Here is a 72089-nt window from a genome sequence, read left to right as displayed (position 1 = left end):
CCTGTATTGAAACCATGGATTGCCCTGACCCAGGTGTAGGACCTTGCACTTGGCCTTGTTGAACCTCATGAGGCTCTCACAGGCCCACTTCTCCAGCCTGCCCAGGTCCCTCTGGATGACATCCTGTCCTTCTGGAGTGGCAACTACACCACTCGGCTTGGTGTCATCTGCAAATGGGCTGAGGGTGCACTCAGTCTTGCTGTCAATATCATTGATGAAGATATTAAACAGCACTGGTCCCAGTGTGGACCCCTGAGGGACACCACTTGTCACAGATCTCCACCTGGACTTTGAGCCATTTACCACTACTCTCTGAATACAAGCACTTATTCTGTTAAGATGAATGCATTCATGAGTCTTATTTTCAGAGGCTATGAGGGAAAGCCCACATTTTAAAGCAAATCAGGTCGTTATTTTCCCTAATGTATTTTTAATGTATGAGATATGGTAAGGGCCAGAAAAGCATTCTGTGCTGTGCAATACAATTTGATGTCAAAAAATTCAGAGAACAAAAAAAGATATATGCAAGCTAGCAGAATGTATGGAAGAGGGAAAGATTTAGCCATGCTATTAGTCTCCAGTTAGATAATTCTATTGGAATTTCCAGCATACAATGAATGAACATGATAACTAATAGAGGGATGAGGATGCGGTGATATTAATAAGAATGTGATTCCATATGAAACTGTGATTTATAGCTAATAATATTACTAAAATGAAGCTACTGAAGGCAATCAAACCTACTTGAATTTATTTTGTAAATTTGCTTCTCAAAGCATTTCTGGTAGAAAAAGGGAATGTTTGTCTGCTCCTCCTAGCAATCCCTGCTGACGTGAGAAGTCTCACTGAAATCAGTTGACAAGCAGTCTGGGGAGTAAATAAAACTCTGTGGATGTACTTCTGCCTTGCTTCTGTAGTTCCACTCTCATGACAATGTCCTTAGAGTGACATTTTCTTTGAGGAAGAAAACTGCTACAGCCCATCTGGGGCACACTTATAGATCTTACTGGTGTACTAATAAACTCTAGCTGCTATGAAAGTTACCTTTGGTCTTGCTGACTTGGGTACTGAACACAAAGGCTTTTCCTGTGCCGTATCAGTCTTCCCAGACCACTGGGTATTTCTGCAACTTACTGGTCTGTATTGCACCCCACACTACTTGGTTTCACTGGTATTGGTGCTGGAGTAAACTGAAGTAAAGCAAGCTTCATTGTTTTTACCCGCACTGTAGGAACACCGCAGACTGCAGTGTATCTCCACTTCTTACTGTCATCTCTTCCCATCCATCTAAGTAACCAAAATCCAGCTTCAGTGAGATTTGGCAGATTCTGAAAACTAACAGAGGTGGACACTTTTTCTCTTCTTTGTTCTCCTTGCTTCTTTCCAGTGCAGTCTCATTATCCATTTCCCAGGGAAGGAAGAATGTGATTTAAAATATGTATCTTTATAGCATTTGGAGGAACACCTATTTCTTCAGAGAAATGTCATGGGATATATTTAAGAACACAGATATTTAAGAAATACTGGAAATAATTGTATTTTGCTTTACTTCATTTCAAGTACAGAATTCACAGTTTTCCTTGTGAGGGAATGTCTACAATGAAATTACTAATCTTATGAATAATTTTGTGGATAAGAATGTGTGATCATCATTCTTGGAAGAGAAGCTCCCACATACATTTATATCCTCAAATCCAACACTTCCTCTTTACAAATTTGGAAATTAATAGTTTAGCAGAGGTTGCTATCTCTGTCACCATGCTCATTTAGGTCAATAACAATAACCTTTTTGATGTCAGGAAGGCAGAATAAAAACTTGTGTGAACAGCTAGTGCTCACATCCTTTCTTATCTCAAGAATCTTGTGATATCTGATTTAACACCTTACATGTCCATGTCACCTGAACTCACGAGTAGGCATAAATATTTGACAGCAAGGAGGTACCAAGGTGAAGAAAAGGATGTGACTATAAAGTTGGATTAAAGGTACGGCATTACAAACAAGATCATACCACATCTCAGTTCCAAGCAGCTGCTGCGTGTAGAGGTACAAAGCACAAAAGATGATTGGCAAAAAAACATTTGAAATATCAGATGTCTGGAAAAGCTGAAGTCTCATCTAAGATTGATGGGAACAGCCTGACATATGACAGGGACTGGAGAAACACCGGTGGCACAGCAAGCAAGGGAGTGGCTACTGGTTTCAAAGGAAAAGCAGTTGACTGTTATGTCAGAAAACAAAAGATTTTAGTTAGAGTTCTGACTGGTTATCTGTGTTTGAGGTTACTTACGGAAACCGCCTACCACAGAGCAGATTAGATCCTAGCACTGTTGTTCTGTCCTCACTGTAAATTCATTAATGCTTCACTGAACTGTTCTAATGCCATTAGACTGCCCCATGTGACATGTGTTGTCTATGAATGTCCTCTTTGTCTCCCTGCTTAGCATGGGAGGTGAAAGGTACTGGAATTGAACTGATTTTTCAAGCCGAGAATCTTTCCAATCATAAATAAGTCCTTTCAGCTTAACATTCATTGCCTCCTTTCTCATTTAGAAACAGATGTCAGCACAAGGAGAAAGCAGGTGCAGAGTGCCTCTTTCAGCTGCTTTTGAAGGAAAACAGGAAGTGAATAAGCCACAGGGAGATGTGTTGTAGGTGTATTTTGAAAGGCACTTATAACTTCTAGATATGTTTCTGGTAATGAGGGTGTGAGATGTGAGCTCTTTGGAAGTTACAGCATGCGTTGTTGCACTCTCATCAAATCTGATTAATGCAGTTTGTATGGAAATGTAATTTAAAAATGAGGATATAAGGAATGATTTATTAAATTACCAGAGAAAGTACTTATGAAAAAAGGCCTAATACCTGTAAAAATATCTGCCTTAGTTGAATGCTATTACAGCCAAAAATCTTCATATAAAATGGAACTCCCCAAATGGATGTTGTCCATACATTGCAGCACTGCCTGAGTTTGCATATAAATACTCTGAAGTAGTAGTTCTAAAATATTATGATTCACAGCAATCAGTTTCTTAAATACTGAACCTAATGATGGACACAATCTTATTGTTGCCTATCATATTATTGCTGTGAAAGTGAACAGCAATGTAATCTGACATCATGCCATGTTTGGGTGTGTGGTGAGAATCTGAATACTGCCATTTTCTCCCTAGGTAATCCAACTCTTCCACAAAACATTGCCGTTTTTCAATAAGAACAAGATTAAATACGATCCATAATGTCTATAAGATACCAGAGATGAGTAGAAAAAAATAAAGAGTGCCATAGCCTGTCTTCCCTCTCTTTCCACATCTATCAGCAGAGCTGCTTTGATGTGGGTGGAAAACCACTATTCTTTGTAAAGATCTGGCACATTTTGCCCTCATTAGCAGAGCATGCCCACTTTCATTTGCCACTTTGGCAGTACCTCATTTTCAACACCATGCTGCGGCGTCTCTGTAGTTTTATCTATGAAAGGAGAAGTTTTTCTTGTAAACTCCTGCAGCTTCCTGGGCTTACTGCAGTGCATTGCCTGGCATGCATTTCACTTTCCTCGTGATGCTGAAAAAGCACTAGCTCTCCTGTCACAGAACAACTTGCTTCAATGCCCTGCACTAGTAAAGAAGCTCTGTGATAAATTAGCTTTTAATTTTGTATTTCCACACTTTTAGTTCATAATTTGCAACTTGACAAAGTTGTATGTCAATGACCATGCCAAAAGCTCAGCAGAGCTGCTAAAAGAAGTGTGAGGGTAGAGGAGAAAGTACTCATGGAAAACTCACAAGAAAATCATACTTTTAGAAGCTTTGTAGATGCTTTGATTTAGTGCCATCAGTTTTACTGCTGCAGGCCTTCTACTTACTGCTAATGTAGGACAGTCCAGGAAATGTCCCAAGAAGCTATAAACGATCCCTTTCAACCTGAAAAGTGTCTTCTGCTTCCCTTCTTCTGTGCAGGGATCTGCTAAGGCAAAAAATGAGTGGGGACAAACAAGGAGCCTGCCCTTCCTTATGATAAGGTGTCTCTCAAGCAAACTGTTGTTTAATCAAAGTATTCAGGTGGCCAGGCCTCTTGAAGTGTTAGATTTTAATCAAAAAGCCCTGCTGGCTCCTTCAATGTGATGCCAGCTGAAGCGTGTCAAGAACTGCTGGAGATGGGCCATCTTCTGCATAAAGGGAATACCTAACACCTAAATGTATGTTAACAGACCCAGGACAGAACTTTTCAGTGCCAAAATGAGATTTCAAGTTCTTAAGCAGGAATTTAGGAGAACTTCAGTTGGCTGTGAGAGATACCGAACCACAGTAGGGAGCCTAAAATAAACTATTTCAGAGGAAGAGCTTACATATAGTTGCACAGGTTGGAAAGCAGCACAGTAACATAAATAGCAGAGGGCCTTTTCTGCTTACCTGGCAGCCGCCTTGTTCCCTGAAACCTTCATGATAATCCTTAAGTACTGCACTCGTTCTCTTCCTCTGCCCCCTTACAGATGAGGAGAGGCTGAGCTTATCTGCTTTGCTGCTACAACAAAGCAGGCTATGCTATGAACTAACTCCCTTCCTGTGAAACAAACATTAGGAAGCAGCTAAAGAGATATTTAAGACTCCCATGTTTCAGTGTAAACCAGAAAATGCCTACTTTCAGAGTCTTAAATGGGAGGGTGGAAACTGTGAAATACAAAATTTTACAGGAAAAAAAAAAGCAAGCTTAGATCAAACTCTTCTTTTTAGTGAGTAAGACTTCACTTTTTTTTTTTTTAATATAAAACTCCCACATATGGATGAATAGCAGGACATGGATAAAATATCAGATCCACTGAATAACTCACTGGATGGAAATCTGGGGCGTTTTGGGCAAAGTTTTCATATTCACTGTGTGAAGGGGTTTTATTTTCTTTAGTGGCAGCTGTTTGAAGTTGTTCAGTGGATTGGAAAGTTAGTAGTCCCTTTACAGTTCTGAATATAAACATTTCCGTATCCATGTAAGTCCTCAGTATTCTGAAGTTGGTGATACAAAGATAAGTCCCTTTACTGATTCATTTTACAGTACATCTAATGTAAGACAGGTATTACTACATTTCCACTACCCTAGAAAAATGCTAATTTAAGAAATCAGTGCTCAGTGTTCCTACCCCAAACATTTAAATTAGAGGAAAATCAGTTGCATCTTCCTAGTTATCTACATCAAAACATGATTAATGAATGGTAAAATCTAAATCTGAGTGAAAACATCTCCTGATCCTAAGTTCCATTTGAACTGTTTTGAATTGCAAAATTGAGGATATGAGCCAAGAGTCTCTCTAGCAGCTTTACAATGTTACCTCACACTGTCCTCTACTATTTACTGCCTGGGCTCCCTTTAAATACCTGCTCCTTCATAATTATTATCTGCATTGGACCACTGGACTTTGAAACTGCAAACTGTTTTCCATATCTTTTGCTTCCTGCTTTATATACTTAGAAATCATATGGTTTGTTTTCTGTTGCTAAGACTGCAAGTGACGTGACTTGAGAGGAAAAACGTAGACAAAATTGAATGAAAAGAGGGAGCTTTTTAATTGCTATAAAATGTGACACAGTGTCACAACTGAAAAAAAAAGAGCTGATGCACTGGCTGATTCAGTGGCAAATTGAAAAAAAATATTAGAAATAAAAACTGTAATAAGTGGAAAAAGAAGTAAACAAATATTGACATGAAGTAGAAATTATGGGCTACAAGAATATTGATAAACATTTAAGGGAAAAATCCATAGCTAGGGTTCACACAAATAAGCAATCATTTTCTAACTACATTAGTAAGAAAACAACCCCAAATTCAATTACAGGCCAAGACTGTGGAATTAATGATAACAAAGAAATAAAATATTCACAAATATTTTGGGGGTTCCATGTTTGGAGAGGAGTCTGATCTGCTTACATCGTGTATGTGTAAAGAATTTTGCAGTTTATTGGTAGTAAAGTGATATAAAATATCATAAAACTAAGATTTTTAAAAACCTGATTAAATCTATTTACTGACACTGTCGAGTTCTACACGAATTGGTTGAAAGGGCCTTCAGTCTTTTCTGTCAGTTTTTAAAAATTCAGGAAAATGTTATAAAACTGAAAGGTTTTTAACATTATGTAAATATTAAAGAAAAAAAAGAGAGAAATGGGACAACCCAGGTAATTACTGTCTGGTTAGACTGACAACAGTTCCAGGAAAAATATGAAAAATATTGATATTGGATTACAGTCATAAAAGCTTGATAGAGAGGAACATAATTTATGCTAGTGACAATAGTTTTATAGAAAGTATGTCCTGTCAAACAAACACATATAATGAGATTACAGATTTTTATAAGGCATGTGATTTGCTAGTGTACAAGGTTCTAATTAAAAATGAACACCAGGACCCATTCAAATGAATGGCATTTTAGGTCAACTAAATGTAAAATGATAATGCAGGCTGTGTCCACATTCTGTAGACTGGCTCCTGGATACTGTGACTCAGAAAGAGGATTTAATGTTTCTGCTAAACAGCAGCAGAACAAGAGCTCCAATGTTTGATTCAAAAGCAAAAAAAAGACTAATGTGAGTTGTCAATTGCAGATTAAAAAAAAAAGAGAGAAATGAATAAGAACACAGAGGTGGAAACCAGAGCTACAGGGGAGAATTCTTGTGTCTATATTTTTAATGTAGAAAATGGGAAAATGGGCGGAAAAGTAGCTAAACCCAAGATATCCTGGTCTAAACACTCCAGTAAGTGTTAATGAGCTCCTCTTGTTGAACTATACAGACGCAACCAGACTGAAGTGAGTGAGTGAGTACATTAGAGAGAAAACACAAAGCAATATCAGCTCTTCCGTCAAGGCAAACAAGCATAATGGGAACCAGTGGCTGGAAGTTAAAGCCAGATAAAATACAAATTAGAATTGGGTACCCATTAGGTAACACTGAAGGGAATTAACCACTGGAACAAACTGTCAAAGTAATGAATTCTTCATTTCTTGATGCCTTCAGGTCATGCATTTCTGGAAAATGTGCTGTGGCAAAATGCGAGTTATTATTTATTGATAACCAAATAATTAACTTAATACATGAGTAACTGTGTGAAATGTAATAGCTTGTAATATATGAAGCCAGATCACACTGTATAATTTCATAGCTTTACCAGAACAGGGTATGTGAGCACTTTGTCATCTATGGATAAATGAATAACTGACTCTCCTTTTGCCATCATTTTACAGATTCAAATATGTTGTTATTCACTTGCCACTTGATCCTAATCAGCGCTTCCCCTTTCTCATGAGCTTTCCAGATGAAAATCCAACACCTTGAAGCCAACACCTGCCTGTGCTCTTCTAGTGAAAAACTGCTCAGCCTCATTACTTAGCTCATTCTCTCCTTTTATTTTAAACAGCAGAAAACATTATGTCTTTCTCTGATTCAGTGCTTATTTTTTTAACATTTAATTTGCAGGTGTATTTAACATCTGTCAGTTTCGCTGACAAAAAGTCACATCATTTCAATAAGTGTTTGCTGAAACTCATATCCTTTCAGGAATCTCATTGGATGTTAAAGATCTGAAATTATTAAACTTAGGTAAATAAATATTTATCATCTCCTTATTGCAGATTTTTCCTCAGAGCACCCCATCTTCTTCCTTGGATTTGGGTCTGGGTGTATCTTTAGTTCTGCTTCCTTCCTGAAGAAATAAAGAACTATTTACATAGGAGTTTTGCCATGTCAGGGCCCCTCATTATCATTTGCATTCTGTTTCAGAGAGATCCTATTTCATCCTTTATCTGTCTTTTCCTTTTAGCCTACTAGGGGGAAAAAAGAAACAACTCATTTCCCTTCTACTCTTCTGTTGTCTGCAGGATTTCACTCTACTTTTGTACTTATTTTACTTCATCAGCAGTTCCTGTTGTCTTTGCCACTTTTTGTAATTCTTTACAGTTTTTTTTTTCCCAGGGCTAGATCCTGTTAGGGAAGAGAAAAGCTCCAGGAGACTACGCTAGATTGTTCTCTGTTTTTTTACAGTGTGCCCTTAATTACACCGTATTTTTTTTTCTTTGCTTTCCTTTCAAGAGTAGTATTTTTAGTCCTTAGAAATGGCTTCCTGTTCTTTGAATTTTCTTTGAAGAATTCGAAACTATCCTATCGTAATTTTAGTGTTCTCTAGATGTAGGTGTGAATTCTTGCTCTCAGCTATAACAGTCCAATTTTACACATTTGAATATGGGGAGAACATATTCCAGTTATGCACATTTGTTTAGAAATATTAGCCTGTTTCCATTTTCCCTTCATCATGTGTGCAGACTTACAGATGCAATTTTGCACAGAAGAGTTTTACAACTGTCCTGTAGAAAAACTTGTGTACAAACTTTCAGGTCAATGTTTTGATCTTTTAATTCTCCCCCCAACAACATTTATACAACATTTATATTCTAAAGTCAAATACGTGAATCCTGTTAGATGGTAAAGCCAAGAAGCACAAATTTATGCTTACAAATCATATAACACACAAGGGCACTGAAAACGCACTTTGGTGTGGATATAAGTGGAAAACGGGATCCAGCTGACATATTTTGCAATGTTTGCAGGACAGTATTTGCCAATGCAAACCTGACTTGCAAACATACAAAGTCATTCACTGTAAATGGTTTCTCTTTACTATAAATGGTCCCTTTATTGAAAATGGTCTGTCTTTAACTTTTCATCTTGGACTATTTATATTACTTGACCATCCTTTTCCTTTTTGTAACACTTCATCTGCAGAAAAAAAAAAAGATAGGCAAATAATATTATTTCAGGAATATTGGAATATTATTCCTTATAATTAACTAGTTATTTTTAAAATATGTGGAGAGATTTTCAATTTAGCTATAGATAAGCTTGTACTTTGATGATCAAATGCAGAAACATTATGCTTACACTTCTAAGTTTGGAAAAGAATCAAACGCATTTGAGAGATTTTAACCTGGCAAGAAATAAAGATAGAAACAAGATGGATCACGCGAGAGATGATTGCTGGCCAGCTTCATACTCCAATACAGGGAGCAAAATAGGAAGCCCTGTTCACTGAAAATGCTAGATGCTCCTGATCCCCTCAGTTGCCTATTTTGCTGTATGAACATTGCCTTTTCTTTCAGGACACCTTGGCAAGGACTGAGATCTGGCTTAGAGAAGCATAAGTCTACTCTAAATTGCCTCAAATGGAATATCCTAACATCCCACAGGACATTTCTTGCCTTATCATAATATTACATCCTGCGTGCCCTCAACTGCTCTTTGCTGGCAGCAAGGTAATGAAGGAAAAAAAAGAATAAAAAAGGAAATATGATCCTCTCACATGAATTCCTCATCCCTTGAATCAGAGAAAGAGCCATCAGTTCTGTGGCCTGCACAGAGTCCCGTAGGTAGGACTGTAGAGTTTTAAATAACTTGTATGTAATTCTGCTTTCATTTTTTTCCTACAGATTTCTTAGTAACATATACAGTTCTCTTCCTTGGACTCACCCCTTCAGACTACTTGAAGCTGTAAGCACACTAGTTGAAATTTAACCTCTCAGAATTTTTTGCTATTCACTAGTGACAATTTATGCATATAGATTTCACATTGTTTGAATGCCAAATCTTGTTTGAGCCTTGGTTTCCCAATATATGCATTTTAAGGTGTTCAGAAAAGTTATATTGTATTTGAAGAAAAAAATCAGTAACTGTATAACAAGTAATAACAACCATATTTATATTTAGGAAATACAAAAACAGTTGTTTGCAACCTCATCAGGATTAAGTATTATACTAAACATGTTTCAAAATGCCACTTCTCATTTGACAAAAGGGACTGTCAGAGACTCTACTGCTTCTGAACTACTGTCCTCTTAGTTCAAAAAGGAACTGGATCTGTGCCTAAGCCTTCTTTTTTTCCTGGTATCATCAAAGGGTGTGATCATTAACCCCAGTTAAACAAGAAGTCAGCATGTTCCACAAAATCAAAGGCTGAACTGGGAGAGAGGTATCCTGCTCCTGCTTCTGCTGGCGAGATGCCATGTGACTTACAAAGCTCGCAGTGCCCTGGCTTCTCCTACTTTTTGCCCATCAGTTTGATGCTAGCTCGAGGGAAATAACTATGCCTCCCTGCAGATTTTCAATATGCTAAGCCAATGTTTCAAACACCACAATAAATGCATTTTTACAGAAGAAAGAGTGTTCTAATGTGTATTATAGTTATATATTTAATATATTTTTATAGTCAAGTCAACTATTAGGAGTTCTGCCAAAACTTTAGATGCCTACTAATAATGAAGTTTCTGAAGATTGATAGGAGGTCAGTTTAAGAGAGAGAAGAAACACAGATGGCTGGCACAAGCCATGTGATCCCCACAAAGAGTGCACTTGATTAAAGAGGAAGGAACTGTAAATTGGAAGTGGATGCCTTGGGACAAGTATATATGGTAACATAACTCTGCAATAGTGAGTGTTTTAGATAACTGCATGATACATCAACATGTTGGAAAGGACAGTCCGTAAGACACTGTCAATATACAAGTCACAGGGACAAAAACGGATGGACAGACACTGCAACACTTTCAAGAGTGCTTATATCACTAAAGGAGACAAAATCCCACTGATCTTTAACAAAGCTTAGAACATGCCTCTATCAACATCTAATTGTCTCAACCCTTTTACTTGAAGCTGGCTCCATAAATGAATGAGCTGTTTTGTGCAGAGATTGGTCAGGTCAATATCTACATTTGTGGTTGGAGTTAAATGTGAGCACTCTGTCTCATGCTCCATTTCATTGTAGAGACATACCCTTGAACTTTTTTGTTACTTACACACTTTGCCACTAAATAAGTTGTAGGAATCTTCAGCAGAAGACAAACTACTGATTAGATCATGCTTTGCCTGAGAGCAACTATGGAAGAAATAGGATTTTTGTACAGACACAACTGAGTAGATATGTGGGAATAAAGAAGTGCTGACTATTGAGTAAGGCTTTACACACTATGCTCAGTTTTACAGAGAGATATGGAAAGAATGGAAAGAATGAAGGGAAGAGCAACAAATGAAAGTACTTTAGTTCTTAAGTTCAGTTATGAATGGAAGCCACAAAAGCTATGGAAAGCCATGAAAACTATTTATTATTTGCAGGAACTCGCAGGTCTGATAATGTTCCCTCTCATAAGTGTGAAATTCTAGAACAGACGTCCCACAGGAAAGCTACTGCAGGAAAGGACTTAATAGAGGACATGAATGAAGTACTGTACCTAAAGGAGCAAGGGAACAAACCCAGCCTCCTAGGACTGTTTTTTTTCCCAAATGTATGACACTGTTTGAAGAGGAAAATGAATTTCCAGTCAGATGGACCAGATTCAGAGATGCTTTAAGGGAATATTTGTTTTTCAGCCATGTGGCTGAGCAATGATTCAAAGGAACTGACATTAATAGAAACAACTAGCGTGTGTTTAAGAAGTGATTAGGGGATAAAACTTAACAAAAACTAAAGCCAGTTAGGTATGAGTGACAGGTATGCATATATAACATGATATCTCACATGACTAAAATTCATGTTAGAAAATTGAGTGTTCTGTTTGTACTGATATCATGTGCTCAATATATGAGGAAAAAGGTCTATTTTTTTTTCTCAATAAACCGCACCATGGTTGTAGTTTGCTTGGGTAGTATATATTCCTTTCAGTCATCAATAGTGAGGACAGTAAATAGTGATCCTGCAGAAGGAAACTTGTGTTTCTGTCCCGATCTTCAAAAAACCTCAACCCAGTACATTCTTTGTCCTATTTTATTTTTACCTTGCATGCAGCTCACAAACCTCTCTTGCTTTGTTAATGAAATTCCAGCTCAGTCCTTCTCTTTTCATCTCAGTTTCATGCTGATGATAATTTCTACTTCCATGTCAGTCCTGCACAGGAATCACAGGCACTACTGCTGAGCTGGGGAGCACTGAAGCACAATGAGGTTCACACCTAGATTGAAGCTTGTGGATCAACAGCACAGGATGGGAATGTTATCCTCTTGGGATATCCGAATGCAGGAAGGTCTAGCCATTGTCTTTAAGTGGCCAAGGATGGTAAGCAAAGGGCACTTCACTTATCATTGTAGCAACACTATTCAACTGCTTCTGCTGCCTTTTCTGGTTGCTGTCAGGGACTGGAGATTGTCAGTCCCAGGTTCCCATTCCCCTTGCTGTCACTGAGGCAAGCATTTAGGTCACTGCTTAGGGAGATGCCTATTACAGAGGTCCCTTCTGTCCTTTTTTTCCTGTAACAGAATGAATGTTCTCTAGGTTCATACATGGCTGTTGGCAAAGGAGAAGGAAGAGTCCTTTGAAATCCTTGAAGTGGGGTATCCTCTTGTTGAGGAGAGACTCAAACTTTACATACTGTGTATTCTGCAGGAGGTGTTGAAACCACACTCCTGGATGTAGCTTGAATGAAGGTGTCACTGTAATGAGGGTGGAAAACTCAATCCTCCTTCAGAACAGGAAGGGCAGAGCTGGGCAGAGTGGCTCCCTTATCCTAACTGAGGGTCTCCATCCCTCCATAAGAGTGACATTATGAGGTAAGGAGGAACCACAGAATGGCTGAGATTGGAAGGGACCTCTGGAGATCACCTTGCCAAATCCCCCAGCTCAAACAGCTCAAACCCAGAGCATGCTGCCCATGACCATGTCCAGACAGCTTATGAATACCTCCAAGGATGGAGCCTCCATGACCTCTCTGGGCAACTTGTGCCAGTGCTTGGTCACCTTCACAGTGAAAAAGCATTTTCTAATGTTCAAGAGGGAACCTCCTGTGTTTCAGTGTGTGCCCACTGCCTCTGGTTCTGTCACTGGGCACCACTGAGAAGAGCCTGGCATTATCTTCTTTGAACCTCTCTTTCAGGTATTTGTACACAGTGATAATATCCACCGTGAGCCTGTTCTTCTCCAGGCTGAACAATGCCAGATCTCTCACTCTTTCCTCATGTGAGTGATGCCTTAACTGTCTTGATGGCCCTGTACTGGACTCTCTCCAGTATCTCTACATTTCTCTTGTGCTGGGGAGACCAGAACTGGACTCAGCAACCCAGGTGTAGCCCCATCAGTGCTAAGCAGAGGGGCAGAATCACTTTGCTTGACCTCCTGGCAATACATTGACTAATACAGTCCAAGATATCATTCACTTTCTTTGTGGCAAGGGCACATGTCCCACCAGGACTCCCAAGACCTTTTCTGTCAAACTGATTTCCAGCTAGGGCTAGGATGGTGAGGGTTGGAAGGGACTTTAAAGATCATCCAGTTCCAACCTCCCTGCCATGAACAGGTACACCTTCCACTAGATCAGGTTAATCAAAACTTCATCCAATCAGGCCTTGAACACCTCCAGGGATGGGGCATCCATGACTTCTCTGGGCAACCTGTTCCTGCGCCTCATCACTCTCAAAAACCCCTCTTCGCAGTATCTAATCTAAATCTCCCCTCTTTCAGCTTAAAATCATTACCCCTTGTCCTGCACTCCCTGATAAAAAGCCTTTCCCCAACTTTTCTGTAGAACCCGTTTAAGTACTAGAAGGCTGCTATAGGGTCTCCCCAGAGCCTCTGCTTTTCTAGGCAAAACAAGCCCAACTCTCTCAGTCTGTCCTCATACAGGAGGTGCTCTAGCCCTCTGACCACCTTCATGGCCTCGTCTTGACTTGCTCTAACAGGTCACAGAATCACAGAATCACTAGGTTGGAAAACACCCCAGGATCATCGAGTCCAACCATTCTTATCAACCACTAAACTATGTCCCTGAGCACCTCATCCACCTGTCTTTTAAACACATCCAGGGAAGGTGACTCAACCACCCCTCTGGGAAGCCTGTTCCAGTGTCCAATGACCCTTTCCATGAAAATTTTTTCCTGATGTCCAGAGGTCCGTGTCAGTCCTATGCTGTGGACTCCAGAACTGAACACAGTGCTGCAGGTGAGGTCGCAGGACAGCAGAGCAGAGAGGCAGCATCCCCTCCCTCATCCTACAGGTCACTCTTTTGATGCAGCCCAGGACAGGGTTGGCTTTCTGAGCTGTATGCACTCATTGCCAGCTCATGTTGAGCTTCTCACTCACCAACACCCCCATGTCCTTCTCTTCAGGCTACACTCAATCCATTCTCTGCCCAGTCTATATCTGAGCTTGGGAAGGGACCGCACCAGTGCCCCGCTTGTCCCTGTCCAGGGGCAGCACTGTGCCCTTCTGGGTGGAAGTGTGGATCTGCTGGAGGGCAGGGAGGCTCTGCAAAGGGATCTGAACAGGCTGGACCACTGGGCTGAGTCCAATGGCATGAGGTTTAACAAGGCCAAATGCTGGGTCCTGTACTTGGGGCACAACAACCCTGTGCAGTGCTACAGACTAGGAGAAGTCTGGCTGGAAAGCTGCCTGGAGGAGAAGGACCTGGCGTGTTGGTTGACAGCGACTGAACATGAGCCAGCAGTGTGCCCAGGTGGCCAAGAAGGCCAATGGCATCTTGGCTTGTATCAGAAACGGCGTGACCAGCAGGTCCAGGGAGGTTATTCTCCCTCTGTACTCGGCACTGGTGAGACCGCTCCTCGAATACTGTGTTCAGTTCTGGGCCCCTCACCACAAGAAGGATATTGAGGCTCTGGAGCGAGTCCAGAGAAGGATGAAGCTGGTGAAGGGGCTGGAGAACAAGTCTTATGAGGAATTGATGAGAGAGCTGGGGTTGTTTAGCCTGGAGAAGAGGAGGCTGAGGGGAGACCTTATTGCTCTCTACAACTACCTGAATGGAGGTTGTGGAGATGAGGGAGCTGGCCTCTTCTTCCAGGTGACAGGGGACAGGACAAGAGGGAATGGCCTCAAGCTCTGCCAGTGGACGTTCAAGCTTGACATCAGGAAAAATTTTTTCACGGCAAGGGTCATTGGGCACTAGAACAGGCTGCCCAGGGAGGTGGTTGATTCACCTTCCCTGGAGGTGTTTAAGGTGTGGGTGGATGAGGTGCTGAGGGCACGGTTTAGTGTTTGATGGGAATGGTTGGACTCGATGACCCTGGAGATCTTTTCCAACCTAGTGATTCTGTGATTCTCCTCCTTGCACGCTGCCCTCCCCAGACGCTCCCTGGGCCCCGCGGGGACCCCCTGCCCGCCGGAGGAGGCGAGGGCCGGGCCGGGCCGGGGAGCCGCGCCTCCCGCTGCCCCCGGCGGGGCGGGAGCCGGAGCCGCCTCGCCCCTCGCCGCGCTGGGTCGCTGAGAGGCGCGGGAGCCGGGGCTGATGGCAGCGCCGCGCCGGGAGGAGGCTCCGGAGTGGGGCTACGAGGAAGGTGAGGAGCGGCCGGGCGGCTCGGGAAACTTTTCTGCGCGGCAGGGAGAGGAGGAGGCGGCGGTGGGAGAATCGAAATGGGGGAAGAGGAGGGAAAGCGTGTGGGGCGCGGGGGAGTGAGCTGCCCCGGCGCCCCCGTGACCGGCGTCCCTTCTGCCCCAGGAGTGGAGTGGGGGCTGATCTTCCCCGATGCCAACGGGGAGTACCAGTCGCCCATCAACCTGAACTCGAGAGAGGCTAAATACGACCCCTCGCTGCTGGAAGTGCGTTTGTCGCCCAACTACGTCGTGTGTCGCGACTGCGAAGTGACCAACGACGGGCACTCGATTCAGATTGCCCTGAAGTCGAAATCAGGTAACGCTGAAACCCGGCTTGGCTAAAGCTTGCGATACCCCGAGGCTCCCTGTACCCCCCGAGAGCCAGCAGCGAGCTCTGACATTGGAGGGGGGCGGATACTCAGATGGCTTGTCCAGAATTTTGCCTTCTGCTACCGTCACCTAGCTCGCTGGCATTAGTGGCTCTCTGCGTTCATAACATCATATAATAGTTTGGGTTGGAAGGGACCTTAAAGATCATCCGGTTTAACCCCCCCACCCTGGGCAGGGACACTGTCACTTAGACAGGGACTGGCACTTAGACAGTGGGATGCCAAAATTTGCCCTTGGTCCAAAGACCCTGTGGGTTAAAAGAGCTTTTACCGTTAATTTCAGTGCACTGTGAATACTAACTACAGAATTGGGCAGCTTAAGATAGGTAGTCCAGTTATATATGCTTACAATATTAATGAAGGGCAGGTAGCAAAGCAGTCCTCATTTCTTTATAGTTTTTTTTTCGGTGTCATTCATCAAATAAGAATTAGAAGCAAGTAATAAAAGAAACCGTTCCAATTTAAGTGGAATTGCAATATCTCAGCAAGACCTTTCATCCGAATAAGCTATTCTGTGTGAAGAAGACAACTGTCAAGGAAGTAGGGAGAGAAAAAAAAGTCCCTTGTACTTTCCAGCACTGTGGTAGCTCTTACCATGTGTTTGGAAGAGCATACAAGTTATTCTAACCAACTTTAGCTAGTAAGAGTCTTCTGGGGGCATTTAAACAGCTGAACATTGTCAAACTGTGAGACATTCCTTTCCTTCTGAGATCCCAGTAGTCCTGGGATCTCCAGCTGTGGTGGGAGTGTGGGAGTTGGTTCAGTTTTACACTGAATTTTTAAAAAGAAGGGTGTGTTATTTTAATAATGATGCTTTCTTTTATAGTTTCCTTTCCATGATAAATTGTATGTATTATTGTGACATAGAATATTTCTTTCCACAGAATTTCCACAAATTCCCAGTAGAACAGAAATTTTGTACTTCCAATTGGTTTTATTGCCTTCATCATCATCAGACCTCTTTTCCCAAGGACTAAGGTTCTGTCTGCAGGAAGGTTCATGAATTCTTCCGTGAAGGAAGTGAGTGTGGCCACAAACTACATCAAGGCTTTCAACACTTTACCTTTCCTCAAGGACAGTTTGTAATTAGTAGGAATAATTAATAACATGGGATCTGCACACCCAAATGAATGTGCAAAAAACAGTGGGGCCTTAGGAGAAGGAAAGACTTCTTTTTAGGCTTGAATGCAGTGTGACGCTGATCTGAGAGTCTTGAAACATGAGGAAATGTGAAATAGAATAAAAGTTTATGACTGAGACATGGAATTATGATTTAGGAAATCTTATTTTAGTTTCACCTTTTCCTTAGATTTCATGTTAAATAATTTCCCATTCTCCATTTGTAAACTGGGGATAATTTTGCCATTTCTAGGAGGGGGAAGACAACCTTTGTTATCCCTGCCAAGAGGAGAAGAGAGTTAATAAGCTGTGTTTGACCTAGTATTCTGGCCAATTTTCAGGGATTGAGGAAACTCCTGCAGCTTCTTTTCCTCACAGGGGATCTCTGATGACAAATCCATTTAGCCAGATTATTTTAATGGGAACTGTTGAGCACTAAATGCTTTTGAAACTCTGTCCAATTAATGTGCGAGAGATCCTCATCTACTCTAATGTTAACAGTCAAAGAAAAACTTCTTTGTGGAAAAAACCTAAACTGATTAAGACACATATTAAAAATCAATTTGTCATTACTGGTGATGGATTTTATCCTTTAATTCAGGCCACACAGTCCATCTGGAATTCCCCAATCCTTCTTATTATTTAATTGCAAACATATTCATAGGCTGCTTCCAGTTTGATCATTGTACATGTGGTATGCATTAGGTAGAAGAAGCATAACCAACTGTGTAATGGAATTGTATATTGAAAAATGCTTTAGAGGATATCCCACTAACAGAGTGGATTGCACAGTGGATAGTGGTTCCAGAATAATTGTCTAATGAGGATCAAAAATTGCTGAAAGGCAAGGCGAAGTTAAGCATGTTTCATGCATTGACAAAGATCAAGATTTGATGAAAGACGAAAGAAAGATAAACATGCTTCACGCATTGAAATACTTTTATAATGGGATCAATGTTATAACTTAAGCCTCAAAAATAAACTCTTTGAAGCTCCCACAGAGCCAGAACTACATCATACAGAGAACATTTGTTCTAGTTAAATTTTCTCTGGGAGTAATATTTGAAAACAGAGAAAATGCTCCTGTTTTCCTAAGCAACAGCACTAGTTGAGTATCCGGTTTCTTTTTATTTGTCCAGATTTCCCTAAATATTTGTTGTTTTACTCAGTGTTCACCAGATATGTAGTTTTCCCCAGTAGGATATAGGTATGGATAGAATATAGATCAAGCAAGTTCAAGAAGCAGCTTGTTTAGGACATTTCATTTTAGAAACTGTAATAGCTGTTAGAATAGTTATGAGGAATTATTAGAGGAGGATTAATTGGAATATTTTATTTTTTTTTGCCCAGTGTAATTGCTTATGAAAACCATTACTGGTCAATATTCTTTCAGTTTTTTTATATTACAGTTCTGTACTTTTGTTTTTGTGTTTGTACAGTTGCAGTGTGATCCAGTTACTAGATTATGTTTTAAGATTACACTATGTCAAGTGCTCCAACCTAAGACCATTTAGTTTGTATGTCAAAATAACTTTATATTATGGAACTTAAATTCCCTAAGACTGTAGGTTATGCAAATAAATTATCCTTATAAATTATCAAAGATTGTAAAAGATTAATTGAAAATCTATGAAATGTAAGCTAGAATTAAATGGCTTCTGGAGAAGACAGAATGTTCCTAAGTAAAATTCAGCCCTACCTAGAATCCAATATTCAGGGATTTCAGAGGGAAGTTACCTGCAGCTTGTGGACTAATGTTTTGATCTGAAGCAGATTCATAAATTCCTGAGCAGAATGTTTCCTTCCATTGGTTAATTCCAAAGTAGATTTGGCTTCACCAGGTACGATTGCTTGCTTTTACTACTTCTGTTGGAAGCCTCTATTGATGCAGAAGTATCAAGCTATTATATGTTTGTGTGTGTATGTGTGTTGCAATTGTGGATAGATGCTTTTAACAAAGTCTGGATGTTTTATAAAGTGAACTAATAAAAACTCCTATGGCTGCCTAGAAACTGTTTTTGAGTAAGTGAGGTATGTTGTTGCTCCCGTGTGTAGGTTTGATTATGTTTGGATACGGAAGTGTTCTCTATCTCAGAAGCCTGACAGGTGGTGTATGACTGAACACCTTAACCTGGCAAAATATTGGCAATCAAAAATTTTCTATCCGTTTCTGTGACTCATAGCAAATATAAGGGATGGGGAAGTTGGAGGCAGCTATTAGTTCAGTTCAGAACCCTCACCATCTGTTTATAGCACACAGCTACTGTCTTGATAAGAGAAATAAACATATCCACTCTGACTGATAAAGGTACAATGTTTTTATTTTGTGTTATGACCAGCTGTTTCTTCATAAAGCAAAGAGTGCAGCAGTTTCATGGTTGTTTGTAACTGCCTGAATTTGCCTTCTATTCCTGCACAGTGCTTCAAAAAAGCAAAGATATCAAGTCTGTCAACTTCACTCTTCTCCTTTCTAGTACTGCTGATATTAAAGAAGCTTGCAACAATCTCCCCCTTGTATTTGGAGAATATTTCAGTGGCTTGTCTGCTTAGAAGGCCAACTTCCTTACTGTTTGTCTTCTTTTCCAGTGTTAATAGGGGGTCCATTGCCTCGAGGACATGAGTTTGAACTACACGATGTTCGATTTCACTGGGGCAGAGAAAACCAGCGTGGTTCTGAACATACTGTTAATTTTAAGGCCTTTCCCATGGAGGTAAGAGTGACACTGGATCGCATAACACTCACTAAATGCAAAAGATTTTATTGCATAGCCTGAATTCCTAGTAGTCCAAAAGAGAGTTTCTTTTAAATCAACATTTTGTTGCTTTATATATCAACCACAAAGCTATCTTGCCGAGGTGTGCTTTAGTGCAGGTAAATTAGGATATGCATCTGGAATAGAATGCCTCCAGCACTTGTCGCATTGTATGATTAATTGGTCATAAAGTTAACTTGCAGAAATATTAACTTCTGTCTTAATAATATTAGTGTTCTAACAAGATCTGCCATTTCAACACTTCCTATGTCACCTTGACTAATAGCTGTAGATGGGGAGAACTAACAACTGGAAATATCTCCATGGTGAATAATATCTTAGGTAAATGTGGAGTAAGTGTAGAGCAATTTGTTCATGAAATAGCTTTATGTACCTGAAAGCTCTGAAGATTATGTGATATTCTTAGGTATGTTCTGTAATATCTCAATGAATTAGAGAATTCTAGTTTGTGATAAATAAAAGTGATAATGCAGTCTGAAAAAGAATATGCTGTTCATGGGGTGTCTGTTGGGACTCCTAGGCAACCCGAAGTGCTGGAACCTACTTTTCCTGCCCCCCAGCAGCTGTTCATCATATTACTTCACTGCCCACTGTCCTATTGATTACACTTGTCAAGAAGTGGCTTGGACTATCCCTTAGTTCCTGAAAAACTAGTTTTAACAGATAACAGCCCTGATGTTTGGTGATTTCAGCTTTGCAACTTTTATTTTGTTTGTTGTGCACTATTGTTTTTAAAGAAACTCAAGATTTCTTTTTTCAGAGCTCTTTGAAATATTTTTTGACTTATCTGTCAAAATCCCTCATGAGCCTGAAACTCTGTTTCCATTATCTCTGTATTGTTCAGTCCTAGGAAATTTGTTATTGTAGCATCCTTTCAGGAGTGCTGGACTACGGAAACAGAACCCATTAATAGAAAAGAGTATAAAAAGTATTTGAGCAACTGCAGCAGAGTAAGTTGTAAAAAGCTTGTGGACTTAGAACATTAATCTAACTCTTAGCATTGTCCAGGTATTTACTTTAAGAGTTATGGGTCAGTTCTTGGTCTCAGCTGTTTCCTATTCTGCACTGCTCCATCAAACTAAACCCATATATAAGGGGACTCACAGGAGCTTTTCAGGTGGATCGGAGGCAGATCCTGGCAGTGCAGGAAAGTTACTTGAACGAGAAAGACTTTTCAACCAAAGGGAAAGCAGAGGAATCATCTCTGCATCCTGATTATGTTGCGTAATATATTTGATATGATTTATATGGTCAATAAGGCCTTTGGGATACTGTAGAGTTCTCTAGGAAGTAGCTTTTTCATTGTGAAACAGATCTGCTTAGTGGTTTTCCTCAAGGCTGATCCAGCGTGTGGTGATCAAGAAATACTGACATAGTCTATGTAAAGAAGTGTACTTGGAATTCTGTCAGGGTCTCCTGTCTCCTTGTTTATTAAGGACCACTTTCCAATCTTGGCGTCATGTGGGAACAGTCTTTTAATAATCTGCAGAACCGCCAGAATTCTCTACTCCAAGTCAGTCCAGAGAAAACTATGCTTGACCCAGAGATGTAAAACAACAAACCTAATAAGTCACCAAGGGATTTCATTCTATTTTATAAACAGCAGCACGGTAGCTGTACAAATAGGATTCTGATACAGCTGAAAAACATCACCTGGAGGTGAGCAAGCTGATATTATCCTGTCTGTTGCATCTAAGCAACTTCCAGCTAGACTCAAATCTCCAAGAAATAATTTCCAACCCCAAAATTCTGTCACAGAAAAAATTGACTTGTGATACATTTTCAATACAATGTGAGTGTTTAGTTTTGCAAAGAGATCCTTAAGCAGATTAATTATTCTGGTGGAAAATGATAGCATAACTTGTCATATGCATATCAAATTGTCCAAATCAAATATTATACTTGAACAATAATTAAACAAGTGACCACTATAGATGTTCATGAAGGAGGACACCTGAGACTCTAGAATGGAAGGTTTTGTTTCTATTCCAGGAACTGCCTTGCCCTACCTAGGTTTCTTTATTATTTATTTTTTTGGAGAACAAGCATTTTAATTGAGGGACCAGGAGGAAATCATGTTCTTTCACTTTTAACATTAATATTGTTTTTTACAGTTGTTGGAAATTACTATATTCTGAATGCATATTTGGCTTAATTTTCATTGTATTCATTAGTTACGGAGCACAAACTGTGATAGGTGCCTATTTTGGCTATATACAAGTAAAAGTCTGGTGTATTTTACACTTTCATTCTGCACTAAATGCAAAGTATGCTGGCAGCTGTTTGTGCACAACTGCATGCCTAGATATATGTTGAGCACTAAGTTTGGATCCTCTACCAGTGGGGCAAATCTAGTAGAATATTTTCCTAAGAAATTAGAGAAGATTTACAAAACAAATTGTAAGGATTCTAAATTCTGTTTGTGAGAGGAAGACAAGTCAAAGGGATAAGCAGTAGTATGAAAGCATAAGTGTTTCATTGAAGTGGGTACAGATTATATACTCCATTGCACTATTCAGTTCTACAGAAATCAACTTTGAGTTTGAAGAGATCTATTTGAGATGACTAAGAGTATTTATTGGCTGCAATAGCAGCCTGTTTTTTTAGAACTGAAGACGGTAAGGCTTTATTTTATTATGTTGGACCAAGTAGTTGTGTAATAGCTTCGTATTATTGGCGTAATGATCTTGGTAAAGGATGACTTTAAGAGAGTGTTATTTTTTGAAGTTTGGAAGAGCACTCTTCAGTTACTTCCTTAGGCTCTTCACCTTTGATACATTAGCTGCTTTTATAGAAGTTAGGCAATATTGTGTATTGCTGGGTGATATTCTGTGTCTCTTACTGCAAAAATCTGTTATTTCTTGCTAGACAGCTGGGGCCTTTGCATGTGGTTAGGATATATAGGTTGATGATGAAACAGGTCAGACTACTCAACTTAATGTAACCTCTGGAATGGCTTCTTGAAATAATTCACAGTGTTGAAGAACATTATCCATGTGGCTTGGAGGCTGAGTTCATTTTTATTTTTGTAATTATATGAAGTGCAGCAAAGATGTATTTTCCACCTTCCTTGACTGAAGAAACCAGAATGTTGACAGTAACACACCAACTTTCTCTGAAACATTTGTGTTTGCAGTCAGTCAGGAAAGCAGGACAAAACAATAAACAGTTGTCAAAGGTAAATACTATAACACCTCTTCCTGAAAAAAGGAAAAGCAGAAGGTTGTATGTATCAGTACAATAATCCTCTCTTTGTTTCATGAAAACAAGAGCATGAAAGCTCTTCTTGCATTTTGGCCAGGAATTGGAAGGAGACATTTGTGCAACCTCCTCCAGAAATCTTTCTCACAAAGTACTTCTACTTCACAGAAACCGTGTTACTTTGCCTTTTGGCCGATGTTACTTTGGCCAGTGCTTGTGCTAAATATTTAGTAATGGTCTTAACATTAAGAGACTGTTTCTTGCCAAGCAATGGGATAAGATACTAAAGATCAGGTTATACTTTACAGTACGCATTCCCACAGAGCAGTAAAATCCACATTTATACCCACATGCGAGTTTCCTGAACCTGATTTATGTGTAAGAAAGAGAGGAACTATTTGATGTCTTTATTCCTCTCTTTCATGCCAAGATGGTGGCTTGGATAAGGAGGAAGAACAAATTAAGAAGTAATGAAGCTCTGACTGTCTCCCTTACCTTTGATGTGTAAGAGAGAGATAGAGGGGACAGAAATAGCAAATTACTACTATTCATTTTTATTACCAACAAAGTTAAAATAGGGGCATCTAAAAATGGGTTCCTGTTGTACCTGATCTCTCAATAAACACAGCATACCATAGTTCCAGGCCCAATCAATATACAGTCAATAAAGACAGGAAAGACAGCAGGAGAAAGTGAATCATATGGTGGCATCAGTATTGATATATCAAAAAAAATAAACCTCAAATGGTTTCACTGCTTCTGAAGTGAAGGGAAACAAGGAAAATTATGCCTTAGAGGTATCTCTTCTTCTTAGTTACTCAGGTGGTGACGTGACCAAAGGCACTATCTGACCATAAGGGAACAGTTGTTTCCAGGCCGCTGCTCTGAAATAAAACTGCATCTGAGAAAATAAAAAGGTTCCTTTCACCAAGTGTAATACAACTAGGATAATTCTCTGTAATCCATCCTCTTTAAAATGTAGGATTATATTAGCTGTGAACCACGTGAAAGCTCTCAGTAGAAGAGGATTGACAGAAAATAATATAAAAAAATGTTTCCAGGATGTGCAAGATTGAAAACTTTGTTATTGTTCTACAGTTTTTGGGTAAAAGAGAAGAAAATTCAGAAGGACCAGAATCGGCTCTGTACAGGAAAAAAAAGTTCCTTTCTGTTGTGTAATGAAGAACAGACTAATTCACTCTGTAGGCTCTTTCAGATCTAGTGAAATACTCTGCAATGAAGCTAAATACAATGCAGAAACACATCCTACCTTTGATCTGATTTAAACTGCTAAGTTTTTCTTTGTTCATGTGAAATGGTACTTGCCTAAGGATCTCATCAAACAGAGTTATAGCTTTAGGGCTTCGGGTTAGGTTGTTGACATTATGCTTAAGTCTTTACAGTCTTTGGTGTGGGGATTTCTCTCTGTCCAGCTGTGAAATCAGATACCTATGGACTGTGCATCTCCTTTCTGGCATTTTTTGAGAAGAGGTGTCATGCTTTCAACATGGAAATTTATTCTTTGCCAACTTTTAATATTTTTTGCCAATGCTATTTAATATTGCTGTCTGTTTTAATCAGTTTCTTATTAGCTTGCTAGCAAATTATTTGAGTTAAAAAATAAAACAGTATTTATAATTGTAATAGAAGACCTGGGACATAGTGTACTCACAAGCACGTCTCTCACTTTTTACGCAGAGACTTACACACTACAGTGGCACTGGGTAGGTGTGAATGGCAAGCGGGATTTAATCCATAGTGGGAGTAGTTTTTAATATGTAAGCTCAGTTCTGCTATCTGTGGATTTTTGCCAGTGGCTTTAATGGGACTATGATCTCAGTCATAAGACCTTGAAAAAAAATTTTAAACCAAGAAGTAAATCTTGTTGCCTTAGCTGGTTGCATTGATTACTTGCTTGTGAGAAAAAAATATAATTAATTCCACTCAATTTGGCAGCACAAGATCCATGAGGAATATCTTGCATAGACAGTTGTGGATTTAAGAGGAGGCAAAATGAACAGATTCCAGAAGAGTTTATGTGCTGAGGTCTGGAACTCTGCTCAAAAATTATCCAAGTTTTGTGGTGGAAAATTAACTTCTTACTCAAAGGCTTGGACAATTTTCTAAAATTTGGAATCATTGCAGATGAATACAGTAAGCCGTGATAAAAACAGTACATCTTGTAAGAAAATGATGACATTAATGTAACAGCTATATCCTTGACAGGTTATGAATAACAGCTTAATAATAGTTTAAAGTAGATATGCCCATTGGACCTTAGATAATTTTTGAGGACAGAATTGTGGAAAAACACAGGAAAATCAGGCCAATATCTAACCAGATGTTTCCAGTTTAATTTTCCAAATCTGCAGTGATTTATACAGAAACAATTTTTTTTACACATCATGTAGATGCCATTTACAAACATAACAATAACAGTTAGCTTTACACAGCACTTCCTGGGCAAAATTGGTCCTTGCACCAATTCCAGGGCATTCAGTAAAATGTATTATGTGGAATCCCAGCACCATATGTGCATATACTCAAGTATTGTTCCATATTTTTCAATATATTGTACACTCTGCAGTCCCCTAGTTGATTTGACTTCTGTTTGGTTTTTCTGTTATGGTACAAAGCTGGGAGGCCTCTGTCCCCTCCTAGTATACTGGGAAAACAGAAAATCAGCAACAATAGAAAAACAAAATTACCATCATTGTAAAAGCACACATGAACAGCTTATGACTCTTGAGATTGCTAGTTGCTAAGCCCTTTCAGTGTTACATTTTTATTGTTGTTGAGGGTTAATTTGACCTAAATAAGCACACACAGCCTCTGAAGTATACTTTGTTTCTAGGTGATTTATCAATAGGAGCTTGAAATAGCCCTTGTTTTGCTCAGTCACATAGCCTTTGAGTTTTTCAGGGAATATATCTATGTGCTTTGTGCTGTGGATTCATGAAAAAAGCGGGTGCAAAAATCAGCTGATGTGCTAGCATAAACATGCTTTTAGCTTGTCTGGTGCCTGAGAAATGCTCAGTTAAGCCCTTTGGAGGAACTGTAACTGTGGAAGAACTGTATGCGTCTTCAGAAGTAGCAAATGTGATTTCCCTTCTGGGCAAAACCTGCAATTTATTTTTTGGATTGTGGCAGCCATAGAAGCTGCCAGACATCAGGTTAAAGAAGAATGGCAGTAACAGTCTTTACTGAAGCTCCTTTATCCTTTTGTCTCACTTTTAAAAAAAGTTAGCCTATTTACCTCCAGTTGTGTATGGAGAAGCTTTATGGCTCCTAGGCACCTAAAAACTCTTTTGAGGTTGCAGTTACAATAGTCTGTGATTTGTAACTTCTCCCAGGATGGAGAATTTCAGTATTCTTTTAAGAAAGAAATGGCCCAAATAACTGGGCTTAACTGTTTTTCTGTCTTAGACCTGTCACTTGTGGAAGAAGCTGGGAAAGGGGATTCCTTATATTTTTATTTTCCATGCTGCATGCTTGAGTCAGGACCAGTTCATAGGCTGGCCCAAGTGCAGAAGGGAATACTAAGAAAGACAGATAATAGCTTTCTGATGCTAAGCCCAAAATTTTGTGTTATTTGTGTTATTGAAACACATATGGTTCTTAAGAGGTAAAAGATGAAAACCTGTAGGTCATCTAAGAGTTGAAAAGGCTTTGAAGGCTTCCAGAAGTATTTTCTGTCATGCTGAGTGCTTCACAAGCAGAAATAATATAATCTTTAAAACATCAGTGCAAGGAAGACAAGTTCTGCTGTTGCCAATGAACCAGTAGAAAACAAGTTCAAAGGGATTAAGTTATTTGGCTGTGGTCATGCATGATGCCTTTTCCAGAACTGACAGAGAACTGACTCATGATTCCTAGATGCTTGGATTCTAGTAAGACTTTCTGATATGGTAGTACTGTAATACTAACTTAGGTTGTAAATCCCACTTCAGCAATTTAACCACAGGGCTATCTGATGCCCTAGTCCATAGACCACACTGTTGCTGATGAGATAGTCTCACTGGTCATTTCTGCCTTCTTGCTGTGCCAGCATTAAGCTACATAATGAACTGTACTGGGGAAAATTTTAAGCTTGACAAAATGTTAAGAGTTTACGGACCTATGGGAAAGGAGGAAAGCGTAAATCCATTAGGCAGTCTATGAACTTGCAATTCAAGAGAGAACTATTTGAGATGCATAACAAAATTTGTTATTTCAATGAAAGCTTAGCCATCGTTAAAGAAAAAAAACCTTACTGAATTTCGTGGAGGAGTGCAGTATTGAAGGGCAACTGCTCACTAGAGAACAGTCAAGATTATGACTTAAGAAGATAACTGCAGTTGCAATTTCTCATTTCTTTAGAGATACCCTTAGCTTTCAAATGCAAAGAACTGTGGGATTCAAATAAATTATCAGTAAAATTTAGAAATTCAGCAGGGAAGGAGTGTTTTTATTCTACCTTCATTAGAGAATCTATTGTTGAACAATCCTTCTACATCTGAACAGCCTGATTTTAAGTCCAGGATAACAAATTGCAGTCAATACTTTGTGGAATTGGATTTGCTTATATAAAATGCTATGTCATATAAATAACACTTCCAGAATTAAATATTTAGCCTGTAGCACTTTGTGTTTTCTGTCATCCTGATGGCATTGCTAGTCTGTAATACCATCAGCTGTTCATCAAGGGCCAGTCCTTTTTTCCAAGCTTTGCTTTTTCTGACTGTGGAGCTATAGAAGCACATGCAGACCCATGCATATACCCGCTCAGGTTGACAGGAATCCAAAGTAAATGCAGGATGGAGGGTCCTGCTCTAAAATCCTAGCTTTTTCCTTCCTGGCCTTCATAGTTCAAGGGCATGTTTTCTGGGCCAGATGTGGTATCAGAGAACAGTAACCCGCTCTGTGGTGCTCCTTGTTTCACACACTGAGCAGAAACTTGGCACAGTGAAGAACCTGACCTATGAATCTTACAGTAATAACTGTATAGCTTTTAATTTTCTTACTGATTGGATTGATATTGAAAGTCAGCAATCTGGAATCAGTGGGTGTTTTGTCTCTTAATTCCTTTTCTTAGCTTGTATAATTTTATTACAGCTAGAAAAATATTAATTTTTGATTAATTCTGGTTTTCTTTTAAACTTCTCTGTGTGCTGTAACAGTAGCAGTGCTTTTGCTTTCAAATGGGAAGAAAAAATAAACACACACGAATTACAAATTACAGCATCCTTAGTTTCCAGAAATCCTTAGTTACAGAAATCCTTAGTTTCTCCTATACCCCTCAGTATTTTGCCAATGGTTTTTGTAAGAAATGGGCAAGCTAATGCCACATGTCAGCAGCCTCTGTGAGCAAATGAGGAGAAATTTTGATCATTTGTTCAGAGCCTGGACAAAAGAGGTCTATGTGGGGTTTACAAAGCTTTCTGTGGACTGGTGTCCTTCACAAAAACAAATAAAGAGATTGGTGTTGTGTTTACATTAATATCTTTAATATCTGTTTAATATCTTCATCAATGATCTGGACGAAGGGATTGAGTGCACCCTCAGAATTTGCAGACACCACCAAGTTGGGCAGGAGTGTTGATCTGCTTGAGGGGAGGAAGGCTCTACAGAGTCATCTGGACAGGCACGATAGATGAGTCAAGGCCAACTGTATGGGATTCAAGAAGGCTAAGTGTTGGGTACTGCATTTGGTTCACAACAACCCCATGCAACACTACAGGCTTGGGCACGAATGGCTGGAAGATTCCCTGTTGGAAAAGGACCTGGCGACCTAGCTGACTGAACATGAGCTGGCAGTGTTCTCAAGTGGCCAAGAGGGCCAAGGCATCCTGGCTTGTATCAGGAATTATGTGGCCAGCAGGTGTAGGGAAGTGATTGTCCCCCTGTACTTAGCACTGGTAGGCTGTACCTGGAATACTGTGCTCAGTTTTGGGCTTCTTACTACAGGAAGGACTTTATGCTCCTGGGGCATGTCCAGAGAATCATAGAATCATAGAATCACCAGGTTGGAAAAGACCCATCAGATCATCCAGTCCAACAATTCCTATCAAATACTAAACCATGACCCTCAGTGCCTCGTCCACCCGTCCCTTAAACACCTCCAAGGAAGGTGACTCAACCACCTCCCTGGGCAGCCTGTTCCAGTACACAATGGCCCTTTCTGTGAAAATTTTTTTCCTAATGTTCAGCCTGAACCTCCCCTGGCAGAGCTTGAGGCCATTCCCTGTTGTCCTGTCCCCTGTCACCTGGGAGAAGAGGCCAGCTCCCTCATCTCTGCAACCTCCTTTCAGGTAGTTATAGAGAGCAATGAGGTCTCCCCTCAGCCTCCTCTTCTCCAGGCTAAACAAAGGGCAACAAAGCTGGTGAAGGGTCGGGAATACAAGTCCTGTGAGTAGTGGCTGAGGGAACTCAGGTTGTTTATTCTGGAAAAGAGGAGGCTGAGGGGAAACCTTATAGCTTTTACAACTAACTGAAAGGAGGCTGTAGTGAGGTGGGTGTTGGTCTCTTCTCCTAGGTAACAAGCAGTAGGACAAGAAGAAATGGCCTCAAATTGTGCCACGGGAGTTTAGACTGGATATTAGGAAAAATGTCTTCACGGGAAGGGTTGTCAAGCACTGGAACAGGCTACCTATGGAATTGGTTGAGTCCTCATCCCTGAAGGTATTTAAAAGACGGGTAGATAAGGTGCTTCGGGATATGATTTTATATTAGACAGGTACAACTGGACTTGATGATCTCTAAGGTCTTTTCCAACCTTGGGATTCTATGATATACATATGTACTTCCTGCTGTTAATTTCATTTCTTCAGTGGACCAGCAGTTCTTTGTCTTATATGAAATAGGGCTACTGCACGCAATTACACTGTTCACAGGAAACATGGATCCCGTGTTAATATTAGGTGTTGCAATGTTTTTATTATTTTTTCAATATGACTTACCAATGTAGATACTTCTTTAGCACAAGTCATTTGCCACAGCAACTATGAAAGTGTTTCCTGAGATGATGCCAATAATTCAGTAGTCCTACTGTCCCACACCTGAAGACATGCCATACAATTGCCTAGACTACTCTGGCTGTTGCTTGGCTGGCATTTTGGAACAATAACAGATTTTTGGAAGGTTTCTTTGCAACCACTCCTTTATGGCGGAAGAAAAATAATTTTGTTTGCGACCATGTTACAGCTCACCCCTCTTTCAAAGATTTTCATGGAGAGGAAAGCACCTGTCAGCAAGGGTTCTGGGTCCTAGACTGCCCTGATGTCCCAGTCAAGCATTTATTCTGCATGTTTCAGCTGTGAATTTAGCTTTTCAGCTGAGACTTATAGTATCTTACAGTATGACTGTGAAGTTGTTTGAACAATATCTCTGGGTTACCTTGTACTCACTCCAACCTGATTTGTTTGCACCTAATTTCTCTGATTTTAGATTACAGACTTCTTTGTTCAGGGAATGTCATCTTGTTCTGTACATACTTGGAGCCTGACAACCCACAGACTAGACCTGCTAAATCTTTAACACTTTCAAGAAATTGTAACAAGCAGAAGTTCAGTAGAAGCTGTTTTTTCTCTTCTCCCACATTATATTAACCAGGAGGTTTTTAGCCCTAACAGTGTTGTTATCTATGTTTTTTTGCACTGCTTTCAGTTTGTCTTTCTAAGCACTGAAATCAGCGTTGCTTTCAAAGGTAGGCACAGAGTTCTCTTCGTGTCTTTTTTATGACAATGATGTATGCATGAAATTTTAAAGAAAATCTAATTTCTACTGAAATCCAGGGGTATTTTGGCACCTATCCACAACAGAAGCGTTGAAAAGTCTACAAGCATAAACAAAGCACAGTGATTAATAACCTAAATCCCTTGGCTACTTCCTCGTCCTCTCTTCTTCTTCTTTGATTTTGTCCAGAGTTCATGATCTAGTCATTTGCTTTTGTTTACATTTGCATTTTCAAATGAAGTGTATTTACCTTAACTGAACTATAATGTTTAACCATGCAGGCCTTGTTACTTGATGGGTTTTTATTGCTTTTTTTTTTGTGGCATGGAGTACATACACATACTCTTGCTTCTCCTAATGTATTTTTCAAACAGCCTCTGTATCAGTTCCATTAACTTTAATTTCCTACACCTCTCCTTCAGGCTATTAATAACTAACTTTCTATTTTTTTAATCACTTTTCTTGAAGCTGTGTACCCTGGTGATATCCTTGGTTTGGCCCCTTTGTGAAGATTTGGAACTTAATTACTGTATGTTATGGTCACTGCCAGCAGCTTAGTCAATTGCTTCCTGAAACAATTCAGTGCCAAGTCAAGTATCAACTCATAAATTCTTGTTCACATGCATAATAGCAAGACACAATTTTTCCACATTTTGTCCTCCTGTGATGTTGCTTATGCAATATCTGCGTTGTTGAAATTACACATAATCTTTGCACAACTAGGCTGTGTTACCTTCCATTATATCTAGCTGAAATCCTCAGCTTCATTTCATCCATCTCAAACCAAGAAAAAACCTTTATGCTCACCTTAGCTAGGTAGCCAGAATTTCTCATTTGTATTGTTCTGTTCTCAGCTTTTATGGCATGTTGTGAATGAAACTGAGGTATACTTACTACTAACAAACTTGTGTGAGTCCAGGAGAACAGTTCCTAGCTATACAATGTTTAGCAGAGCAGCTCTAAAGCTGCTTTAATTTACCTTAGGGATATATAATAGAATCATAACTTTGTTAGAGCTGTCCCCTCTTTCTCAGCAGTGACAGAAATATGACAAAAAGCAACATGCTAAAAATTTCCAGACTAACTGTTTTAGATGCAACACTGGCTAAGATGTGATGATGCAGTAGTCACCTAACTATTAGACTTTTGAGGTACAGCCTATGTGGATTGAAATAAGAGCCGGGAACATATGAGAGCAATAATATGTCCCTCATCCTTCTTGTCCTGTGTTTTACTAGACCAAGCAAACTTTCCTGGATCTTGCAATGGCTAGTTGCACAGCTAATAAGAAACAGCTGCATAACCTTGTTCTAACCAAGGGACAAAGCTTTCCAGGAGAGTAATTTACACATGACGCAGCATGCATTGAAGAAAGTAGCTTTTGTAATAATTAGCTCCTTAGTTAAAATTAAGAGCATTGAAAGTGGAAGAAGCATAATGGGTGATTGCAAGAGCAGCATAGATTCAAGCAAGTCTAGTGATGATAGCGTCAGTCTGCTGTTCTGTGGTTTAATGTGCAGAACTGAAGAGGAATTATTTAAAAATGACAGTCATCTACTGTGTGTAGGGCACAGACGAGAGCCTGTTGAACAGAAGGATCCCAGATGTCACAGCCTCTTGCAATATGGTCTATGGTTGCCAGTTAGGTTGAGGTAGGACCTACGACTGGGCTGGGCCGGTGTTTCATGTTGCCTCCAGCTTCCTCAGCTGCTGATTTTTTTCAGGCATAAATATCCTGTGGGGCCTGGCTCTCATGCCAGGGAGGTCAGGAGGAGTTCTGCAGTTGGCACATTTCCCCTTCAGTGTGGTGTAGGCCTGGCACTTTGTTCCAAACTGCCTGGCTTAACCAGTGGAAACACTGCACATTAAACAGCTTTTTATAGGGTTCCCAATAACAATTTAGAGTTTCAGTAGTTTAGCAATAAATATTCATAAGGAAAGCAGTTACAGTATATAGACTCCTTTTTAAGGTAGCAAGTCATTCCAGATTGTGCAGGTTTATAGCAAATTTCTAACAGTAAGATCATAGAATCATAGAGTGGTTTGGGTTGGAAGGGACCTTGGACTGGGACATGTTTCCCTAGATCAGGTTGCTCAAAGCCTCATCCAACCTGGTCTTGAATGTTTCTAGGAATGGGGCTTCCACTGCTTCTCTGGGCAGCCTGTACCAATTCCTCACCACCTACACAGTAAAAACTTTATTCTGAATATCTAATCTAAATGTCCCCTCTTTCAGCTCAAAACCATTACTCCTTGTCCAATCACTGCACTCCCTGTTAAAGACCCCCTCCCCAGCTTTCCTGTAGGCCATGCCTAAGTACTAGGACACTGTAAGGACACCCCAGAGCCTTCTCTCCTCCAGGCTAAACAAGTGCAATTCTCTCAGCATGTCCTTGTATGGGAGGTGGTCCAGACCTCCGACCATCTTCATGGACTCCTCTGAACTTGCTCTAACAGATTGATGTATTTCCTGTGCTGACTCCTCCAGAACCAAACACAGTCCTGCAAGTGGGGTCTCACAAAAACAGAGTAGACAGGGAGAATCACCTTCCTTGACCAGCCTGGTCACACATCTTTTGATGCAGCCCAGGATGCAGTTGGCTTTCTGGGCTGCATGCACTCATGGCTGGCTCATGATGAGCTTCTTATCCACCATCACCCCCAAGTCCTTCTTCTCAGGGGTGCTCTCAATCCATTCTCTGCCCAGCCTGTATTTATATTTTAGATCGCCCCAACCCAGGTGTGGGACCTTGCACGTGGCCTTGTTGAGCTTCATGAGGTTTGCATGAGCCCACCTCTCCAGCCTGTCAAGGTCCCTCTGGGTGACATCTCAACCCTCCAGCGTGGTGTCATCATCAGGCTTGCTGAGGGTGCCCTCAATCCCACTGTCCATGTCTCTGACCGAGATGTGAACTGTTCCAGTCCCAATACCAACCCCTGAGGAACTCCGCTCATCAGTGGTCTCCATGTGGACATTGAGCTGTTAACACGGCTCTTTGAGTGCAACTGTCTAGCCAATTCCTTACCCACCAAGTGGTTCATCCGTCAAATACATGTTCTCTAATTTAGAGACAAGGTTGTCATGAGGAACAGTGTCAAGTATTTTGCAGAAATCCCAGCAAATGATGTCAGTTGCTCTTCTCTTGTCCATCAATTCTGTAACTCTATTGTAGAAAGCCACCAAATTTTTCAGGCACGATTTGCCCTGAGTTAAACCGTGTTGGCTGTCACCAATCACCTCCTTATCTTCCATGTGCCTTAGCACAGGCTTCAAGAGGATGTGCTCCATGATCTTGCTGGGCACAGAGGTGAGACTGACTGGCCTGTATTTCCCTAGGTCTTCCTTTTATTCCATTTTTAAAAATGGGCGTTACGCTTCCTGTTTTCCAGTCAGTGGCAACTTCACTGGGCTGCCTCAACTTCTCAAATATGATGGATAGTGGCTTGACAACTTCATCTGCTAGAACATCATAACTATGGAGTTTCAAAACATTAGCTAACAAGTTGAGTAGAGCCTGTCTTGTGCAGCTTGTTTGTACTCTGAGTGAAAAGCACACAATGGTAAGCTGCCAATAAACTGCAGCTGATTATTTGAAAAAACCTTACATGATTATGTTCGTATCGGAGACTGGCACCCCTTGTGAGTATGCACTTTTTGTATAGCTGCCTCAAATGAACCTAAAACTGAAGGTTAGTAGAATACAGAGCATTAATCTAATAAGCCTTTCTGGCTATTGCTGCTTGTAAGATGCAGATGCGTGGGCATGAAGTTGTCATTATGCATGGGCACTATTTTATACTAACAGTTTCAAGATCTGTAAAAGCACTGGGGTCTTTCCTCTGTGCACAACTGATTCCCATAAATAATAACAGGCCGTGTTCTTTGTGGACTGTACTCTCTAGAGTTCAAATTTTGTAATGTTTGTAGACTTTTTTGCCGTCTTACCTTAACTGTTATCTGATGGCTTAATCTTACGTCATATTTCAAATAAAAAAGCAAACAAAAGGCAGAACAGCTCCAGAGGACCACGCAAATACACAGGATAAATGATCATTTGAAAGTAATACTTTACCATAAATACTCAGGCTTTACTACTTCCATGCTAGTATTTCCCTTTCTGATCACTTTTTCATATGCTTACTCAGCCCCTATCTGAGGTACATTTTTCCTGTTCTGTAGAAAAATTAATTTGATTTGACTTCCATTTACTTATGGTTACATTGGCATTAATTTATTTATTTCAGTGTGTATGCATGGACTTATCAGAGTTAGAGCAAAAGATGTGAGGCCTGTTGGCCTGTTGCTAGGAAATATTAATTATTATTTTCCATTAGGTTGCCTGTCTAATTTCAGTTTGCAAATCCCTAATGACAGAACCTTTTCTGTGAGTAGCTGTTCTGAATATCAGCTTTATTCAGAACATGAGAACATAATAAATATGTTGCTGGATCAGGCCAGTGGTCCATCCAGTATGCTGTCTTTAGCAGGATCAGTAAGGGATGCTGTATAGGGTGAGCATGCGAGCCTGAGCACTTTTTGTTGTGCTCCGTAGTCATTTACCATCATAGTCTAAGAGTGCTAGAAGCGGCATCTCCACCTGTTCTCTTTAGTGCCTGGTTTTGGACTAATTTGTCTAATCCATTTTTGAACCTGCTAATACTATTTAGCACCACCATGTTTGTGACAGCAAGTTTACAGCCTGCTGTGTAAAAAAGAGGTCACTAATCTGCTGTAATTATCTCCAGCTCTAAGGAAGTAACACAGTAACATCTTAAACACAGATCAGGAGTCCTAAAGAAGTTCTGCCTTGGGCTTTAGAAACCCAGTACAAAATGGTGCTTCTTGTTCAAGAGCCTATTATATATTTTAAGCATCCTTGAGGAGAACCTCAAAGTTAGAGAAACCTTTGGACCAGAAAGTGCTGACTGCATATTTCAATACCTTTAGTAATGTTGGTTACTACACCTGAACCTAGTCTAGGGGTGTCTACATCAGCCTTAAGGACATCCCTTTTGTGTCTTTGTTTTATTGTTGTGATTTTTTTTTTTTTTTTAAACAGATCATCCTGACATCTGTTGAGCTGGTGGGCGGGAAGGCAACCTGGATGGGATACAGAGACCTAAAGATACTCTTAAAATGCATAGCCAGTACTTAACTTACTCTCCCCTTGTCCACTGGAGATGTGGGAAGCGGTGCTGGCCAGTAGGCTGGTATGGGTGTTCCACAAAAAGCAGTTACAGCTGCAGGGCTTTTCACACTGTGGTCACCCTTTCGTGCAGCAGTTAAGTGTATTTTGTAGCACATCTTCTTGCCAGGTTGTTCATGCTGCAGCATGGACTAATTCTAGACCTCTTAATGTTTTATAGTATTACACAAAGGTTTTGGTATCACTTTTCTAGCTGGTACATAGCCTTATCATAGGAAAGTCTGTGCCCTGATGAACCGACTGCCTAAAACAGAACAACAATCTGTTTCTGGACAAACCAAGGTTATTGCTGGTATGGAACTGAAGCTCTTGTTCATATTCCTTTTGCTGGGCTCAGCAATTTCCTTTCACAACTAAAGAATAGAAAAACAGCTGTTGGCAGAATCCAGATGAATGTCAGATTAGACTTCACCTCCAAAGGAGCATAACACACTGAATGCTACAGCGACTTTAGCCAAGACCTGCCTGTTGACTCAGTCAAAGTCATGATCTCTTTACATATGGCCATTGCCCTCCACGCTATTGTTCCTGCTACCAAAGGACAAGCTTGCTTTGACATTTCCAAGCACCTGAGTCATGGTGCTACACAGCGCTGCTCTTGCCACACCAAGGACATTGCCATCGGGACTGTGGTCACCCCAACCTTATTATTTCCCCTTTCCTTCCTACTGTCAGGATTTTGGTGAGGATGGTGGGACTCCGTGAGCCCCCTCTCGTGGAGAGCTGATGCAAACTCCAGACTCGAGGAAAATGCAATGATTTTGACTTTATCTTCTTGGGTGGTGGTAGTTCTGTGTCTTATAACGCGAGTGATACAGACTGAAATCTCATTATTTGTTCCTGTGGTTTTGTTTCTTTAAGAGCCAGAGGTAAATCAAATGCATAACGAAGCTTTTTGTGGATGAAAAAATACATGGCATCGGGGAAATCCATTGGTGATAGTGAGACAGTGCAGTTCTAGCAGGGAGTATTTGTGTATCTAGAAGTTTTGTAGCCATGGGCAAATATGGTTTTTTTACTGTTCTCATGCAAATGAATTATGACATTTTTTAGGAAAAAGGTTTTGTGTTTTTACCATGGCAGATGCCTTTGATCAGCATGAATAGAATTATTTGCATGACAATTTGAAATTTAATCTGATTTACAGTATGTTAATTTTTTTTATTTAATCTTGAAATGAAAGTTTTCTAGAAGAGTGCCCAAAATTCTCATTGGAGCTTAAAGAAGGGAAGAGTAATAACTTGAGAAACTGATCTTCTGACATGCTGAGATGCCCAAGTGAAGTCTTGTTGTATAAGAGGAAATAAGTATTTCACAGAGGCCATTACTGGGCAGAATTGAAACACACAATAGGAAGACACATGATTGGTTTAAAAAACTAATTTTACTGAAGGTAAAAACAATGATAGATAACACAGTGACATTTTAACTTCTTAGACACATGGCTGAGCAAAGAATTGATCAGTGAGAGTTAAATCTGGGAGTTTGTATTTTTTTAGCTTTTGTTTATGTGGAATGTGCAAAAGTTGTTGGCAGATAAACTTCAAAGCAGGTGTGCTTAGGACGTTGAAGCTCTTCAATGTTATCAAACCCAGCCACAGAGGTTACATTTTAGCATATTACATATTACCTCTCAGTGAATGGTACTGTCTGTCATTGGTTTGTTTGTTCGTTTATTCCTTCCACCTTTCTGGTCTTCCTTCCGCTCTTGCTTTCTTCTAACATTTCTTTCCTCTTCCCTCCCTCCCTCCCTCCCTCCCTCCTTTCCTTTCTTTTTCCTTCTTTCTTTCTGTCAGTCTATTTACCAGCACTTTTTTCTTTCCCCTCTTCCCCCATCTCCCCTCCCTCCTCTCCTTTGCTTTCCTTCCTTCCAAACTGCCTGCTAGTCTGTCTTTCAGCAATTTTCTCACACATCAATTCCCAAATCATGCTGTGACACCTCACTAGAGCACACTTTGTGTTTACCGTAGTGCCTGCTGCTTGACATGTATTCAGGCATTAACTCCTGCAGGCCCTGTTATGTTACTGAAGGTGGCAGTCGAGGGCTCATGTTTACTCTTTAGCATCTCTTTCACTGCTGTCCCCAAAGTGGTCCTTTGGCTGTTTTTCTGTGCTTGAATTTCTGTATGTTTAGCCTTTCCTGAAATCAGTTCTTACACTCTCACTACTGACATTTGATTGACTCATCTTGGGAGGTCATATGTGAGACAAGTGACATTAAGACAGTACAGTCCACCAGTCAAACATGTATTTAGACAGCCTACATCCATAAACATATTCCTGCATTGGAAGAGAGCTGGCTAGCTGAGATGCAAGAATGGTGGGTTTCATAGTTGATATTATTTCAGTATTCAAAAGGACGGAGTTGGTAAATCATCATTATCATCATTACCATAGCTATTCACACATTTGGTAACTGGCTGTGCATGCCTTTCTCTGCAGCTAAACATTTTTTGGAGGGGTTTATAATAGCAATCTGGTGTTTATTATAGCAATCTACCTACACAGGCACAGCCATAGGGACACACATGTGTTTGTACACACATGCACACACACATGACTAGGCATTTTTAATTGGTGTTAACTGCTGGTGTTTTATAATTATAAAACGTATTTCTTTATTGATGTTTGCACTGCTTTGTTTTAGCTTCACCTAATGCACTGGAACTCCACACTCTACAGCAGCATTGATGAGGCAGTAGGGAAGAAGCATGGCATAGCTATTATTGCATTATTTGTGCAGGTAAGTTTCCTGTGTTACACTTGTTATCATGCACTATTGTTTGTGGAAAATGAATTCCTTTTCATTTTCTTCCATTTTTAATGTTTTCACAAAATAAACCAATACATGACTGCTTGTATTCTATTCAAAAGACTTCTCAGTCATGTCTTGTGTGCATGTGGTAAATAAGTAATTCTTGTGTAAACAGAATATTGAAAGTATGTTAGTTAAAGAAGAGGTAACACGTCGTTGGCAGTCTCTGTGACTCTGGCTATAGGCAGACATCCATTCTTCATTCCTCTGAGGATAGAATGAGAGCTGTTAGGAGGTAGAGGTGCTTCACTACCCTGTAATGTGTTTTTCTGCATTCCTGGCTATGCCTGCTGTGCAGAGATTGAGGAAATATAGAGAGGAGAGGAGGAAAGAGATAAAAAAAAAAGCCATCGTCGCAGCCCGAAACTGCTGGTACAATTGTGCTTTTCTGAATGCAGTGCAAGTGTGTTCTTCACACAGGACCAGTGTGAGGTAGGGTTGTACTACTTCTTTCAGAGACACCGGACTGAGAGTGTAATGAGTCTTGCCACACACCCTCAGTAAAGCATGCAACAAGCAGGCTGAAGTCTTCCTGGTGAGAAGATGTAATGCAAACTGGGAAGTTAGCCCCATATTCTAATTGCTGTTGAAGTTTTTTCAAGACCTGCACCCTGTAAAGAAAATGTTAAGTTTTTGTCCTCAAACACCAGATTCTCATTCTCCTCATGAGAAATGGCAAATTGTTTCATTTAAATAGGTTTGGAGAAAGAGGTTTAGAGTTCGTGCTTAGATCAAATGGATTTTCTTCACAGTGATATTATTAATTTGTCATATTTCGTAACCAATTTGTAAGTGCCTTTGAGCTTTACCTCTGTTTAAATTTAAAGGTGTATTGGTTACAGCTCCAACGCTCAGATAGATAGAAATGCTAAAAATGGAAGTTATAAAGTCTTCAGTTTTGTATCCTAGAGGGCTGTGTGATAATTGCTTATGTAAGTCACCTTCTAATTCCAGAAGAGGTAACCTTCAAGTTAGTTAGAAAGTTGTATGTAAGTTCTTAAATAAATCTGAAACTTCAATGATACATTTTCCATTTCTGGTCTCTCAACTTCATCAGAGTTCTTAAGCATTCCAAAGGGCTTTTTCATTAGGCAAGAAAGGCATTGTATAATTACAATTGACCAAGGAAAAATAGTATTTATGCTGTTTATTAAAGGAGCAGGGAGAGGAAATTTGATAACCATTATTTTCCTGTTAAAGCCATGAAAATATAATTTTGCACCACAGTTTTCTAACACCTCATTTTAAGATCAGTGAAAATATTTTCACTGATTTAAGTGGCAGCCCTTGGTTATTATTAATTTAGAAATAGCATCTTTGAAGTGATTTCAGTATCTTTTATGCACTTAAGTGGTTTTACATTGAAATCCCATTCTGAAACAAAACAAAATACTCTTAAATTCCTAGAAATAACGAACTAACTTTTGTTGACATTAAATTCTTTCCTTCCAGTGACTACTGTGCCATTCTATTCCAAGAGAAATAAAAAGCAAACAAAATTTTCAGGGGTCAGCTCTCCTGTTCTCACTCATGTCTGCTTTATTCATCACCTTGTATGTGTTTATGTTGGCAAAGAAATTAAGTGGAGGCCATTCTGAGTCTTCCTATTTTGACAGTGTTCTCATGATAAAACCTAGGATCCTAGGATGGATGACCTAGACCAAAAGCAGCTGAAGTCAGGGTGCAGAGTGAACAAAGTTCATGGAAAATAAGAACGTTTCTTTGACAGCCACATCTTCTGTGCTTTAAAGGCACTCAGTAAAGTCAGTGCTGCCGGCTGGGGAGGGGCTTTTTATCAGGGAGTGCAGTGATAGGATGATGGGTAACGGTTTTGAGCTGAAAGAGGGAACATTTAGATTTGATATTCAGAATAATTTTTTTTACTGTGTGGATGGTGAAGCATTGTAACAGGTTGCCCAGAGAAGTTGTGGAAGCCCCATCCCAGGATGGATGAGGCTTTGAGCAACCTGATCTAGTGGAACGGGTCCCTGCCCATGGCTTGGAAGCTTTATAGTGATTTAATTGTTTGTAATTGCTGTGTATCAGTGTATTTACTTAACACAAGGTTGTGTAGCCTAACTAAAAACAGCTACAGAACTTAACTGTTCTGGTTGACCTCTGTCTTGCCTCACAGTTTCTGAACTAACAAAATAGTGAAACTGATCTTTGCTTTCTATATTTCAGATAGGAAAAGAGCATGTAGGCCTAAAGGCTGTAACTGAAATACTCCAGGACATCCAGTACAAGGTAAGGCATTGCCTGAAGAAATGCTTCTTTCACTGACTAGAGAGAGAGTGAATGAGCGAAGGATCTATATGAAGCCAAGGGTTTCAGATGTGTTTGCAGTAAAACCATGTATGGAAGCCATCATTTGTTGGCCAGCATCAGAAGCTCAGTATTTTACAGCTTTTAGATAACATACAGTCTTTGTAGTTCCTTTTCTGGTGGCCAGGAATTTTGATCTGTACCAGTAACTGATTGCAAATACTACCTCTTCCGTGATTCAACGATTCAGTGACATGTGAAGTCAGTGTAAATGCCAGCAGTGCAACACGCTTAGTGAACACCAGCAGCAGTATCTCCAAATATATCTGGTTTTGATTTGTAGAGGAAAAGAATAAACAAACTGAGAACTCGTATTAAGTTTCAGTTAATTAAGTTTAATAAGAATCTAGAGATGAGATGGATTTGTATTTATTTTTTCAGGGAAAGTCCAAAACAATACCCTGTTTTAATCCCAACTCTTTATTGCCAGGTAGGTACCTTTGCTTACTTTTGTGTGGGTGGATTACTAGCTAATTGCAGAGGCTGAGACTATCTTGAGCTAAGCCTAGCCTGACTGCAAGCCTGAGAGTGTGTCCTATAAGGTGATGATGCATTTTGCACCTAATGGTGCTAACGGGGATGAAGTCCCCTTTGGAACTTAGGACAAATCAGGAACTTTGAGTTGTGAGTGGGATATGATACAGTAGTCTGTGCACTCGTGGCAATGCTGTGGTTAACTTTCTTGATGATTTATCCTCCCACCTAATGGGGGAAGCTATGTGTACTTCTTTCTCTGCTTTGGCATAAAATAGGAAGCGTACGGTTACCCACTTAACCAAGGTAGCTTTTTGGCAGCATCAAAAGGCAATGCCATAATGCCATGAGAGTTGTGTAGCATGGAAGGTGTAGTGACAATGAGATGCAAATTCAAATTCATATAGCTAAAAGTTAAAAAGTAAGAGTAAGAAACAAATACTTCCTCTACCTTGTCTTGAAAATAAATGCAACTTTTTAAAAAATGCGTTTCTACAAGACAAATGCTTCTGCAAGGAAGCATTCTGTGTCTGAGCTAAATTCTATGTCATAGTGGCAAGAGCTTTAATTTTCCAAAGTAATCCAGGACTTGGTAATCTTAAAGGTCTTTTCCAACCTAAATGATTCTTTCGTATTCTGTGGTATTCTATTCTATGCTATGCTATACTTTAAACTATATCAATTATATCAAAAGAATATTATTTAGGTTGCAAAGTCAAGTGCTCAGCAATTAAGAATTGCAGGAATTAAGGCTGCCTGTGCCCCTTCAAGCATATGCATTATAAAATATCTTTTAATTGTATGACCACAAGTTATTTTTTACAGGACCCCTGCCTCACAGTTCCTGTTTCATGCTGATCAAGTCACATAAACCAGATTTTTCATAAGTCATCTCTAACTATGTGTTCCTCATTTTCTAGGTGTCCGACTTGAGATCATGGGGTCTGATTTGCAGAAGTGCTGAGTGCTTACACCTCCAACTGAAGTCAATGGGAGCAGTTCTCTGACTGCATTAAGTGCTATAGAAAGTTAACTACTCAGAGAAAGGTTCTAAGCATCTTGTATTGAACACCTCAAATGAGTAGATGCATTTGACCTTAACTTCTCTGTCCCTCAGTTGCCTGGCTTTAAAGTGTGGGGGTAATACATCCTTCCTCACTACACTGGGGTGTTGGAAGGATAAATCAATTCACGCTTTTGAAGCACTCAGGCACTGAAGAAATGAGTGCAGTAGAAACAAAAAAATGAGAAAATGTGGTCCTTCTAATAAGCAGGATTTTAATAGCATGGGAAAAAGAAGACCAGGGACCACATACCGTACTGAGAAATCCAAATGCTTTTAGATGTTTTTCAAAAGAAAATAATCTATCTTTGCAAGTAAATGATGAAAGGTTCTCTAGAAAAAGACATATGTGATCATGTAACAAAACATTGTCATGATACATGCACAGGATGAGCTGAATTAATTCTTGCAGTTCTTAACTTTTGAGTGTTTGATAATGCAACTTGCTTTCAATGGATTTGCTATGTAATTCCCTAACTGAGAAAGAAAATTATACCACCACCACCAAAAAAAAAAAAAAGTCCATTCACTGCCAATCATAGGCTTCATTAGTGAAATTTAATTCTGCTAATACTCCTCTGAGCTAGTAGTGACATGACAGTAACAGATTAGGTCAACCAAGCAAGTTTATTTATTTCCAGTCTCCCATTCTGTCCTTGTCAATCTAGTTACAACCTTCCCCCTAGCTTTCCCATGCCGTTATTAACTACCCTTTATCTCCTGTCCCTCTCTAGGTTTGTTTCTTGTCCCCTCTTTTACAGTCAGGCAGTTTCCTCTCCATACCTCTTAAACTGTGTCAGGGAGTAATTTGCGAGAGTCACCTACAGCAGCAAAGGAGACGCCTGTGTAGTTTCACTTATGAAGCGTGGTATGACTGGAATCATTAAGGAATTATAATTAAAATGATAAATGTGTTGTATATGGAATTAAAACTCTGCTTGGGCAAACAATTGTACATTTTATTGAGAGACAATTGTTTATTGTAACAATCATTTATAAACCTATTAATAAGATTATAAACTTATTTAACTAACTTTCTTCTTAAATAAACCTTATTTTTCCCTTGTAAAATGCAACTAATTTTTCCAAAACTAGAAGGCATCAGTGAATCTCAAATAATATGTTGCCAGAATTGCAAACTGGAAAGTTTAGCTTGAGCTGTTTTTACTGAATGATTCTAAAAACTGAAAAAAAATCATCCTTGAGAACATATCCTAAATGTAGATGTCAATTAAAGTTTGATCACCACAGCCTCTCTGCCTTCAAAATGGGATGCCTCTTGTAGATTTTGACACCATATTATTTATTTGTTCTATTAATTTAAGGAGTTGTGCTTATGTTATTTTTTCACATCTATAAAGTGGCATTTTCATCTTTAAAAAACTTACTGGGAGGTGGATTTTTTCTTGTAATATAATAACTACAAGTTCATGTACATTCACATGAGAAAGTAGTAGACAGTGCTTGGCAGGTTATAAATTCACACCTTAGCTTACTGTGTACTAACTTCATCAAGTGAGCAAGCCCATGGCTATCGTAGTTTGTCATAATTGAAAGATGCAATTATCTTCCTTAATGTCATTAAAATTCCACATTCTTTTAATTTCAGACCCTCTTCTGCGTGACTACTGGGTGTATGAGGGCTCTCTAACCATTCCACCCTGCAGTGAAGGTGTCACTTGGATATTATTTCGCTATCCTCTGACAGTGTCCCAAGTGCAGGTAACAGCTGTGCTTAAAGTGCCCTTGGAGTATGGTTATGAGCTAAAGGTTATAGCGTGCAAATATTATATATATAGCAGGATGTTATATCTGTTCTCCTTGAAGATCCCATTAGATCAGTACATGGCTTTTCAAGTAAAGGTTAAGCCTTTTGAGTCACTGAAAGCAATGCAAAGGTCAGAGATGAAAAACCTTGTTATCATTTATCATCTGCATTTAAAATAATATTTTCTTCAACTGAGAGAAAAAGAAAGAAGTCAATAGGCAAAAGAAATTCAGTTCTTTGTAACTGTAAGCTTTCATATATCCCTGCTTTTTGATGTTAAAGGAACAGGAGAAGCACAGAGAGACACTATGTCCTGGAGAATAAAAAATGTTAACATAGAAGAGGCTAGCTATATTGCATTGAAGTGTATTTAACTTATCTTGCTCTTCTAAAATTCTGTTTTATAGTAAGTGTCAAATGGAACCTATTTAAATTTGATTTCACACATAGATATTTTAAGGGTTTTTTTCCTCTCTTAAATTATGTCTGATAGTCATGTGACCTTTTCTATAGAAAACATTTTAAATCTATCTGCAAATAATCCCAGTAAAAACAATGAAAAGTCCTTATGATTGTTCTCCCACAATCTGTGAATCCCAGCTAGAGGAATGTGGGTTTAATTTGGGTGAAACTCTCTAGAATCCTTGAAGCTGAATATGTTAATTTTCATTGCCTTCTCAGAAGCATGTGCAAGCAGAAGGGAAAAAAGTATTAAAGGTGATAAATCAGAAGATATAGTATAGCATATGCCATTTGGAAGTGTCCATGGAAGGCTGGTAAAGGCATTTAATTTTATTAAGCCTGCTAGTAGTATTAAAGCATAGATATAAATGAAAATGTATTTTTAATGGATTTAAATACATTATGTTTATATGTGTCATTAACTTGTAGAACTTTCTTCTCTGGGATACTAATGAACACAGCTTATGAAACTTTTAAGCTATTTATATAAATACAAGTAGCATCTGTGGTTATAGCCAGTAAGAAACAAATTCAAGGCTTTCTATTTTCATTTTTCAAGCCATAAACTAATCAACTTCTGAGTGTCAATAACAAGTAACAATAAAGTACGATACAGTCTGATATGAATTCGGTTTTATTGGCTTCCTCTGAAGAACCTTGATAATATATTTGAGACAAGATGCTTATTCACATTCTCTTTTTCTGTAGTTAACTTAGCAATATTGATTAGCTAAACAAACTGTGGGTCATAAGGGGAAAAATGAAAAAACTGCTATTATAGTTCATGGTCACATCTATGTATTTTCACATTTGCTGATTTTGAAACCATGATGAAGTAACAGTTTTGGCACAGGCATAATAAGCTGACCATTGCAAAGTAGAGAACTTTCTTCTGTTTCTCCTGAGTAAAGTTCAACTGATGAATTTATTTGCTACTAATCTAAGCCAATGTTGAGTGAAAGGAGATTCATCTCCATATGTGCCTCAATTCAGCAGCTGGAGTCTGAGACTGTCGCTTTTATGAGTAGCAAAAAAGCAAACCAGTACTGCAGCATCAGGACATGCTTTCCTGGAGTCCAAAGCTGCATCCTCACTGAAAGTAATTTTCCTTGACATGAGGCTTCGCTTCCATCAGAGAACTGCTTCCTTCATAGGTCTTTCTGTGAGGTCTGGATAATGTGTGCAGGTGACTTCTCCCCTGGAGGATAAGGGCTTTGCAAATCTAGTTTTTGGAGTTTTATTACTGATGTCAGTGGAAAGTAGCTTGTTTGGAAAGCTGCACCCTGCAGTGCTCTTTTTGCATATCCTTCCCCAACTGTGATCTGTTGTTTTTTTCATCCTCACTTGTCTGAAGTTGAAGTTTAAAACCCAGAAAGAACTGTGTTGACTGCTTTTGAGAGTCATGCCCATGCATGTGCACTGCTGAAATGCAATGGGAGAAAATAGGAAACTCCCTCTTATTAGGCCAGTGAAAAGCAGGAAATAATTGAAAAAGACTTGCTTATGCTTCTCTCCACTACATTTTAAAATAATCGGACATTTGTGAATAATGTGCTTTGTGGTTCACTGAAGCCCAGAACAAATACATTGTCTAAGCCACTCAGAGTAGAGATTTTAAACAATTGTGCGGCAAGGAGCTGTCATTCTGCTGTATTCATTGTCAGAATTGACTGATGCTGTATTGAATGACCAAGTCTCTATTCCTTTTGACTACCTCACTCAAAATCAAGACTTCCTAAAAGACAGAAATAGTAACTAGCATATGGAGCTGGAGTGGTAATTGGGCAAAATTTATGTAGTCTGTGAAATAAAATACCTTTGGATATTCACACACTTTCAATAGAAATAGCCATTTATAAAAGTTTTTTCTTCTGCTCAGAATACACTAAAGATGACCTAGGCCTGTTCATGGCAAAATTCAGCATCAAATTGTCACCAGTGAAGGGGTAAATCCTCAATGTTAACAGTCACATTTCTACTAAGTAAAAATTTTTAGTTTACATTTTGTAGAATTTTACTAGAATGTTTTAACCCCTTCCCCGCATTTAGATCCTGAGTACTGCTTTCTTCTGATTTCACTTTAATATTTGCTGAAGGACAGAACACACAAACCAAAGAATTTGCATGTTTTCTCTACAAACATTTTTTTATATGAGGAATAGAAAGATTACCCCTCTGTTTGTAAACTTCACATGGTTCCAAGAATGCAGACCTGCTTTCCAGTGAACAGAATACCATGGGCCTTTTCTGCCAGAACCACTTCTCCAGAGTGAGGCAAACTCCCATATGTATAGAGAGTCTCTCATGGGGATCTGAACCATGCTACAAAGAACTAAACAAGGAAGCTGTTGATCTCAGAAGCAATTCCCCACTGGAGTAGGGCTGCAGTTCTTGGCTTTCCTGAAGATTAAAAAGCAGGCACAGGTATCAGGTCAGTCTTACTTTCCTGAATGAAGTAACTAGAAGCTGCTTTGTGAGCAGTACTGCCCAGAAAAGGATTTCACTGTGGGGACTGGGGCAGAGCATTTGTAGTTATAGTAGGAGATGGCTCACAAATGCCAGCTTCATAGGGAGTCTGCTTTTCCTTGTCCTTCATCTGTGTTTGTTTGAAGTCCCTTGTTCCCAAAAGATCAGACAAAAGCCACATTCTTGTAAAATGCTCCTTCCTAAACTACAATTATTTCAGATACTGCAGAGTTGATTCAGATGGTGAGAGTGGTACCTTTGTAGAACCCGTACAGCAATTTGGCAGCACTTGACTCCTGAAGACATTTTCAGTTCCAAGCCAGCAGTAGGTTTGTTTTCAGTTTGCTTTAAATAAACATTAAAAAAAAACAACCTTCCAAAATAGGGACTTGCCTCTAAAAGTGCCTTCAAGGAGATTTACAGTTTATTCTGCTTTTCATCTTCTGAGTCTAAGCTATTGCCTTATGTCTCGGCTGCAAGAAGCTGAGTTTTTATTTCTAGGAACAGGTTTTTTTGAGAAAAATACATCAGAGCAGAGCTAGGCTTTAAATCATAGAATCATAGAATCATTAGGTTGGAAAAGACCTTAGAGATCATTAACTCCAGCTGTACCTGTCAACTACTAAATCATGTCCTCAAGTACCTCATCTACCTGCTTTTTTAACGCCCCCAGGGATGGTGACTGGAACACCTCCCTGGGCAGCCTATTCCAGTGCTTGATAACCCCTTCTGTGAAGAAATATTTCCTAATGTCTGATCTAAACTTCCCCTGATGCAGCTTGATGCCATTCCCTCTTGTCCTATCACCTGTCATTTGGGAGAAGAGGCCAGGTCCCTCCTCTCTACAACTCCCTTTTAGGTAGTTGTAGAGAGTGATAAGGTTTCCCCTCAGCCTCCTCTTCTCCAGCCTAAACAACCCCAGTTCCTTCAGCTGCTCCTTGTAAGACTTGTTCTCCAGCCCCTTCACCAGTTTCATTGCTCTTCTCTGCACATGCTCCAGTACCTCAATGTCCTTGTTGTAGTGAGGGGCCCAAAACTGAACACAGTACTCGAGATGCAGCCTCACACATGCTGAGTTCAGGGGGTGAATCACTTCTCTTTTCCTGTTGGCCATGCTGTTTTTGATGCAAGCCAAGATGCTATTGGCTGTCTAGGCCACCTGGGCACACTGCTGGCTCATGTTCAGTCGGCTGTCAACCAACAACCCCAGGTCTTTCCCTTCCAGGCAGCTTTCAAGCTGTCCTTCCCCAAGCCTGTAGTGCTCCACAGGTTTTTTTCTATCCCATGTGCAGGACTTGGGTCTTGCCCTTGTTAAACCTCATAGCATTGGCCTCAGCCCATCGAATCAACCTGTCCAGATTCCTCTGCAGAGCCTCCCTACCCTCCAACAGGTTGACACTTCGTCCCAGTTTATTGTCATCCACAAATTTGCTAAGGGTGCATTCGATCCCCTCATCCAGGTTGTCAGTAAAGGTATTGAGCAGGACTGGACCCAGCACCGAGCCCTGGGGCCACCATTTGTGACTGGCCTCCAACTGGGTTTAACTCCATGTACCACCACTCTCTGGGCCCGGCCATCCGGGCAGTTTTTAACCGAGCAGAAGGTGCGCCTGTCCAGGCCAGTGGAAGCCAGTTTTCAAGTAGGATACCGTGAGATACTGTGTCAAAGGCTTTACTGAAGCCTAAGAACACTACATCCACAGCCTTTCCCTCATCCAGCAGCAGGTAAGCTTCCCATAGAAGGTGATTGGGTTAGTTTGGCAGGACCTGCCTTTCATAAACCCATGCTGACTGGGCCTGATCACCTGGTTGTCATGTATGTGCTGTGAGATGGCATTCAAGATCACCTGCTCCCTGACTTTCCCTGGCACTGAAGTCAGACTGACAGCCCTGTAGTTCCCTGGATCCTCCCTCCATCCCTTCTTGTAAATGGGTGTAACATCAGCCAGCCTCCAGTCAAGAGGACCTTCCCCAGTTAGCCAGGACTGCTGGTAGATGATGGAAAGGGGTCTGGAAAATCCAGTAAATAAGTCCATATCAATGCTGCTGTAGAGTGGAAAACAATGAAGGCAGTTGTCAGGCTGCAGTAAGAAAGTACTCTCTGCAGGGAATATGAGAATAAAAATGCCGTTACCCATTGTTTAGTACCTCATTTCTTTTAATTCTGGAATCATACTTACATTCTCCCTGTAATCCTTTGTAGGGTGTTTTTCATGGAGAAATTCACTCTGTAGTATCTTAGATAATAAAATGATTAAATACTTCAGGCTCCATTTTGCTTTCTCGGTAGCTTCAGTTTCAAGTTACTGCTAAGCTGCATACTGAGGCATCACAGGTTCAGTACAAGTACAAAGGCTCAAGCAAGGCTCAGCCTTCAGGTAGGTTTGCTGTATCCAGTTAAGATGATAGCTTGTCAATATGCCAAAGCAAAAACAAACACTTTTTTTTTTTTGTAGCTGTAACTACTTCCAGTGCTGTTGAATAATAAGCTATCATGTTGCTGAGATATGCATTGATTTTCTCAGGTTTTTATCACTCAGAGCTTGATGCTGATACCAGGGAGGAGATGGAAGCTGGTCACAGTCTTCCCTACAACAGACTAGATTTGGAAAAATCTAAAAGGAGCCTATAATGTGGAAACGTATTTGATTTTAACCAACTGAAATGTTTTATGTTGATTTTTTACTGTAATTGATTTTCTAAACACTTAGCACCTACATCTACAGAATTTTGATCATTAGTCCATAGTGAAAAAATTATCTTAGCTTCTTCATGTCTGTTTTCTGCCTTTCAGATAGAGGAATTTCGTAGACTGAGGACACATGTTAAGGGTGCAGAACTTTTAGAGGGCTGTGATGGAATCCTAGGAGATAACTTCAGACCAACTCAGCCACTTAGTGATAGAGTCATCAGAGCTGCATTTCAGTAGCAGAAGAGGAACAACAGGAATAAATATTTATCCAGGTAAGTAAAAGCTTAGCAGAAAAATGAAAACATTTAAATAATTTTAGCAAAAGGAGAAAATGCACTGAGTATCATGTTATGATGTTATCACAATTGTAAATTTTAATAGTGTACTGTTTTATTTCATCCTGTGGTAAAATAGTTTGGGTACTATTAGGTTCTTTAGTGGCTGATATCTAATATGTGATTCAGTGGAATATTTGTGTTGACTTCAGAAGGCAGTGGATCACACACAGATCACAGTTACTTCTTGTAGCTTTAAATTTCTCCTGCTGCAGTGAGCAACAGCACAGTATGCCTAGGGTATGTGACAGATCACCCCACTTGCTGAGGTTCACTGATTGATTTTTTGCTGTATTTTTAGTCACTGGTGAGTCTTCTAGTGTTACCTGTTCAAAAACAGTGCAAAAATTCTGGAACGAGGCCTTTTAATTGTTTTTTTTTTCTGGATCCCTTCTCCCTGCTTTACAGTGCTTTTCTTTTCAAAACAGACTGAAACTTGGGCAAAACCAGTGCAGATACAAGAGGAGACTGATTAACATCTCTCGTGGCTAATTTTTCATACTTTATTCATCAAAATAGTTGTTGTTTCTTGTCCTCAGTGGTGTTTTCAGCCTTCATTGGCTCACAGAGCAACAATTTAAGCATCGTGCTGGATTCACTGCATAAGGGCTAATACACATGTGATCTTGCATTATTCCCACTCCAGGTATTAAAATCTCCCATGTCATGTTCCCCTTGCCTCTATCAGTTACCAGGTAAATTCCCTTGATGCTCCACAGTTACTCCTAAACCTCATTATATTTAGTTAATCAATGTTTTACTGTAAAGAAAAACTTGGTAATGAGATTCTTAAAGTAAAATAAAATGTGCTATGAAAAAAAAGTATTTACCTGCAAAGTAGTGAGTCAAAACACTGATGTTTATGGTTGATTTTGTAATGAAGTGGCCCCACTGTGATACAAATAGTAAGACAACTAATCTGGGAAGACTTCAAGAAAAGAATGAATCTGCTAATTTGCTTTCTTTAATAAGTCCTATTACTTTTTAACATAGTAAAATTTTTCATCTATGCTCCTACAAAAAACTTTAATCAAACAATAAAAACATTTGGTACTCCCCATTACTCTGTTTTACTGGTAGAATCTGTTATATAAAGCATCGATTTTTCTATCTGCACATTTCTTCAAAGCTATACTCTCTCACAAGAGAACCATTTCATCCATAGTTTCACCTGGAAGCATGCTACTGAAAGTTTTTTGATATGTGCTTTTGCGTAAGGACATTTATTTGTACATTAAATTCTTGCCCTGTCTAGGTCAATGATAGAACTCCTTAGTTATGTCAGGCTCTGCTGTGGAGTTAAACCTCTTCAGAGCATGCTGTGGGTCCAGGCTCAAACTTCATGTGAAGTTAACAAATGATAAGGCTGCAGATAACCCCTAAAATAAATGAATAATTCAGTGCTTCTACAAATGGATCCATTAAACCTGAGTGGGAAGATTATTTTTCCTCCTGCATGTGAAAGAAGTTATTAAATGGACTGGGACAGCGACCAACAATTTCATGGTCTTTCCATATAACATAGGCATTTGATATGCATCTGAAAATTTTTGAAGTAAGGGCTTATTTGTATATTATAACCCGATTTAATATCCTCATCCCAGGAGTTAAGCAAAGATCCTTTTATTAACATTGTTTTCTCATTTCCATATTTAATTTTAGGCACATCCCTAAGCCCAATTCTCAATTACATGGTTCTCTACAGTCACCAAATGTCATCACTTTAATCTTGAAATGGATATTTCAAATTCATCCCAGCTTCTGCATAAAAATTACTTGGGAAAATCATAGCAATATTAATGTACAATTTTTCTCAGAGAGTGAATAATGCCCTCAGGCCAGCACAGGTAATTCAAGTCTGTAACAGTGAAATTACTTGACACGCTGAGTTTGAATTTTAAGCATGAAAGGGTTTTCTTTACAATGCTGGAACTGAAATGTAAAAATTTCCCTTTTGCTTTCATGTTTGAAATTTTATTACATTTATCAATACTCATAAAGATTTGTTTTATATAATAAGATTTATCCTGGCCATGCTTCACAAAATAATCTGCAGTTTTAATTCCCAAATGATGGAATTTTTAATGTAAAATGATAGTACTCACTATAAGGATAAGCTAATTATGGACTTCCAAGCACTGAGAAAAAGCTGTGACTCCTGGCATTGTGTAGCCCACAGAAGGATGTCACTTGTATCTCTACACGTGATTGAATTATTTATCAGAAATTAATTTGGCCAGTTGTTCTTTTTTTGTGTTGGATGCATCAGTCTAAATAGCACTGAACTAATCAAGGGTTCAGAATATATCCTTGCTATTGAGTTTGTCTCTGGGGAGCTGGAAACTAGATATATGAAATGTAAAAAGAAATCATGTGGCTTTGATCACCTTTCTTACATGCAAAGAGGAAGAAAGGGAAGAAAACAGGCTTACCTACTTTGTAGTGATGTTCTCACACCGTTCTCTCCAGGACGAAAGTGTTAAGGAATAGCAGCTCCTCATATAGACCTTAAACATCCTCTGAAAAGACACTTTTCCTCATTCATAGGAATGGTCCTTAAGGTTGGACTGCTGACATTGGCTGAGTATTGCTATGAAGATTCAGTAGCAGATGGGGAGGTAATAGTTTGCAGCGTAGCATCTACCTAGTGATCCAAGAGAATGCATTTCTTTCATTCAAGAAGGAGATTACCTTTTATTTTAAAGCAAGTAGAACATTGTAGTTTTACTGCTTGCTTTAACCCAGTGGGCTTTAGAATAAGTTTGTTGCTATCTAGTTGTCTTCTTTTGGCTCTGCTTCTCTGCTAAAAATGCATCTCTCTCCTATAGACTAGGGTTAACGAGTCTTCGCACTCTGTTTCGTGAGTGGTTTTGAAACATATCCTTTATGTAACAGTCTTTACATTCTTTCTTTTCTGCAGTTGCCAAAGTTTTCATATTTCTTTTGAAAAAGCCATTTTTTTCTTATTTCTAACCTCTTTAGATCATATCCAGCAGTGATAGAACCACTATGGTGTTAAGGAATTTGGAGGAAAAGCTCAGTACAGATTTGCTTTCAGACATGGAAAATGTGAAGGTGATAAATTAAGTTCAGTTTTAGACACTAAAAAAATAACAGAACCACAAAATAGTTGTGCCTCTGGAGATCTACTCATCAAATCCTCTGCTCAAAGCAGTGTTAACTACAGCGGGTTGCTCAGGGGCATGTCATCTGGGTTTTGAATATCACAAGGGTGAAGACTCCACAATCTCTTTGAGCAACCTGTTCCTGTGTTTAACCAACCTTCAGGGAAAAAGATTTTTGTTAATTTTACATGAAATTTCCTGTATTTCAATTTGTACCTGTTGCCTCTTTTCTTTTCAGTGGATACCACTGAAGAGTCTGGTGTGATCTATACTTTTTCTGATAAAGTATTTATACATATTGCTAAGACTTCTCTTGAAACATCTCTTCTTGAGGCTAAACAGTTCAAGCTCTCTCAGCCTGTCCTTCTGTGATAGGTGCTCCAAGAGTCATCTCCCTCCACCTGCTGGCTGTGCTCTTCCTAAAGCAGCCCAAGAGCATGTTTGCCTAACTTGTTGCGTGGATGCATTACTGGCTTGTATTCAACTTGTTCTTTACCAGGACTCTCAGATCCTTTTCTTCAAGAAAAGAGAGAAGGAATAGCATTGTGACTTCCTCAGTGTTACCACTGTGTATTTTTCATACTTGACTTGGAGTCCTGGCTGTGAACCTGAGGCTTTTTCTTGATAATCTCAGGTGATCTTGGGAACAGATTTGTTGTTCTTATTGTTATACAGCAAAGATTAATAATGGGGACAACAAATGCTACTACTCCTAAAATTCAAATAAGGAAAACCTTAAATCTTCTCTTTTACTGAAGGCTAGTTTATTGGCAGTTTGAGTCCCGACTCAGTATTTTTAAATATGTGAATTGTAAGTACTCCAGCAGGCTATTTTATTCTGGGGGTTGCCACCTTACCTAGTGGATAACTACTTTTTCAGTAGTGTGCGCTTCACTAAAGAAAACATCATTTTGTGATTTTTGATGGATTTGTTACCATCTCTTTAATCCTTGTTGCTTTACATGTAACTAATTTGACAGACATGCCTTTCTCCTCAGTTACATCAGTGGAATAGCTTTATCTGTGAATGAGCAAGATGTCTGATTTCAAACATTTGAAGATCATCTTGAATTGATAGTGAATTCAGTATGGCACACCTACATGTCTTCCTCCCTTTGTAAATTGGAGTGTATAAGCATGATTCCATGCATAGGATAGTTAAATGGTGTTGCTCCCATTTATTAAGCAGAGGTCAAGTAAGTGCATGGTATGGAAGTCACCAATGATTTCAAAATCAATGAGATTCTTTTAATAGAAGCAATAAGAGCTAGTTCTGAAAAGTAACTTGCTAAAATAATATTGAAAGGGTATTTTCTTTTGAAAGTGATAAACTTCAATTTACTTTCCACCAAGCATAATTAATAACTCATAGAATCATAGAATCATAGAATAGTTAGGGTTGGAAGGGACTTTAAAGATCATCTAGTTCCAACCCTCTTGCCATGGGCAGGGACATCCCACTATATCAGGTTACCCAAGGCCCCATCCAATCTGGCCTTGAAAACCTCCAGGGATGAGGCATCCACAACCTCCCTTGGCAACCTGTTCCAGTGTCTCACTGCTCTCATGGTGAAGAAATTCTTCCTAATTGTCTAATCTAAATTTGCCCGTCTCCAGTGTATAACTGTTCCCCCTTTTCCTGTCACCACAAGCCTTTATGAATAGTCCCTCTCCAGGTTTCTTGTAGAAACCGTTGTCTAAAACCAGCACATCCCAGACAGAATTTGTTTCTATAAGTAAAAAACTATTCCCCAAGTGTGATGAGAGCTTGTACGTACTCCATCTACCTATCTATACGGGTAATCCTTAAAAAAACAACAGAAAAAGCACCAATTTTTTTCATGTGCAAATGCATGTACACATTAATACACACACATACATCTTTGGTAGACCTCAGATTGCAAGTAGCTGCAAGTTTATCCAATGTCCTGTAAAGTATGATAGCAGAAACTAATTTGAATTAAAAACAATTCTTGATATAGTTACCATTTTCCTTGTTGTATGTTCAAGATTAGAGGAAAAACATAAATGATGTCATTAAAATACCAAGTTTGTTCTAGGCCTGAGGGACAGGCAGTAGTAATTTAATGTGGGAGGAGCTGAGACTGCATGCCTGATACTGCAGAGACTGCATGATATTTATTGAGAGGTCTGAGCAGACAAGCAGAAATTCACACCGCATTGCTTTCACAGTAAGGAGAGAAGGCAATGTGGTGACTGTGTCCAGTGCTTTTACTGAGTGGACAGTGCAAATTACTTGCTTCTGATGGTGCTGAGCAGCTCTTCTGGCAAGAAAACTATGCTGGCCTTTGAACAGGGGATCAGTGTTGCCAGTGGGAATGAGCTATGAGTACAAAGCAGGCACTGGTGCACTCCCCTCTTTGTGGCATTGCACATTTTATGGTAACTAGATTATAGAATGAAGGGACGTTCAAATACAGAGTAATCTATGGATCTGTACCTTGCCTTTGAGAAATGGAGGTAAGAGTGGCACAATGCTGTGGTCTGTATTTCATTGTCGAAGCAGATCTCGGTGGTCTTTGCATATGAATGGAGGTTTAGTCTACCAATCAATATGTGTCTTTACTCTCAGTTTACTAGAAGCCTTTGTAATTCCTGAAGTTCACAAATAAGTTGCTCTGCGGAAGTTCCAGCACTTGAGGACTTTATGCTTTCCTATTGCGTAAATCCAGAGCTGGAGTGAGCTTTCAGCAGCCATGCATCGTTAGGCTACTGTTACCATTATTCTCTTTTTCCTAGTTAAAAAAACCACAACACAAAGATTATCAATGCTAGATCTTTAGAAATACAAACACTGATTTCCTAGATTTGATAAAATACGAGTATTTATGCCTCTTCTCAGCAAGCGATATTTCATCAGTCATTGTTTGCCTCCATGAATTTAGATTTTGTGCTTAAAATGTGCTTGGTTTAATTTTTAAGTTTCAGTCTTTGAAAGAAACTCAGCTTCATGTTATCAACAAAGCAGACTATTGTTCTCCTGTTTTTAGGAGCTTATGTGTAGTGCCCAGCACTCTTCTGCCACTTCAGAGTACTTGAAAATGTGCTTACATTTAAGTGGTTGTCTATAGGACAGAGAGCCAAACACCTTTGGCTTGTGAGCCACACAGGATAATTGGAGACCTACTGGAAACATACCAAAACTTTTGGAGCATTCTGGGGACCAAGAGCTTCAGGAGTGGCTGACAGATGGTGCCTTTTCAGGTTGCTTCCCCCTCCTTTTTTTTGTAATAGCAGGAGGTGGAGTACATGCCGAGATTGTAAGTGAACCCTGTAATGTCAGCCTAACTTGTTTTCCCATTGCTGAGGATTCAGACTGGTAAGTAGCAAACCACTTTTGTTGCTTGTGTGCCAGACCTCTGACACACAAGCCACAATTTATGATTTGGTAGCTACCGGCAGCCCAAGAGTTGTAGACTAGTCACTGCTGTAGTAGGAATTTATGCTGTGCCCAAGCTAGAGTGTAAGTAATCAAGCTCTAAATGAGGAAGAAAACCACTTTGAGTTGTAGCTGTTTCCAGAATGAGTACCGTAATGGAATTGTCCTTGTTTAATCCTTTACTGATCTCTTCTTAGAAATACACAGATATTGGTGGAGGAGTGGAAAACAGTGGAATCCCTTAGGAAATAAAGACGAAACAAAGAAGAAACAAAGTATTGTGCTTCCTTTTTAAAGCTAAAAAATCCGTAAGATAGCCTAGGAATCAGACTTCTGATCATGCTTCAAATAAGATACTTTGTGTTGACAAGGGGTCCTAAATTTTATGACCTCTGACTATCAGCATCACACATTCTTTGCTATCCACAGTGCACTGTTACAATCAGCTTTTTTATGAAATGCATTTTGTGAGTAAATTTTCCAGCTGCTTGGAACCATATATGGTTTCTACTCTGCTACTAGGGAAATGATAATGTAGTCAGGAGTGTATGTCATAAAAAAACACCCTCACAGCATGTTTATTGGCAATTTCAACTCAAAAGCTAGAGTCTGAGCACATGCTGAAACTCTGCCATCTTATTTTCACTTAGGGGGAAAATACTGTAAATTAGCAGTGAGGCAAAATGAAAGGAAGCTTAAATAATCTTTTATAAAACTACACCTTTTTTTTTTTAAACTATAGAGGCTCCAGATTATGACCTGTGAAATACAGTAATTTGTAACAGCTCTCAGATATCAAGGATACTAGAAAGACATGTGTCTGACCACAGACAGAGAAGAAAGCCTGCAATATGCATTCCTCCTTCACCAATGTTATACATGCAAGGCAATGGGAGTGCACTCTCTTTTTTCCCAGATGAAATCATACAGGGCGTTTTAAGCAGAACTTTATTACTCCATTGATACTGAAGATACAGGTGGTCACTGGTCCTTACTGTTATTGTAATTTGTAATTCTAATTATTTGATATGGATGAAAACAATGCAATGAAAGTATGCAAGTGAACTCCTGCTAAGCAGAGAGCAATGTTTTGAAAATAAATAGCAAACAAAATGAACCAAGTTATATGGGTTACTGAAAATGTTTTTGCAACTCATAATTGTCACTCAAGGAAGAGAATACCAGCACTGATTGCTGTTAGCAATGTTTTATGACTAACACCATAATTTATGACAGAGCAGTGCTACAAAGCAAAACTAACTGTAATTTGTAAGCTTTTTATGCATCCCCAGAGCTCAAGAGGAACAAAGGTACATATTAGTTAGCTAGATGTTGCTAAATGCCTGCAGAAGTAGCTGTACACTCAATAAACTGTGACCTTTTCATGGAAGGAATGCAAAATGTTTCAGGAAAGGATTCATAAGGTAGTCAGTTCTTTTCTGAGACACTCTGAATCTATGCCTGACCATACTTTCAGGTGCTGTTTTTAGGAAAACAGAGGGTAATCATAATATTTAGTCAGTGTCAAACTGTTTTTTACCATCCATGTCCTTTGATTTTCCTTAAAACTTAAACTTTTTGGTTTAACCTGGTGTTAATAAGGAGAAGGCAAAATGCATTTATAAGGAAAAAACCAGAAATTGTGTGAGGCAATACAATGTTAAGGAATATGGTAAGATAAAAGAGGTGGAAAACCTCTCCCAAAAGCAGATTGGCTACTTCTAAGTAGCAGAAGAAAGTTTTTTTGTCTTATGTAGTGATCTCAACCTAAAGATGCTGCAGTAGGGCATCTTATTTCATCCGTATCAGATGGCAAGACATATTATTGTGGCCATTAGATTTCATTTAGCTGTAGTCTGTTTATTTGCACCTTCTCAACACTTTCAGAAGACTTTGAAAAATAATACTTTTTACTGAAGTTTTCTTATATCTTCTCCTTTAAATGTATTCTGTCTATTACTATGGGAACACTGAGACCTTCAGTTCTTAAAAATATATGAGCTTGGCCCTATCTTTGCTCCTTCCAGTGCTCCTTGTTTCTGAGATAAAGTTACAGACTTGCATTCATCCGAGTTTTGTACAAGAAAATTTATTCTTTGAGGAACAGAAGTACTATATTATGATAGAATTATCATATGAAAGAATTAGAAATAAATAATTTTTTTAACATTCTGAAGATGCTTTCTAAATTTTGATTGACCTTGTTACTATTTTTTTTCTTGAAACTTGGGTATTGTGATAATAGCTCTCAGTTTTCCCAGGTATTTACACTATGGCACTGATCCTGAAAGGTCTTCTTTGTGGATGGTTGTTTGATGTGTAGAGGACTACACCAGAAGCAGTGAGACTCTATTTAATATATATAAGTCTTAACCGAAGTGAAGGAAAATTCAGAGGCAGAAATATAGTCTATAAACAAGCAAGGCATCTAGGCAATGTTATGATTATTATACGTGTCCATTTATACAACTGTAGCTCAAATATTAAATTTCAAAAAACTTTTCAGAAGTGTAAGAGAAGCAGATATCTTCATATAAATGCAGACCTTTAGCCTGAATAGTGTGTTACTTGACCTCATACAGTGCTATTAATTTAGCATGGTAGAAAAATTACTGTTAAACAAGAATAAATGTAAGCATGAATAACAACACTACCAATGTGTACAATCAGTGTTTTGTTAGACAATACATTACATATTTCTATAACAAACGCAACTGAAATCTTCAGACTGGCTTGTATTTGGACTCCTTTCCAATAGTAATTCATTAATACAATAGCTGCCCAAATCTCAGTTCAACTTAGTTTCACTGGCTTTGATTTTTGGACTAAAAGCATTAAGCTTCAAGTAGTGAAAAATATACAGAATGTGCATTCAATTAAGGAGTAATTAGATACTCAATCACCCTTACATCACACTAGGGATTATCCAAGAATGAAGAGAGAAACTACTCACTGTAGTGTATAAAACAGTTTTCTTAATTAGTTTAGTACTAATTGAGATTGAGAAAGTGTCACTATGTCACACATTAGTTTGCCTACACGGAACCTTACAAACACAAAGATTTTGACTTCCTTTGAGCTTCCTTGCTCATGGTCCTTGTACTCTCACACTAGTAGCCCACTGAAAACCACATCAAGATTTTTTTTCTTGAAGAATAACTTGTTATTATTGCATTTTTTTTGTTACACATTTATACCAAACCCTAGGAAGAACTGGGAGTCCTCCCTGCTACTATGTAGAGCATAACTGTGGCTAAACCCAGCTTCTCTGTGAAGGGCTTGTAGCTTCCTTTAGAAGGCAGCTGGTAGAAAGTTCTTCAAGCTGATTATCAAGTGGTCCTGCTACCAGACGCCATGAATTTGGGGATATCGGATAATTTTCTGGGAGCATGTGGAAATCGTGGCATGGATTGTCTTGTGAGTAGGCACTGACTTCTTAACAGCACTGCTGGTGACTGACAGCCTCTACCCTCCCTTCCTCTTTAAGAAAAAGTGGGAAACCTTTAGGGATGCATTGACTTGTCCTGCAAGCAATTGACTGTTTGCACCCCAGCACTTATGGATTTTTTGTGTGTATGTACGGAGCTATAGTTAGCACTAAAATAACCTCAGGAAAAAAAGAGATTATTAGTACAACAGAATGAAATGGTTTGGCGCACTCATATCTACCACTTCTGAACTGAGAGCATCGGGGCAACCTGAGCAGCTAATTTCCTAAGGTTATGCTGAAGCACATGAATATGTGTATGCATGAAACAAGTATTGATTTATCTCTTCTGCTAACGACTAAGAATATAACTGCTATTAGGAGGGACAAATTAGGTGATTGCTTTCTGTCTCCTGAGCCTACCTGACTTTCATAAGAGCTGCATATTCAGCACTTCACTTGGTAGGGCCCCTAGAATAGTAAAAGGCAAAAAACCTCTGTGATTCGTATATTTTCCTTTCTAGTTTACCACAATGCTCTACACATGAGAATCCATTACCTGATTGATTCAGAAAGCCAATTGTAAAGCTTTTTTTCCAAGTTCATTTTACCGCTGCATTTAACTTTGCATTTTTATTGCCACTTCTTCCATTGCTAGTAAATCTTCCAGCACTGGCTTTACCCTAAAAGAAAAGAATCAGGATCATTATGTCACTGAAGTGTATACTCTGCAACTGCCCCCACCTGCTGTCATAAAATCCCAGCCTTTAGTTTTCCCTGTCTCCCTGGCTGGACATAAACAGTCTTTCAAACCCACTGTGAGGGAATTCCAGTAACATAATTGTTCCATTCTCTTTTCAGAGAGGGGGAAGACAATGCTCCCACAGTGCCCTCGGATGAGAAATGGAAACTTTTGAGGCTGCTCCTTCAGTGGAACCACAAAGCCTGTATTGTTTGTCTTCATCTAATTTAGCCTTGATAGGCAGCTGTGACAGTTGGCCTGTCCGCACCATTCAGTGAAATTCTGGTAGAAAACACAGTAAATCTTCCAGTTCACACTGTTAACAATTTTTAAATTTTAATTATCCTTGCTTATCGAGTTTCTTTGCCATAGCATTCAATAGTGTTCTGTGATCCAAACAGTACTAATTTAAAGCTTGGTATGAATGTTAATATGTAGAGATACTCATTATTGCTTTGAATGTTAGACTTAACTTTATTCCATATCATCTCTTGTGCTGTCATTAACCATCTTTTCTGTAGAGCGGAGGTGCATTTTACAAAGATAATAAAAATATTGTTTCTTCACAGAGAGTGTTATACAAATTCAGAATTAATTTTTGACCAGAAAGGAGCACTTCTTTGCCAAACCTATAAACGTAACATGGTTTATGTGAATAAAGCTGGATGACATTTGTATGAACCTTACTGGAATAAAGAACAAGTTAAAAAAAAAAAAAGAAAATTAACTGGTGTAACAATAAACAGAATCATCTGGATTATTTTCTACTTTATGAGTCATGGAACTTTGCAAAGAAATGTTCAGTTCAGGCAGAAAATGATGGGCCTTTGTTCTCCTGTGAATTATGACAGTTCCATTTGTTTCTGTGCGTTTCTGAGGATGGTGGTCTGGAGACCTGCTCTGCATGCCCTGAGCTCGGTGCACAGCGTGGTGATTGCCACGTGTGACACATCTGACAGAACAGATAAGGGGATGGTAGTCTAAGCCAGTTAGTCAAGCTCATAGCTTCTGATTACTGCAGAACACCAAGATCTGAAGGATGGATTCAATAATGTGATGGGTGGTAGCTTTCATCACGATAGCTGTCAGTGAGGTCTGCTTTACTAGCATGAGGAGGGTGGGTTCATAGAGAGACCTATGTAAGTGGAAGGATGCTGGCGGCATAGATGGCAAACTCCAGGACAGTGCACAATGGAGATGCAAACTGAGGGTTCACAAAAGGGAGGTTACTGCCTTGGAGCAGATCAGTGAGTCATCAATCACAAAGTCATCACAAGGCAATGGTTAATGCAGTGTCAAAAAACATGCTTCATCCACATCTTCAAGAGCTCTGGGGAAGGCTGCTGAATAATGAGTTATGAAGTCATTTATGTGTATATTAGAGACGAGAGAAATAGCAGGACTAACCTAGACACTACATATTAGCTGTGTGAGGGGCAGTGGGCACTGTTGTCTACTTCATGTGTTCATTACTGTGTGTACTGCAGAAGCATGTACTTCCTTTGGAGAGACACATGTGCTCTTGACAGTGTAAACTGCAATAAATGCATAGAATATGTACAGCAAGCAGCCCACCATGAAGTCATCCATTTGTTGTGAGCTCAGCAGATCAGCAATTGGAAAATTTCTCCTTAGACCTATAGAAACTTGCATTTTTCAGGGTTATGTTTAAGGAAGTCCCTCTCCATTTTCTGCCCAAATTTAATGAATTATAGCTGCACTTTCTAGTCAAGGGGTTTAAGATTTTGGTACTGAACAAGACCACACTTTCTGTCTGCAATTTCCGCAGCAGTTCCATGATGTCTGTGTAGCAGCTTCGTGGGCTACTGTCTCTCTACCTCCAGCAATGACACCTCAAGTAGCTGTAGCTAGAGCACAACCCCTACAAGCTGGTCACTAGGGTCTAGCCTGCTGCTGGTCCACATCTTGCTGCAGGGCAGGGAGAAGTTTCTGCATAAAATATGCTGCAAAGGCTTGCAATGTCTAGGTCAGACTGTCTGCTGTTTTTGACAAGAGCCTGCTAATTTGCCCTAGTTGTCAGGTTTGAACCCCTCCAACTAAACCATGAGGGGGCAAGTCAACTGGTTTCCGCCAGCTGAAGATCTGTTCTTATCCCATTGAACCCAGCAATGAAGGAGTGCTCCAAAAGCAGAGTGAACCATGTTATGAACCTGGCAAGTCCCGAGCTATATGTACAGCTCATTCAGAAGATATTTTCCCTTTGTACAGAACATATTATTAACTACTGAATATTAGCTGTGAGGAACTGTAATATTAATACAGCAAATATTGACGTTATGATGAAATCTGAACTAGATTTATTCTCAAAATAAACATGTTCCTTATCTTGGAGTTGGCTGATATTATTCTGACTGTGAAATACAGATATGTTGCAAAGTAAATGATGTAATGTCTCCACCGAGAAACCTAAAGTTCATTATTTCCCCTTCCTGTGCTACCTTCCTGTGTTTGCTGTTCTTTCCTGCATTGCCTTGTGCAGTGAACTACTAGTTGTATAAATACTGCTACTGAGGAACTGAGGTTAGTAAACTTGTCTCAACATTTGTCAGACTTTTTTTCTAGACTTGACTTTAAAAGAGAGAAACCCCCCCCCAGTGGTAAAAATACTTGTAACTGTATTTTGTCTTTAGAACCAGTTCTAATTATAACAACAAATTCATTCAAAAAACACACCCATTCTAGTTACAGATTGGTCAACCCATATTTGTGGTGCGTTGAGAAAATTAAATTAGGCTTTCTAGTTTTTGTTGGAATCCACAGGGAGGAGTTTGCAGGAAGGACTCTCTATCTATGACTTCAGTTAACATTGCACCCAGGAGAGGTTTTATTGAGTGCGATGAGGCTCTGTTACTCTCCAGTTAGAGCTCCTCGTGCCTGCCTTTGTATTAACATTTTTAAGAAATCATAAAAGCTGATGAAGTTGTTCTGAAGGTAGGGTAAGGCCCTAAATTAATAATTTCTTCTTCAAATCTGCTGCTGCTAAAATTCAGGTTGTTATCTGCACTGAAATTATTTTTTGAGGTAAGTATTGAGTGTCTGTGATGTGTCACGTAATTTTAAGGATTTATTAGAAATGTGATTTAGAAATTTCCAGGGAGTTTTGAGCAGTCACATACTTGTTGATCATGAAATTAATGTTTCCTGATGACATGGGACTTAAAAGCAGCTATAGGTCTCATGAGGCACAGGCTGGCCTTCTGATAAACTTTAGTATGGTACAGGGAAGAAATCCAGCTTCTGGGAGAAGGCCAGTCAGTTGAGGCAGGGCATCTGCTGTCGATGACCTTCCCTCTGCAGGTGACATATTCATTGGGTTTCTCTGCAGTTTTCTGGAGAGGGAAACTTGGAGGCCTCAAGCTCTTAGCTTGTTTTCAGACTGTGGTGTAGAGATTTGCACCCTGAGCTGCAATCCTGAGCTCCTGCAAGTTCAGGTAAGAGGAGCCTCTTAGAGAGCACCATGTGTCCCTGTGGGTCGCCCTCTGCCCTGGCTCCCATTGTTACCTTTGTGTAATCCCAGAGGGTGACTGAAGGCTACCATGGCTGAAGGATTAAAAGTGAATTAACAACAGTACAACATAAAGAAAAATAATTTTACTGAGAAATTCTAGTTGAATTTTGCTGAGATTGCGGGAGCAACAAAGAAGGGAAGGTACATGCACAGTCAGATTCACAAGAAGTCATATAAATACCAGTGTTCTTCAGATCCTGCCAGGGTGCAGCTGCTGTAAGCTCAGACTTACCTTCACTGTATTTGACTGGTGGGCACAGCACTGATGCAGTAATGGCTTTGTACATTTTGTACAATCCTTTCACGGTTGTTAGATCAACTCCAGTGAGAATGACGAGAAGCTTCCTTCTCTTTAGAAGTGGAGGAACGCCATGATGAATGATGGCTGCAGAGGAAAAGGCAAACCCCCTTCTCTTAGGGTTGAGTACTCTGGAAAGAGGACAAATTTTGGCCTGCCTTTTCCTCCTTGGCTGGGTTTCATTGTGGCATCAGCAGCTATGAAGCCAAACTTTGAGATATGTTCAGGTTAGATGGTGCTTTCAGCAACCTATTCTAGTGGAAGGTGTCCTGGTCCATGGCAAGGGAATTGGAGCTAGATGATGTTTAAGGTTGCTTCCAACCCAAATCATTCTATGATTCCACGATTCTCTGTGTTCTTCCTTTATACATCAGCACTGTCTGCTGAATGTCAGACAGCTGGAGAAACATCCACCCCATCTCCTGCAGCTGGAGCATGCAGGATATGTTTGGAAGCATTTATGTGCACACGTATTAATGAAACTGTGACTGTCATCATAAACACGTATCTATGGATATATTCATATCTTTAGAATGCTATACATCAAAAAATTGTTCTTAAACCAATGACAATTTAAAATTAATTTTAAAATTTCTAATTAAAGCTAAGCAATTCCAGTTTGAATACCATGTGCCCAGCATCAGTTCACCAACACTGTACATATACTGTTGGTATTTGTATGATCGAATATTTTTCCCTTTGCTTAATGAATGTGTATTAAAGTACCTTCTATTTCCCCCCATTGTTCATTATTCAGTCCCAGGACCTTTATACTGAATGATTTTGAGGCTTACTCTGAAGGCATAATAATTCCTTTCCTCTTCAGGCTTTATCTTCTTCAGCGTTTATTTGAATGCTTTCAATGTATTAATGAATTCATCTTTACACTTACTTTGCAAATGCCTTCTCCCCTGTATCACCTGAGGGACATACCTTTCTGATCACAGATTGGCTTTCCATATGATGTCAGACATAAGAAAAAGAATCAGCAATCAGTCATGTTAGAGAAACTCTTCATATTGACCTGTGAAACCTGTGGTCCTTTTCCAGAAGAACTCATTATCACCTAATCTGCCAACTTAAAAACCCAACAGTTATTCAGTAGTCAGGTTGCCTCTTCAGTCTTCTCCTTGATATATTTGCTGAGATGACAACTTCTGTTGCAAGGTTTGTTTTTCAGTGCTGGGTCATTTTTTTGTGGCCCTTCAGTCCAGTATCTTCACATACTTCTCACCAGCATTCTTACCATGCTGTGTACAGATGCGGTAGCAGATCTTTATTTCTGCTTGGTCTTCCTCAGAGCCTGATCCCATCTTGATCCAAAGACACTCTCCTCCTTCCCGAGTATCAGGCAAACAATTGAAGATGGGTTACAAGAAGGGGAAATATTAGATGCATTTGAAAAGAACTTGCCATACAAAGTACACAATGACCTATTTAAACCTTGAATAACACAGAAAAAGGAAAGCATAAAGATGGCATAAAGCAAAAACAGCATAAAGAAACTTCCTTAGGTGTCCTTTTCTCTATTAGGGATGTGATTGGAACTATTCCTTCTCTATTTCCATCTGAACTCAATTGTGTTTGAAGTAGTCCATTCTGGGTTGGGTAAAACCAGCTGAGTAAGAGCCAGCTCTGAAATCAGTGCAGAAACCGGGACCGTCAAGCCTTGTTCCCAAGTATGCCATTCTGCTGCCCCTCCCTCACCAGGGTCAGGGAACTGGCTGCTCACCCCTGGGCAGCATACACCAATCCTCATCCCAAGCCCTGACTGTTCCCTGTGTTCCCTGTGTTGAGTTATCCTCTGCCCTTGGACGACAATGAAGAAATAAGGTTGTAACACAAACTCTATTCTTTTAAAAAGCGAAGCACTTGAGAGGGCTAGAGCTTCAAGAGCATAAGTAACTCTTCTGTTTATTATTTAAGGTGCTGTTTGTGTCTCAGATGGATACAAAACCACCTTGATCTTACATAGACATAAACTCCATGCATCCCTTAGGCTATGATACAAATAAACACTAAAAACAGTGCTTTCTGAAGTACTTCCCATGTAAACATCTGACAGTGGTGAGCATGAAATAGATGAAAGCTATGATAAGTCAGTGAAACACATACAACTGCATATAATAAGCTATGTCAGCAGTATTTTAAATAGCAAGTGTAAGGCAATTCTGGAAAATGGGTGTTTAACCTCATATTGTGAAAACACCAGATTTTTTTTGGTGTGCTATATGTCAATTGAGAGTGAATTTCATTGTCTTGATTGATTCACGATTAGAAAAAAAGCTTGGTCTCTTTAGTTGGATAATTGTATGTGTGGCTAAACAACAGGAAAAACACAAACTAAAGATGGTGGGAAGATTTATTCATGGCTTAGAAACACATAGTAATTCATACAGATAAGGAGATGTTTACTCAAGAGACAAATCAAAAACAAACACAAAAAACCCTGAGAGCTGTGTGCTCTTGGCAGGGAAGCCAGTAATGATTATCAAGTACATGAGTCTCAGTGTGAAATTACAGGCTGTGATTTAGCAGATGTGCTGCAGCATTTTGAACCTTCCTGATTTCTTGGCATTTTATGTTTTGACCACCTTAGTTCCTCACAATTAAAAATTAAATCCTAGAAACAGACAAATGCAGAGCATCTCAAAATCCTATGACTAGGGTTGTAGTGAATGAGAAAAGGGCTTGCAGAGCCAAAGCTGTTTTCAACAGCATTCAAGGTATCCGGCCTTCAGATGATGATGTGACTGAGCGGAATGTTTACTGCTGTCCTGTAGAGAATTTTAATTGCACTATATTATCCAGCCACTAGATGTCTGCATATCGTAGAGCTTCAGGCAGGGTTTGTTCCCCAGCATAAGAGGCAAACAAAGAAAATTAACGTCTGTGGATGTGTCTCTCTGTATCATAATTTGGCATTTTTTTTTCTGACCTGTGCCCCTTGTTCAAGGAGGGATTTTTGAGCAAAGAGATACTCTGCAAGAAAAATTATGCATATGATATTTGAGATTGGATTCTAATAAAAGTGGAAAGAAAACTGTAGATTAAGCCATTTGTCAGGATCATATCTACTCCGGTAAAATTCACAAATGAATGCCAGAAATCAAATCCAAATTGCCCCTACCTAAGGGGGTACGAATTCCAGTTAAGCAGGTTATGTAGCACCATGAAGCAGCAGTAACTCACAAAAATGACAGTGGCAAGTCAGGCTTGGTAGTGGTGCCCCCAGAAGTTAGGATGGCTACAAAGTCAGTCTGAGGCACCAGCAGGTGCTCAGTGCACCCACAGTTCAGGGCACCGTTCTCCTGGCATCACCATGGTTGCTTTGGAGATCTCTGCAATGTTGGGCCCGTGGCAGTAGAGCCACCGATGGCTTTGAGAAGCATCGAGTCCTGGTGCTGGTTTGCCTCCAGCACTTCAGGGAGTCACACTGTTTTTTGCTACTTCTTACTTGCAAAATGGAACTCATCTATTTGATTTTAATGCAACTGGAGCTGTTAGGAAAAGCAAAGCTGAGAGCTGTGAGCACTGTGAGCCCAGGTATAGACCCCAAGGGCCTCCTTCATAATAATAAAGATAAGGTAATAATATATTACATTAGAGCAATGAACACATCTGTTCTGAACAGTAGGACAGCCCAGCCTAAGTGTGTGCTACATGGGCAGATGTTTACATGGTTGTTTGACATAAACACTTTTCTCACAGGATTTCCCCAAGGCAGCCCTCCCTAGGTGCTCACTGGGCTGAAATGTCAAGAGTAGAATGGGGAAAAAAATCCTTTGCTTTCTGTGTCATTGCCACTGCCTGGAAAGCAACTATTGCTTGAGTTTAAATACCCAGCTTCAGATGCCTCTGCTATCTGTGTCAGTCTGGGAACAGGTAAACCATAGAACCATAAAATAGAATAGTTTGGGTTGGAAAGGACCTTAAAGATCGTCTAGTTCCAACCCCCCTGCCATGGGTAGGGACACCTCCCACTAGACCAGGCTGCCCAAGGCCCATCCAACCTGGCCTTGAACACCTCCAGGGATGGGGCAGACACAGCTTCCCTCTGTGAAGTTGTGTGAAAACTACTGGTTTATGCAGGGTACTACTTGCAGTGCCTTAAATGAACACCACTATAGCAGCAGATTAACCGTGTCCCATAACTCTTAAATTTGAACTGTTTCCTCCCTCCAAGGCCCCTTAAAACCTGTATCATATTCCTTTTTTAGCTTGCTCCAAGATCTTGCTTCTGTTTGGACACCTTCCCTTGGCACTGTGCATTCTTTCTCAAAGCACTGAATAGTAGGTGGCTGCAGAGCACATCTGCTTTTTGTGTGCTACTTGATATTATAGCATTTACCTTTTCCCAAACGGATCTGAGCACTGCATTATATTCAGGTTTTCCCTGCTTCTTTACATGTCTTGATTATATAATCAAGTAACAGTTCTTAAATTCAGTTTCTCATTAACAAAATTGAATCTTATATTAAGGATTCATTCTCATTTTAGAGTTGATTACCGTAATTGTGGTTAGTGTTCCATGACAATTAACTTTGTTTTTAACTACTAAAAGGCTAACAAGCTCATTTCACACCCTTTTCCATTTGGTAAATGCAGAGAAGGAAGATACAATTGGTGTCTTGCAGTCAACAAGCTGCAGAAATTTTCTTTTACTGTTCATAACAGTAAGTGTCAAATTCATGAAGGTGAGGGGCAGAGTGACAGAGTGAGAGTGTGACAAAGACATTTTTGTGTTTTTAAGAAGTGGAGGTTCAACCAGTAGATTACCATTGCCACTTCTTTTTGAATTAGAGCATAATCTCTTGGCCATTTATGTGACTCCTAAGTTATGTAGTTATTGCATTTCTGCACAGTAAAGTTTTTTTTAATCAACAAAAATTCTGAAATTATTTTGGTGAATGATTTGCCTTGAGAGAAGTGTATACAGAGTTTATAATCTTGCGGTCTCAAAAGTAAGGAGCCAGTGAAGCCCTTGGAAGAAGGGTCTTTGTTTTACCTGTAAGGAAAGAAAGTGCCCTTTTTGACAGTTCTATTATTTTTGTGAACCAGAATGAAATTTTAATTGATGCCAGTGTATCCTAAATTATCAAGATTTCAGATTTCAAATAGTTCCAGTCGCACTCTAGGATCTTTGTCCTATCAGCTAAATTTCTTTTTTCATTTCGCCTCCTGCCCCTTTCTAGACCAACCTGCAATTCACTTTGGTTTTGTTAAATAATTGTTTTTATTTTTCAAAGCAAGAGAGAGGAAAAAAGAATGCTCTTTGAGAAAGTATCTGGCAGTATTCCTGTAAATGAAGAGTGATAATGTGTGGTTACATTCTTGTGTCCAGGCAGGAGAGTCACTGTGATCTCAAATACACTCCTGCTCTTGCTAATTAGCCAGTTAGAAAAGAGCAATTTTGTATTACCTTGGTAATCATTTTATATAGAAAGATATCTATAAAAATGATGAGATTGTTTTTACAGGTTTTTAATAATACTGCTTTCCCACCAATTTCTAAGAAGAAAGCATCCAAATATCTTCAATTTTGGCAAACTCATTAGGCATCAAGAGACCAGGTGATGAGATACCTTGCTCCCGTCGCTTTCCTTATGCCTGTCCCTTTTCCTAGCAACCAGAAGAAGGAGGGGAAAAAAATCAAAACATGGTCTCCTTCCCACCAACAAATTCCAGTTGATGCTTTAGCTGTGATCGATGTCTACCTGGAGGAGGTGTTGACATAGAGCTGTTGCCCCCAAAGCAGTTGCATCTGTAAGAGGAGAACATTTAGCTAGAGGAAGGAAAGGAGATAGAAATCTGTCAATTCTAAATCTACTCTCAAGAGTTTTTCAATTACTAGTTTAATGAGATCATGTGGGTTTTTATCTCCTTAGTCTCTTAAATTGTCTTTCATTAGATTTTAATGAGATTTTCTTCATCTCCTCCAGATAGAGTCCTCCCATTTTATTGGTGCTTTTTTTCCTGTTTGTTACCAGCTGTACAACCTTACATTCAGAGCTGTAGTAAAAATATATTCAAGTCCATATGTGCAATCCAGACTGCTTCACCAAAGTGACTTGCAATTACTTAAAATCAACCAACAATAAAGCAGAAAGATTCACTCTGTTTGGACTGGTCTTCATAAAGCAGACCACAGATTTTCATCCAGTAGTTCCTTCATTAAGTCAAGAAGCTTGCATTGACTTTCTGCCTAGTCTTGAACTACCTTTAATCTGTATTCTTGGTGCTTTGCATTTAGTATCATGTGTAACTGTATTTGCATTCCATGCAGTTTTGTACATGGTTCTCACATCTTTGGTTTCATGTGCCTTTTTTTTTGTTCTTTAACTCACATCTCATTCTTTTTTCGCTCATCACCTTTCCTACAGCTTTTATACTTTTTACTTTCTTTTTAGATTTTTTCTGTCACGTACCATTTCTGTCAACAGGACACATGTGGGCTGTTGCTTCCACAGCATAAGATCTGTGTGCTCCTGCATCATCTCATGGTAGAGATCTGATCTGAATGAGGCACGGGCATATTTCTGATGAAATAGCCAAAGTACAGGGTATGGATATATGCCAGGCTTTATCCCAGCTATGGGTAAACAGATGATGTGTATTCAGCATAAAATTAGAGTGGGCAGGATGAGCTAAAAACTGATCTGTCAAGACAGATTGAAGTTGTACTAAGAATTCAAAATATTTGGAACAAATTTGAACTGACAGACTGAAGTTGTTTCAGTATTTTGTGTCATATGACCACAGGCTTTTTGATCTTGTAATAAGCATCTCAAAACAGGTTACCATCTTGTTTATCTACAGCCTCAGTAACATCAATGTAAATGAAGTAGTAAACTTTCTGATAGTAAGACTAGAAAGAATACTTTGGGTAATTTCAGTTGATCCTTGAACAACCCAGAAAGCAGAATTTCTTTTGTTAATCCACATTGTGTTCTACAACCTCCCATCATTTTTTAATATTGAGGTGCCATGATAGAAAATATGTAAAGCATCCCGTAACATAATGTTGTCAAATCTCTTGACTTAGAAACAGCCATCCTCAACCTGAGTCTTGGCACTCCCTGAACTGCCACCTAGCAGAGCGTATTTAGCCCAGCACATTGATCCATACTGTTCTGTAGGAAAGGCTATTGAGACATGCTTGCACTAGGACGTTGCTCCCAGCTGCGTTTCAGTTGCTACTTGCAACCCCCCCACTGGAGCATGGTACAAATGGCTCTAGTGCTCTCTCCCTTCTAGGAAACTGCTTTCTAGGAGATAGAGCTGTGGGCACTCCTATAGGGACTGAGGAAGAGAAGTCACTCATTTAGACCTCACCAGGAGATAGTACTGGCTGTTCCCTTCTGCCAGCAGAGATGGGGCAGAGAGGCAAATGTATTGCTTGGCTCAGCTCAGCATCCCTCTGCTC

The 72089-nt window shown here is 39.5% G+C and overlaps 1 protein-coding gene across 1 annotated transcript; it reads left to right on the top strand.

Annotated features, from left to right (window-relative positions):
- The first annotated feature begins 15253 nt into the window (after window positions 1-15253).
- Window positions 15254-62169, top strand: CA8 (carbonic anhydrase 8). The gene is made up of 9 exons (XM_069853172.1): window positions 15254-15302; window positions 15464-15655; window positions 19434-19558; window positions 38390-38485; window positions 40742-40804; window positions 41264-41312; window positions 44029-44141; window positions 49910-50079; window positions 60956-62169. Exons 1-8 carry the CDS (start codon window positions 15254-15256, stop codon window positions 50042-50044), a joined length of 822 nt encoding a protein of 273 aa, XP_069709273.1. The 3' UTR covers window positions 50045-50079; window positions 60956-62169.
- Window positions 62170-72089: the final 9920 nt, after the last annotated feature.

The sequence above is a fragment of the Phaenicophaeus curvirostris genome, chromosome 3, assembly GCF_032191515.1.
Source record: "Phaenicophaeus curvirostris isolate KB17595 chromosome 3, BPBGC_Pcur_1.0, whole genome shotgun sequence".
Classification (NCBI taxonomy): Eukaryota; Metazoa; Chordata; class Aves; order Cuculiformes; family Cuculidae; genus Phaenicophaeus; species Phaenicophaeus curvirostris.
Note: the sequence above shows the minus strand (reverse complement) of the source record. Positions and strands in the feature narration are given on the sequence as shown.

Bases quoted from the DNA above. Each gene is read 5' to 3' on its own strand.
- CA8 (XM_069853172.1), top strand. From the start codon at position 15,254: ATGGCAGCGCCGCGCCGGGAGGAGGCTCCGGAGTGGGGCTACGAGGAA. The intron at 19,559-38,389 runs GTAAGAGTGACA...GCTTTGTTTTAG, and splicing joins TTAAGGCCTTTCCCATGGAG to CTTCACCTAATGCACTGGAA. The intron at 44,142-49,909 runs GTAACAGCTGTG...TCTGCCTTTCAG, and splicing joins TGACAGTGTCCCAAGTGCAG to ATAGAGGAATTTCGTAGACT.